The sequence below is a fragment of the Malania oleifera genome, chromosome 13 (assembly GCF_029873635.1).
Source record: "Malania oleifera isolate guangnan ecotype guangnan chromosome 13, ASM2987363v1, whole genome shotgun sequence".
NCBI lineage: Eukaryota > Viridiplantae > Streptophyta > Magnoliopsida > Santalales > Ximeniaceae > Malania > Malania oleifera.
In genome coordinates this window covers 20,867,880-20,939,968 of record NC_080429.1, presented here as the reverse complement: position 1 = coordinate 20,939,968, position 72,089 = coordinate 20,867,880, and the positions used below count along the sequence as shown (strand labels likewise).

The 72,089-nt window shown below is 37.2% G+C and overlaps 1 protein-coding gene across 9 annotated transcripts; it reads left to right on the top strand.

The window, feature by feature from the left end:
• The first annotated feature begins 15,195 nt into the window (after positions 1-15,195).
• On the top strand, positions 15,196-71,546 carry LOC131146338 (E3 ubiquitin protein ligase RIN2-like). Of its 9 annotated transcripts, XR_009134313.1 has the most exons (16): positions 15,289-15,463; positions 15,625-15,669; positions 16,508-16,570; positions 18,372-18,777; positions 36,920-36,997; positions 49,573-49,659; positions 49,750-49,871; positions 65,778-65,874; positions 66,011-66,116; positions 68,233-68,390; positions 68,507-68,644; positions 68,726-68,793; positions 68,870-69,094; positions 69,805-70,183; positions 70,948-71,089; positions 71,234-71,546. XR_009134313.1 is itself a non-coding variant. In XM_058095892.1 (15 exons), the coding sequence occupies exons 4-15, from the start codon at positions 18,562-18,564 to the stop codon at positions 71,002-71,004; spliced, it is 1,731 nt and encodes a 576-aa protein (XP_057951875.1). In that variant the 5' UTR covers positions 15,196-15,463; positions 15,625-15,669; positions 16,508-16,570; positions 18,372-18,561; the 3' UTR covers positions 71,005-71,546. The 9 variants fall into 9 exon arrangements, 5 of the variants coding, with proteins under 5 accessions (XP_057951875.1, XP_057951877.1, XP_057951876.1 ...); XM_058095892.1 differs by having other exon boundaries at positions 15,196-15,463; positions 70,948-71,546; XM_058095893.1 differs by having other exon boundaries at positions 15,212-15,463; positions 16,508-16,676; positions 70,948-71,546.
• Positions 71,547-72,089: the final 543 nt, after the last annotated feature.

Genomic DNA, 72,089 nt, shown 5'->3' with positions numbered 1-72,089 from the left:
GCAAAAAATGGGTATAGCCTTAGAAGGCTCCCCCTAACAATGTGCATAATGTGAAGTTCTAATCTAATAAGTTAAATTCAATCCACAATTCAATTTAATCTAATAAGATAACCCAATTTTTCGCCCCTACATCTCCCCGTTTTGGCAACAACAAAAAGGACCATAAGAATTGAGAACTCTAGGCAAAGGGTAAATACCATATTTATACATTACAAGTTTTGAAAAAGTTTTTGAAAAATTTTTGGCAGAGTGTCGTTTGAAAATAGGACTTTTCAAAACATATCATGTACAAATAATAACCTGTTTGAGTTTATAAATCCTAGTAGTTTATCCACAACTACTTAAACAGTTTCAATATGATCATACAATAAGACATAAAGTTCAATATCATCATGAAATGAATAAAAGAATTATGCACAACTATTCAAACAGTTCCAGTATGATCATACAATAAGACATAAAGTCCAATATCATCATGAAACGGATAAAAGAATTATCCATAACTACTCAAACAGTTCTAGTATGATCATACAATAAGACATAAAGTCCAATATCATCATGAAATGGATAAAAGAATTATGCATCACAAAAAATAGTCAATATTCATAAAGTCCAAGGTAATGAGACATATCAACAATAATATTAGTTGCTAAGACTTGTAAATATCACTTAAGAGCTCCCCCTAAATTTATGCAAACTATGAAACATCTAAGAAGCATCTCTACTGTGCATTAGACCTAAGTCACGTCTAATTTGTATGAACATTTCTTCGGGAAGTGGTTTAGTGAATATGTTCGCCCACTGTTCATTGGTGTATACAAACTCAAGTGCTACATCTCATTTCTGCATATGATCACGAAGAAAGTGATGTCTAATCTCAATGTGTTTAGTTTGTGAATGTGAGATAGGATTTTTAAAGATGTTGATTGTAATAACCCCAAAAAGGGTTATAGAAGATTAGTAGAGTGATTCCCAAAAAAAAAATTTAAAAAAATAAAATAAAAGAATAAAAAAAATTAATTAATTAATTAATTAATTAATCGAATTTATAAAAAAAGAAAAATAATAATAAATAAAATTTATTTTTATTTTTATTAATAAAATATATTATTATTAATATTAATTAAATATATTATTATTATTATTATTATTATTATTATTATTATTATTATTATTATTATTATTATTATTATTATTATTATTATTATTATTATCCTGAAGGTTCACGATCTTCTCTTCTTCTTCTTCTTCTTTTTCTTCTTCTTTTCTTTTCTTTTCTTTTCTGCAGCGCAACTTCTAAACTCTCTCTCTCTCTCCTCTCATTCTCTCTCCCTCTCTCCTCAATTTCGTGACGGATTTTCACCCGATCGAAAATCTGAAGATACTGCTGGACTCCATTCTCCGCTGCCGTCATTTCTACCGGAGTAGATCAGTGGTAGGAGCGGCGTAGGCGTATCCCCTAGAGTAAGCTAATTTCTCATTTTTCTTTAATGTCTTGCAAATTATAAGTCCAATTGATGAACGGACACCACTACGAGAAGTTAGGGATGATTCTCTACAAGTTTAGTCGAACGAAATTCTCGTGGGGGTGTCAGGCCAAAACCCTAAATTTGGGGTACAGGGGTTATTAAAGGGCTTATTCTTAATTAATTAGCATTAGTTTAGAAATACTAAAATATTGAGCATTTGGGGCTGAAGTAGGATTTCTGGAATTTAGGGCCCGGGTGAGCGCCACGGGTGTAATTTTAGGACCCGTAGGCAAAATTCAGAAAATTAAGTTGGGGTATTAAATAATAGTTTAAATATTAATTTGAGGTATATGGAGCCTAGGGAAGGCTAGATGAGTATTATTTTGGAGAAATAGATTAATTAATCTGGGAAAAATGCAAATTGCAAGAGTTGAATTTTGGGCACCAAAGGCGTAGGATTTGGGATTCTAGCGATACTCTCAGTAAACTAGGTAAGGGGAATAAATTATAACAGTCTTTTTATGAAAATTATGGGATGAGAAATATGTGAAAATGGCGTATGTTATTTTACCTGAAATTTATTATGATATAAATATCAGATGAAATTTGTGTGACATATGATTTATATTGAGAAATGTTTAAACTGAGTTAGATGATTTACCCTGTGAAGTATGTAATACTGAAATATGTTTTAATATGAGAATTGAAATGTGGGAAAATGATGAAAGTAAAATGTGCAATAAATGTATTCTCTGAGAAAATGAAGAAAGGTGAAATATGAAAATGTGTTTTGAGAAATATTGAGTAATTGTGAAATACGATATGTATAAGATAGTATGAGATGAGATGAATTATGAACTGAGAAAATATCATTTAAATGATGAAATGTGTTGAGAATACTGATATTGAAATGTGAATATGTGAAATGAAAATATTGCAATGTTAATTCTGCAATATGAAAATAAGAAATGTGGAAATACATGAAATATGAATGATAAAATGTCAATACCGCATAATGATTGCAGGTATGTGGTGGTAAACCCTATTGGATGGTTATGATATTGAGCACGGTACCGTTGTTAGTGGTGTTAGTGCTGTGACGCCCCGAAACCCGCCAAGTGGGGCCCGAGTGCCACGTGTTCCAATCACCTGCATCTGATACCATAATTATCATGCACGCAGCGGAACATAAATAAATAACCTCAAATAAATATTAGAGTTCTATATAACAACCCAAAAATGAATACTACAACATTCAAATATCTGTATCCACAACCAGCATTTAAAACGTAATTCCATACAAATATATCTATACATATATCAGTATCTCACAATATCCCAAAAAGAAACTACCACAAACAGTCCCAGCTTAGGACTTCAAACCCGGTCTCCAGAAGAACCTGAAAAATTGTTAATCCACTAAGGTGAGACACTTCTCAGTAAAGGTGGAATAAATTATAACAGTGTGTGACAAATGAGTTTTAATATTTATATCTCAAAATAAACTGCTTCTCATATAATATCAATAACAATTGAGAAAATATACCATTAATAACAACCCCAACATCTAATATCATACACACATCCAATATGCACAAGTACATAATTTTTATGCAGACGAAAGTCCCCAAGGATAGGAAAGATTACCCGCCCATACAAGTAGCTTCCCTCTGCTCTGGTACTAAAAACTACGTACCAGAGCACTCACCTTACTCAGTAAGCCCTCAAGTGAAGTATTACCTCGCCGCCAGTACACAAATCTTTATTATTTTAAAGGCGAAGGTTTCCGAGGATCGAGATGTCTACCCGCCCATACAAGTAGTATCCCTTTGCACTGATACCAAGAAACTACCTAACAGAGCACTCGCCTTTCTCAGCAAGCCCCCGGTGGTATGTTTACCTCGCCACATGCACACACATGCATTCACAATATGCTATACCATTATTTTTATGCTATAATTAAATTCACATGCACACAACACATCCACACAGGAATCATGCATCTCATACTTCATCTTCCAATGTCCTCAGTACGTGGCCCACACAGGCACCTACGTACTTCTTATCTACATGTGGCCCACACAGGCACCACTACCGACATAGGGTACATAACATGGCCCACGCAGGCGCCATTATCCACACAGGATATAACGTGGCCCACACAGGCACCACTACCCAAACAGGGTATATAACATGGCTCATATAGACGCCATTATCCACATAGGATATAACGTGACCCACACAGGTACCACTATCCACACAGGGTATAAAACATGGCCCACACAGGATATAACGTGGCCCACACAGACACTACTACCCACACAGGGTATATAACATGGCCCACACAGGTGCCATTATTCACCAGTATCCAATCCCCATGACTTACTCATCATAAATCAGTAGACAAGCTCCTCGACCTGCCAATGTACTACCCCATATAAATAACAATACGACGAGCTCTTCGACCTGCCAATGTCACATCATCATTTATATATAGGCAATATAACAACCTCCTCATGCCAACGTTATATTGAGATGCATACGAATAACCACACCAGTTAGTTCACACAGATGCATTAATGCATTTCCACATAGGAATTCAACATATCAATTTATTTCCCACATAGTAATCCAACAAATCAATACATTTCCACACAGTATCCCCACAGATCAATATGTTTCCACACAAGATTCAAACATAACAATACATTCCTCATGTCATCATCATTCCAAACAACCTCTCATGTAAGCCCAAATACCACAGAAATTCATAGTCAATTTATTAGAAAGTAATTGTTCTCATGCCACACGGTTTTAATATCATAAGCAATTATCCCCAAATATAACCTTAAACCAAAATCATCATTTTTCCAGTAATCAGACTATTCTAAAAATCATATATATAAATAATAAATTTCATACGCTCATAAATAACTGATTTACCTTAATAAAATACTGATATAATTTTATTTCCCCTTACCTGATTCCCTGATTCATGCCTGCAGGACTCTCAAAATTATACCCGCAGTGCTCACCCGAACCCTGATTGATCAAATCAACCCCAATAAAATATTATTTTAACATTTCATAATTTACAATAATTAAATAATAATTAATTTCTAAATAACCCATTTATCCTAATTTTGGAGCTATTCCCACAATAACCCCACGAGAAATTCGCTCCGTTAGACTTGTAAAGAATCATCTCTAGATTCTCGTGGTGGTATCTGATCGCCCATTTGGCTTAAAATTTAGGAAAAATTAAGATAAAAATGAGAATTTGGCTTACCCCAGGAGATATGCCCACGCTACTCCTACGACAAATCCGCTTCGGTAGATATGTCGGTGGCGAAGATTGAAGTTCGGTGGTATCTTCGGATTTCCAATTGGGCGAGAATCCACCACGAAATCGTAGAAAGAAAAGGAGTGGAGGGAGTGAGAAAATATATTTATTTTTTTTCTCTTTCTTTCTCTTTCCTTCCTGTTCTTATCTACGCGTGAATCTTCTTCATTCTTCTCCTCTTCTACTTCTCCAGAAAACTTAACCTTTAAGTTTTCTTTTTTTTTTTTTCTTTCCTTTATCCTTTAAACTTACTTTATTATATACTTATATATATATATATATATATGTATATACTTATATATACTTACTTATATACTTATATATATATATATCCAAAATCCTCAAATATCTTAATTTAATTAATTTTCTTAATAATAATTAATTAATTAATAATAAATTTTTTTAATTAATATATATATTTTTTGGGTCGTTACAAGTGCAACCACACGAACTCTTGGAGCATGTGGCGTGACAGTCAACTGTGCCATTGTGTAAGGGTGTTGGGCCCCCACGAGTCCGGATCAGGTTTATAGGCCGGCCAGTCGTACTACAAACACGATATGTGATATGATATTTGATCTAACCGAGTCGGCCAACCACGGTTAGATCCAGCCTTCGAGCCACACAACTTTGACCATGGGGGGAAGCATGACGTGGATAAAAAGATCCTCAGGGTGGCCTTGAGTTATAGACGCAATGTTAGTATTTGATAGCGAGGATACTCATGAGCCGGAAAGTAAAATGGAAACCAAAAGTAAAAGAATGATAACATTAGCTAAAATGAGAAATGAAAGAAAGAATGGAAATTGAGAAATAAAGAATGTTAAATATGAGAAATGAACTATGTGAGTTAATGACATATATAATTAAGGCGAAGTGAAACTCTCCGCCTGAGGGCTTACTAAGTAAGGTGAGTGCCCTAATAGGTATCAGATGTGGCCATACCCGGCTGCATAACGTGTTAGGGCAGAGGGAAGCTACCTATATGGGCGGGTAATCTTCCCTATTCTCAGGAACTTCGCAGGTAAAAATGTGTTGGAATGATTGATTTTTAGAAATGATTTTTAAAGCTTATAAAAGCTTGTGTTGTATATCTATATGAGTATGAGAATGTGTATATCAGTATATTTTCTCAGATTAAACGATGGTTTGAAAAGTAAAGCATGTTATAATTGAACTCATATGACCACACACTGTAAATAATTTATTCCTTCTTACTGAGATGTGTCTCACCCAATTTATCTAAATTTTTCTACGGAACAGAGACCGATCGGGTGATAGAGCTCCGTGATAGTAGGGAGCTGGAACCCTGATATACAGGGTGAGTTTGGATTAGGGTTGTATTGTTTTTGGGTATGAGATAGTATTGTGTATATGTGTATATTGATACTCTGGGTATTGTATTCTGATTGATATGTATATACTGTCTTCTCCTGTTAGGTTGTATAATAAAATAACTTTTTACCCGGTACCCAATGCGGGTTGGGTTACGAATGATAGTAAGATTGTTGACGTGACCGATTTGTAAATGTTATGGATGACGTGTGATTATTTATTTATTATCGAAAAAAAAATTATACGAAAATCGGGGCGTCACATTGATTGTACTAGCATTATCACATTTAATTGGTATTGTAAAGTAGTGCAATCCAAAATCCATAAGTTGTTGTTTCATATAAAGAGTTTGGGTACGACAACTTCCAGCCGCAATATATTTTGCTTCAGCTGTGGATAAGGCAATTGAGCTTTGTTTCTTGGAGAACCAAGAAACAAGAGACTATCCTAAATAGTGACAAGTGCCGCTGGTACTTTTTCTATCAACTTTACTACAAGCAAAGTTAGCATCAGTATAACTAACAATTTCAAAAGTAGTATGCTTAAGGTACCATAAGCCTAACTCTATAGTTCCAACTAGATACCTAAGGATTCGTTTAATAGCTTTTAAATAAGATTCCTTAGGAGCAGCCTGAAACTTAGCACACATACACACGCTAAACATAATGTTAGGCCTACTAGCGGTGAGATATAGGAGACTCCCAATCATGCCACGGTACAATTTTATGTCAATAGGGATCCCTTTCTCATCTTTATCAAGCTTAATGGAAGAGCTCATTGGTGTACCAAGAATTTTACAATCTTCCATATTAAATTTCTTTAACAAGTCTCTAATATATTTAAATTGACATATGAAAGTTCCATGTTTAGCTTGCTTAATTTGTAGCCCTAAGAAGAAACTAAGTTCATCCATCATGCTCATTTCAAACTCACTTTGCATGCACTTGGCAAACTCATTACACAACTCATCATTAGTTGCTCCAAAAATGATATCGTTCACATAAATTTGAACAAGGAGCATATCATCTTTTTTGGATTTGATGAAGAGTGTAGTGTCAATTTTGCCACGGGTAAACCCATTTTCTAGTAGAAAATCACTAAGCCTCTCATACCAAACTCTAGGAGCTTGTTTCAATCCATACAAGGCCTTAGACAACCGGTAAACATGATCTGGATATTATGATTCTCAAAATCGGGTGGTTGTTCTACGGATACTTCTTCATTGATATAGCCATTTAGAAAAGCGCTTTTAATGTCCATTTGAAACAATTTAAAATTTTTAAAAGCAGCATAAGCAAGTAGCATACGAATGACTTCTAACCTAGCAACAGGAGCATAAGTTTCACCAAAGTCAATTCCCTCCTCCTGATTATACCCTTGGGCAACTAGTCTAGTCTTATTCCTAGTTACTACCATATTTTCATCTTTCTTATTTTTATATACCCATTTAGTTCCAATAATTGTGTGATTGTTAGGCCTAAGAACTAGAGTCCACACTTTACTTCTTTCAAATTGATTAAGCTCTTCTTGTATGAACATCATCCAAGACTCATCCTCTATTGCTTCTTTAATATTTTTAGGTTCTTCTTGGGATAAGAAAGCATAATGATTCACTAGATTTCTCAAGGAGGATCTTGTGGCTACACCACGGGATGGTTCACTTATGATTTGATCTATATGATGACTTCTAATGTATTTCCAATCTGTAAGCAACTCCTAATTTTCATTATCTTCAGATGCCTTTTCTTTTACTTCAGGGTTTTCACTTGCATTGTTTTCAATAGACAGTTTATCCAAGCATTTTCTAATATCAATATCATTTTCATCATCTTTCTTAGAAAATGGATTATATTCATCAAACACAACATGAATAGATTCAATGACAGTCAATGTTTTTTTGTTGAAAACCCTATATGCTTTACTATTAAGTGCATAACCTAAGAAAATACCATCATCAGATTTAGAGTCAAATTTTATTAAGTGTTTATTATCCCTAAGCACAAAGCATTTACAACCAAACACATGAAAATAGGAAATATTAAGTTTATGGTTGTTCCACAATTCATAAAGGGTTTTATTTATTGACAGTCTAATCAACACCCTATTCATAACATAACATGCAGTATTTATGGCCTCAGCCCAAAAATATTTAGGTAAGTTATGTTCATTTAGTATAGTTATACCCATTTTTTGTAGTGACCTATTCTTTCTTTCTACCACACCGTTTTGTTGAGGTGTCCTAGGTGCAGAGAAGTTATGTGATATACCCTCTAAGTTATAATAATTTTCTATGACTTCATTTTTAAATTTCGCGCCTCTATCACTTCTTATATGAGTTATCTTATATCCCTTTTCATTCTGAATTCTCCTATAGAGTTTGGTAAACTGTTCACATGATTCATTTTTATGTGCAAGAAACAATACCCATGTGAACCTAGAAAAATCATCCACAATTACAAAAGCATATGATTTACCACCAAAACTTTGCACAGAATTAGGACCAAACAAATCTAAATGAAGCATCTCAAGTGGTCTAGTAGTAGATGTGAATTTCTTTTTCTTAAAACTAGATTTCGTTTGCTTACCCATTTGACATGCATCACAAATTTTATCTTTTACAAATGACATTTTAGGTAAGTCTTTTACTAATTCTTTTCTAACAAGTTTTGACAATAAATCCATGCTTGCGTGTCCTAAGAGCCTATGTCATAACCAACTAGCTTCATTTACAGCAGAAAAACAAGTGACTTGTTGTGAAGCTAAGTTATCAAGAGAAGTAGCATAAAAATTTTCATGGCGATCAACAGTAAAAAGCATTTTGTGATTTGATTTATTTTCTACTATGCATTTATCATTTTCAAAAGATACTTTATATCCTATGTCACACAATTGACTTATGCTTAGTAATTTATGCTTCAACCCATCAACCAATAAAACATTATCAATAGTAAAAGAGGAATCCTTACCAACCTTACCTACCCCGATGATGCGTCGTTTTGCATTATTGCCAAATGTCACATAGCCTCCATCCTTGGGAATGATTGAAGTGAATTTTTCCTTGTCGTTAGTCATGTGTCGTGAGTACCCACTATCCAAGTACCACCGGTCCTTGGAGGAGGACGATCTTAGGCATACTTGCAAAATAAACTGAGTAACTGATGCTGGTCCCCAAATTTTGTTGGGTCCGCGGGGGTTAGTGGTCGGATCTCCCTTAACTACCCATACTCTCCTAATTATAGCCCGCTTATTCCTAAGTGGACAATCAAATTGAATATGACCAATTTGTTTACATTTAAAATATTTTATTCTACACTTAGGATCTTCAGGAGGAATATGAGACTTTGACTCATGTATAAAATGTCCTAAGTAAAGATTAGGTCGTCTAACATTTTCAATACCATTAAAACCAAGACCTTCTTTACTTAAGGAGTTTCTTTGGGCATCAAGTAGTTTTTCAAAATTGCGTTTACTCTCGATGAATTTTCAAATAATTTTGAAACTATCCTCCAATTTCCTCTCAAGCTCAACAATAGTAACATCTTTTTATTGTAAAATGGAAGCATGAGAGGTTTTTGCAATATCAAACAATTTTGACCAATTTTCACATTTCTTTTTCAAATCATCATTTTCTTTGGTCATTTTACCTAACAATTTAGATACATGAATATATTCAAATTGTAACTCTCTAAATGTAGGTATACAATCAGAATCACAATCATCAAATAAATAATATGAAGATAATGAACTAGAAGATGATACCTCATCATCGTGTGCCATCAAGCATAGATTAGTGACCTCTGAGTCGTTGTGGTCTGATTCTGAGTCGATGCTACTAAGTTTATCCCATGATGTCCCAACCTTCATGGCTTTCTTTTTTTTCTTAGTCTCCTTTTTCAGCAGCGGGCAGTTTGGTTTGATGTGTCCAACCTTGTTGCAGTTATAACACGTGGGAGCATTTGATTTTTCTTTTCTTTTGCTAGACTCTTCCTTCTCAATAGTAGACTCCCTATATTTTTTATATGGCTTTCTGTTCTTCCTGAAGAATCTGCTAAATTTTCTGGTTAGCATGGCCACATCATCATCAGTGTCAGATTCACTGCATTCACTAGATGTGTTAGTGGAATTTTTTAATGCAGTTACTTTCTTAGCCCTATTATGTTCATTGAGCCTCTCATTTATGGTTAATTCAGAAGTGATAAGGGAACCTATCAATTGATCTAGAGTCATGGCCTTAAGGTCTCTACCCTCAGTAATGGCCGTAGCCTTGGCTTCCCAAACAGGATGTAAGCCTCTAAGGATCTTCCTAATCATCTCATATGTGAGATAGGTCTTTCCTAATGCATGCAGTGAGTTTATGATGTGTGTGAATCTAGTGTACATGCTCTCAATGTACTCACCTATATTCATCCTAAAGGCCTCATACTCGCTGGTTAACATATCTATCCTACTATCTTTCACATCTCTAGTATCCTCATATGTGATCTCTAACTTATCCCATATTTCTTTTGTAGTAGATCATGCCATAATTCTGTTAAATTCATTTACATCAAGACTATAGTACAAGATATTTATAGCAGTGACATTTAGACTAACAACTTTCGTATCATCATTATCATATTCATTCTCAGTCTTAGGAACTCTAGTTGCACCTTCAATTTTCATAGGGAGATAATTTCCCTTAGAGACAATCCTCCACACCTTCCAATCAGTATTCTGAAGATAGATGCGCATCCTCTGTTTCCAGAAGGTGTAATTAACACCACTGAAAACAAGAGGTCGTGTGGAAGATGGTCCCTCAAGGAAAGGGGTCACAAAGCTATGACCCATATGTGATCTTTTGCAAAATAACAGCTAGTTTATGCTACGTGACTCTGATACCAATTGTTAACTTTATCGTGATCCCAAGAGTGGGGGTGAATTGGTATTTTTAAAATTTAAGCCCTAGGTAAATCTCCTAACAACAATATATTCACAATCCTATGAACAATCTAGTGCAAGTAAAGTAAATCAGTTGTAATATGTACCAGTAATTAAATAAAGTAATCTAATTATCAATATAAGCACTAGAAAGTAGTAAGGTAAGAGTGACACGCAGAAATGTTATCGAGGTTTAGCCAGTTGCCTATGTTCCCTCCTTGGCTAACAAGAACAAGGAGTACCACTATAATTGCTCACTTAAATGAGTGGAACGACACCTAAATGAATCAGGTCAATTAGCACAAGGCTGACCTCAACCTTTACAATCAATCCTTATCGGGCTGGATTACCGCCCCTTCAGGCCACACCTGGAAATATAGTAGTATTCTCTTAAACAGATGGTACTGTGATTATGCTTTCACGTAATGCAGATATGTACCCAAATGCGCACATTCACGTACATGACAATGATATGGATATAGTGTAAGCTCAGTGATGCAAGTTTTTGTGCAATCAACACCCACTATAATATAATTAGTATGATGCTCAAGAGTGTTCAACACAAGTAATATATTGGAATCTAAACAAAGTACTTCAATAGCAAATCAATATTCCAAGGATACGAATCAGATAATCAAACTAGTTCAAAAGAGTTTTCTTCAATCTAATATGCACAATACTAGTTTGAAAATATTTGCTTGTTTGAAAAATCTTTACACAACAAAAACCAAGCTATTGGACACTTGCAACAAGATGCAAATATCCTAAGCTTCCTTGGTTTATCCCCACATAAGATTTATAATATAAAAATCCATGGGATAAACTTAAACTAAACTCCCTAAAAACAATATCTCAATCACACAAACAAGTGGGAGTGTTTAGAAAGATTTAGTAATCAAAATCACACAAAGAGAGCTCTCACAATCTTAGAATATATCAAAGGAATGGAAATTTGAAAGTATTTGGCCAAAAGGTGTATTTTCAAAAGAGAGGATATTTTGGCTAATTTATTTGCTAATTCTTGTCTAATCTTGCAAATGAACTCATATTTATAGCCACGGGTAAAATTATAACCAGTTGGGACATGTTGGGAATAATTAAAAAAAGTCCCAAATGGTTAAAATACAATCAGCCCAAATTAACCCTATTTTACTGCGATTAAATTAATTTTAATCGGTCGGGGTTCAGGTGACTGAACTGAGGTTCGGTCACCCGACAAGACTCAGTAATAAATTTTATTAAACTTAGTTCGGTCGCTTTGTTTCACGTTCGGAGACCCGAATCAAAGTCAGTAGCATTGCTTTGTGACTTTGGGTGCCCGATCCTATATTCGGTGGGCCGAATCCATGTGTTCGGTCGCCCGAGGTCCTTTTTGAACTAAAACAATTGGTCACTCGAGTTGGTAGACTGTTCCTTTTGAGGGGTTCGGGCGCCTGTGGAAGGTATGCATATTATTGATCGGTCGCCTGAGAGCCCTGGTCAACTGTTGACTTGTCAACAGTTCGGGCGCCCGAGGAGTTTTGAACTCTAGGGGTTCGGTTGCCCTACCTCTCTCAAAATCTTGATATTTGTTAAATTTTAAGGCACAAATTTATTACTCCTATATATTATATGATATGTGTGAGTGTTGGTACCTAGAGTCGTGCTATGGTTTTATTGAGTTTACCATATATCTTATATGCATGACGTGCAGGTAAGATAAATACAGACCACGCCCTAAGTTACTATAACATGCCTATATTACAAACATTGAATTTACAATTACAAATTAAAGGTCTTCAGGGTCTTATGGTTGCTTCAAGTGTCATTCCTTGAGATATTTATTTAAGCCTGCACAAATACTTGACAATTATCAAATATCAATATTTGTCATTATCAAAATCGGGTGCGACCTATAAGGTCAACACCATCATTATCAAATATTTTTCAAGTGCCATGAGGAGCATAACAGTAATCAAAGTAGCGCAGTGGAAGCATGAGTGGGATATAAGGTTTTATTTGGAATAGATATTTAATTAAATTATTTTTTTGATGTATTTAGATTATTATTTTAGGGATATGTAAATTGTGATGTTGGAAATGATATTGTTGTTGTATTGGGATAACTTAATACTCTGATAATTATTATGGAGGTCTTCCGCTGTATGAAATATTCAGGTCATTTCAGGTGGTATCAGATAAATTTTAAGTGAAAATTTTCGAGTCGTCACATTGTGAAAGTGCTAGGGCATTGATTTGAAAAAATAGCATTACAAAACCATTATATAACCCTTCCCCTATTATGGATGCAGTCTTTCGTCATTTCAATGAAAATAATACATGATTTAGCAACAACTAGAAACCATTGCAAAGTCTTGAATTTGGTTGTTTATACTGTGTCCGCAAGAGTCTCATTATAAAGTTTTAGGGACAAAATTGTTACTACGCTTTGAGAGAATCACCTCGTCATGAAATCTATGATGGAAGAACTAAATTTTCACTCTTCGAAAGCCTTTTTATATGTGGCGAGAATGTTATTGTTAGTTTTTTAGTGGGCCTTGCAGGGGAAAAGGCTTGAAGTATGATGACTTAAAATAGTAAGATTTTTTAATTAGTGATGACACAAAGCCATCCTTGATTCATTAAAGTTATCAATAAAAATATCATATTTTGCATGAAAATTTAAAATATCATTATTTATTAAAAGTTATCCATTTATAACACGTTGCTTAATTTGATGGGTACGATTATCTATTTTACTCATTAGTTTATAAATGTGTCAACCCAAACTGAGCTCTAACTTTTATATATCTTGGACGCATTAGTTTATTTTTTTTAAATTTCTTGAAAAACAAAAATGAAAAATGAAAAATATTTTCTAGAGACTTTTAAAATTTCCTAATAAGCTTGAATATGATGACTTCAAACTATAAGATTTTTTTTAATTAGTGACAACACAAAACTATCATTGATTCACTAAAATTAATAAAAAATTCACATTTTGCACTAAAGTAAATTAACTAGATATTATTATCTATTTCCATTTATAATGTGTTGATTAATTCAATGGGCATGGTTATTTGTTTTATTCATTTATTTATAAATGGGTCAATCCAAACTAAGTTCTAACCATTAAATATCCTAAACTTTATCCGTAAACCTACTGTGTCACATCTAATATTTTTATTTTGGTTGTTTGGAGATTCTGACTAGGCTTAATTTACATAACAAGAGATAATTTAGCTTGTGTCCTACTCCATGATTCTAAACTAAGATTTCACTTTTTAAAGAAAAGCCTAACTGGGCTTCGAAAGAACTCTTTAAAGAGGAAGGATGCAGCAAGCCCGAGGCTTCATTCGCATACACAAGCTTCGGAGCGGTAATGTTAGATGCAACAAAGAAAGTGCATGTATGGTTTCTTAGGAATACAATTTGAGTATAATCAATTAACTTTATCGAGAAATATTTCTAATAATTACAATGTTTGAGTTTACCACCCTTTATATAGATGGACTTTGTAACTTTGTGAATCAATTGAAAAGAGGAAAAAGAAATTGAAGTATTACGAAATTCAAAGATTCAAATGATTACACCATTAATAGAAAGGAAACTAGTTATTTTCAATAGTAACAAAATGGTAAAACGTAACCTAAAATAAATTAGAATGAGATATTGAGTAAGAATTTAATAATTTTTATATTATGGGAGAAAAGTAGCCAAGATAAAAAAAAAGGTTCATGACTCCACCTAATGAAATTTAAGATTTGGATCAATATTTTTGTTTTGTTTTTAATAGTTTATATGTATTTTTTAAAGTCTTCTTAAGCACACGTATTTACTTTGAAAAGTCACGTGCATCACACTATGACCTCATTGTCATATAAATTCAAATTATTAATAAAAATATAAAAATAATTTATAAAACATAAAATATTCTTAAAAGTTGAGTATAAAATTTGAACTTAAACTTTCTGGTTCATTTAAATTTTAATAAAGTAAAATACAAAATTATATTACACATTTTTAAATCAACTAAACTCAAATTTAAGCCTCCATATTAATGCTTTCAAGCATTATTTTAAGTGCAAATAAAAAATTTTGACTTAAAATTTTCGTAGACCCTTTAATTTCACAAAACTGGAAAAATGGTCCAAGCAAATGCTTGGGCGGCAGCTGTCTGAAATCAACAAAATTAGTGTAATTTTTGGTACACTCTAAATAGGATTGGACCCTCGAACGGCAACTGATTGGAATGGTCTGGTCTATGCGTGAATAAATCAAAACAAAAAACATTAATTCACATGTAGAATGCCAAAAATGAAAATCAAAAGTTCAAATTAAAATAAAAATAAAAATTGAGGACGAGTGGATTCCCATTTCCAACGAGTCCGCCAAGGAATGGACAAAAGTACGAACAATGGTATGACGCAAGATTTTCTCTTTTTTTCTTTTTCGCTTTTGTTTTTTTTTTTGGTTTGGGTTTACAGTTGTATTTTATTTTACGATTTTCTTTAATAAGGACAGCTCTCGTCTTTCTACAACATTCGCTCTAATATTTCTCTCTTGAAAAAATGAATTCAGGTGCAGTTATCAGAAACCCCTGCCGACGCAATTAGATCGAGTCAGGTTCGCAATCTAATTTTTTGTTCATATTTTTATCGTCTGAATTTCTGTGTGTTCGTCCGAATTGATGGATTTTTGCGTTGACGATCTCTCTATTTTGAATTTATTATGGTTCTGAGTGATTTTTTAGTCCTTGATCGGATGGATTTTGTGTGAAGTTTATGTAAAGTCGGTCGCTTGAGGAGTTTTGGTGATCAGGTTTCGTTGAATCTCTTGGGTTGAATTTGCTTTCAGTTCTTCGGGATTTTGTGATTTGTAATAGTGCTGTTGGTCGATTGGGGGATTTCTTAGCTTGTTATAGTTATCCTGGTTATATCTCACGTTGGGAATAAGGGCATCATGAAATTAACTGGGGAATCTGGTGAGTACTGGTTGGGCATTGTTTTTTTATGTATTTATGGATGTCAATCTGTTGTGGAGCCTGCTTAATCGCAATTCTGTCATTATGAACCAGCTGCAGAATCTATCTTAGCATTTCTTTTCTTTACTGATCAATCTTCCCTACCGTTTTGCTCCATTAATCTTGTGAGATTGGTTAGCACGAAGGGGAGGGTGTGGGTGATTTGGTCCAAAATTGTCACAGGAGAGGGCTATAAGTGAAAAGCTGAAAATGGGAATGCCAGTAGAGGTTGTAGCAAGAGAGGCCAGGCAGGTAGCTTGAGTCGTAAGTAGAACTTTACTGCCGAGTACATGTTTGTTCCCAGGAAGTTTACAGTAAAAAGAAACAGAAGACTGCTTCATTTCTATATTTGGAAGTGATATTTGGATGACATTGCTGATCTCAAAAACCTTACCTTTGTCTAGTCAATCTCAATGTGGTGCTTTCTTTTTGCTTTGACAGGGGAACGAGATACATTACCAGAAGTTCCATTGTCTGCACACCACCTTTTCAACTGCTGATTAGGTCAATTTCTCTTATCACTGCCACAAGTGGTTGTTTTAGTATTGTGGTTCATTCTTTCGTAGTGGCAAACTCAAGCAATATGCCAGGTTTGCCGCACACCAAATTGGTAAACATTTTGGACAGATCCTTGGCTTGTCTTGAGGGTTGTTATTTGTTTATTACCGTTTCTTGTTTCTATTTTAGTACCAGTTTTTCTATTTTTTTTCCCAATTTATTGTGTGTGCTTGAATTTTTTTTTCTTCCAGTTTCAAGTTGTAGTTCTTATTTTTTTGTGATGGATTTTACTTTAGCATCTGTATTGAAATTTTTTTTTCTTTTTTTAATGCTGTTTTTGCTTTACTGCTGACTTGAAATTGATGAAGCTCTCCTTTGGAGAACTTTTTCATCTTGCAATAAAGCTCATTCTTGAAGCCTTTGCAGTTCAGTTTTTGGGCTAATGCTGATTTGTTTTTTGGTGCATGCTTGAAAGGACCTGTTTACCTTAATTTTGAATCCAAGGTTGTCTCATATTTCACAAAAAATATTGTTTATTCCCTGCAAAGCTGTTTAAAACTACTCAGAGGATTTATAATGCTCATAGAGAACACAATGTGAGGTCATTTAATATTTTTGACATGAGGACTATCTTTCTTCCATTTTTGACAAATATAATGCTCATTCTTCATCTCTGTCATGAGGTCCTTGGTAATGCGAATATCAGCAGCTTTTACTGTGGTAAAATAGAACTACATTCTTCTACTTCTATCTTGAAGTTCATACTTAAGTGGATTGTTGTTGTCTGCTGTACTACTCATTGTGTTTAATGGGATGTTTGTTTCTGACAGGAAACAAAACTAGCATAGTCTACTTAAGGTGGGTAGTTTTTAAAAGATCTCACATTAGGCTCTTGGATGGGGTGTGGGTTTGGTCACACACTTTGAGATCTTCATGCCTCTATAGAAGAAATTCTGGTGTAGTTCCTTTTTACCTCTTAGAGAGCACTGCATGACTTCTGTGATACCTTAAAAGTAGTGAGGCCCAAAAAACTTGCAAAGAAATTCCATTCTAGGAGGAGGGTTCCCATGAGGAAATCTGGATAAACCATGTGGATTTCTACTTTAAAATAGACAGATGATGTAACTTATAAGAATCTCACAAATAATTGCCAAGTTGGGGACATTCTTATGCTGTGGAGAAGGGCCTATAATGGATTGAGGCAGTAAATGGTTGAAAGATGAAGTCAGCTACTGAGTTGAAGTATAAATAATGATCATGAATAAAATCCTTGGTGGATTCTAAAGTTTGGAAAATGGCAATATAAATTTACAGATGTAAAGCTCATACAGGTGTTAGAATTGTGTGTGCCCCCTCTGGCATTATGGTTGCAAGTGTTGCATCAGGTCAACTGGTTGCCGAATTTCTCGTCATATTCATCTTTGTATTTCCTTGAGATAGTGCATGTTTGTGACCTTCCCTTTTTCTTTGAACTTCAGAAGAGCATGGCCTGGTGAAAAAGGAGAAAAATACATCATATGACCATGGGAATATATCAATTATTTTATAAGAGCCTTTTTTCTAAGAAAAAAAATAGGACTAAAGTTATTCTTTCGTCAAGCACAAAAATTACAATTAGCTAGGGGACAAAATGAAAAAAAAGACAGAATGTGAAAAAACAGAAATTTTGTTTTTAAATTTGCTTTCTTGTTTCAAGAACACTTACATTTCATGAGTATTATTGGGCTATATCCTGGGCTATTTATAGTTGTCCAGGAGCAAGGTTATCATCTATATAATTTTGGCTGATATATGAATTCTTATGCAGGTTTCTTGATTTATTGTCGAACCACCATGGTAATTTAGCCTGTCATTTTGGAGGACGGATGTACAAGCTAGTTTATATCCTGCATTTCTCCAGCTTTCTCTAATGAGACACTGATTAGTTTTGTGGGTGAGGAGCCATGCCATGAAAATCTTGGAATCTGGTTGCGATAAAGAGGTTGTCTCTTCTACTGATGGGTGTGAATTGCTTACCCTTCTGGGCACTCTTTTTCTCAGTGGTGAGCTTTGTTGGTCTCCAATGCTTTACGGAGTTATCACTGGAAAAGTTAAAATCAGATGGCTTAAATGGTGATTATTCTATTCATTCGGGGAATGTGGCTTATGCCACAATTGCATGGCTGGGTAACTTTGTGGTTAGCGTATTTATTCTACTCATTTTATGTCTTAAGGTAAATTTACTCTCTTTCCTAAATACTAAGTGTTAAATTTTAAATCAAGGCTTTCTGTTTGTACATTAATCATATTTGAGTACATATCTCAATTTGTTTGAAGAATTTGGATTCAAAAATTTATTTTAATCTAATTTGTAAGTGTGATATAAGTCATTTTCAGAAATTATTTGAATTGCTCATCCTCTGAAGTTAGTAGTATCAGCTAGTTTCATTTTCTGGATTTTATTAGATGGATTGGTCTTTGTATGTGGGAGCGCAAATCTGTTGGATGTTCAGCCCTATAGCTTTACCCTTTGGTGAAGGGAACTTTGGAGTCCTCAGAGATTTATGATGTACTGACACAAGTTTTAGCCTACTTCAAAAAGGCTAAGAATAGTAGAATAATGTTGTATGAACTGTTAAGGTTTAAGTAGCAATAAAATTCTAATGATGTTATCTAGTTTCAATACTCGAGATGAATCTAAATCTTGAATCAGTGGCAATGTTTACCCTTTTTAGGAATCTTGAAGGAATTGTCTATGAAATTGAATGCTTCCAGTTTCTTGCAGCCTTTTGTTGTTCAGATTTTCTAGAATGGAAAGATTGTAGGCTCTACCTTTTGGCTTTTGGACCATTTTTATTTTATCTTTTGTTGATGCTCATGTTAGTCTTTTAGCATTATTGTTGTGTTAGTGTTATGTTATAAGTAAGAGTTAGTAAAGGTATTATGGTCATTGGATTGTACTTTAAGATATATTATAAACAGAGGGAGAGACCTTTCGTTGTGAACTTGTGATTTTATCTTCCATTTTACCCAGTTATTCAACATGGTATCAGAGTATTATTCTGAGACCTAAACTTTTATTGTCACATCCACCATCAAAACTGAATCCTTAAATCTGCTGCATGGCGTCATATAAAAGTATTTCCAGCACAATATAGCCCTAAAAAACAGCTGGCAGCTGTTGGAAGTCAGAGCAGTCACCAGAATTTTCCTGGGCGACACTGCCAGTTCAGGAACACAAAATCTACTATAGATTTTGCAAAAACAACACCAGAGCCACCCAAAGACACTGCTGATCTGTCCCTTATTGAAATCCATCTCTAGACAGTCCCTCCACATGCCCTCATGCACCGGTTGAAGGCTGCAGGGCCAGCCCACTCGCCAGCGCGTGAAGCCAATTCAGGTATATTTCTGGCTTGAAATCACCCAGCAGTGTTTGAATTCCTCTATAAACATATTAGTGAAGTTTTTCATGATGTTTTTTGGCCAAAGATCTCACCTTTTTTAGTTACTCATGTGCGGCACCCAAGGAATGGTTGTTTGATGCTTCCCAAAGTTGTTTGTCAATGATTATTGAGTTTATTGGGCCTGAAACAGTGGTGTTTTCTGTGTTTTTTGATTCTTATGTTGTGTGCTTGTGATTTGCATTGGTTTTTGAAGGTTGTGTGTGTTGGGAACTTGGGATGGAGTTTATGAAATCAAAAAACATGTTGTCCGCTGTGTATTTTTGATCTGCTGCTCTATCAAGATGGTTTGTGTGTTGGGATGGAGTTCCCAAAATAAGTGTGTCTTCTTCATTAGTTACTTGTTCGAGTGAACAACGAACTATAACTGTCTCAAAGCAGGAATATTCAAGGTTATTGCAGTATCAGGCATCCTGACAAGCATCTCATCTCATTGCATTTTTTCTTAGAAAAGTAATCATACCGTATTTATGTCATCCGGTATGTCTCCCACTAGTCCCTGGGTTATGTACTTTACTGCTGCTGACCGTATGGTTTTTTTTTTGCTCTCCAATATTCTAAAAATCTATCTCAAGTTACCTTTGCTGATGGGTCCACTGCTGCTGTTAAGGGAATAGAAACAGTAAATTTGCTCCCTCCATCTTTCTTTCATTTGTTTTATACATTCCTAAATCCCCCTTTAGTCTCTCTGTTAGTAGAATTATGAAGTCACTAAATTGCTTGGTAACCTTCTTTCTTGATTTTGTTCTTATTTTTAGTATATGAAGACAAGTAAGACAATTGGCGCAGGACGTGAGGTTGGTGGAATATTCGAGGAAGGAAGGAAGAACAAAGGAGCCTTAGGGAACATAATTGAATATGGGATTTTACCACCAAGGGCGGAAGATGGCATTTTATTGAGATAAGAGAACACGCGGGGAGCACAATATTGCTCCAAAATATTTTGGGGACATTCATTTGATACAATGGGGTTCAAGTGACTTCAAGAATATCTGTTTTTCCGCTCTGCAACTCCATTTTTTTTATGGAGTGTGGACCCAAGATGATTGATGGATCATGCCAGAGTTAGTCATATACATAGTGAAATGAGTACTGAAGTACTCCTTAGCATTATCACTACAAAGTATTCGGACTGACATATCAAATTGAGTCCTTATTTGAGAACAAAAGGCGCAAAAGATATTAAGCAACGCAGAACAGTCTCTCATTAAATACAACCAAGTCATTCTAGAGTAATCATCAACAAATTTAACAAAGTATGAAACCCCAACTTTGATGTGACACGACTAGGACCCCAAACATCAGAATGGACTAACATAAACGGGCTAATGACTCTTTTATTGACTCAGGAGGCAAAGGGAACACGATGATACTTTCCTAATTGATAAGACTCACAATCAAGGTTAGACACAGACCTCATAGTAGGAACTAGCTATTTTCAGTCATTCAATGATGAATGACCAAGGCAACAATGGATTTGATGTCATGTGGCAGCAGCACTACAAGCAATAGGAGAAGAGATGTCAGTCCGAATACTTTGTAGTGATAATGCTAAGGAGTACTTCAGTACTCATTTCACTATGTATATGACTAACTCTGGCATGATCCATCAATCATCTTGGGTCCACACTCCACAAAAAAAATGGAGTTGCAGAGCGGAAAAACAGATATTCTTGGAGTCACTTGAACCCCATTGTATCAAATGAATGTCCCCAAAATATTTTGGAGCAATATTGTGCTCCCCGCGTGTTCTCTTATCTCAATAAAATGCCATCTTCCGCCCTTGGTGGTAAAATCCCATATTCAATTATGTTCCCTAAGGCTCCTTTGTTCTTCCTTCCTTCCTCGTATATTCAGTTGTGTGTCCTTTGTTCACAAGCCAAATCTAGAAAGGAATTAGTTGGATCCTCGTGCTATTAAATGTATTTTTATGGGTTAATCTTATACTCAAAAAGGATTTTCATATTATACCTACAATTTACATTGATTCTTTGTCTCTGTTGATGTCACCTTTTTGAGTCTACACCATGCTATTCTAATTCCTTGAGTTCTATTGACATTGACTAGTCCCTTCCTTTGCCTGGCCTTCTTGATCCTAACCTATTTTCTTCGTTCAATCATCTTATATCTTCATCTAGTTTGAGTCCTTCTTACCGCTTGGATTGTCGCAATTTGCAAGTGTACACACAACGACTCAGAAAAGGAGAGCCTCCTCTAGATTCCATTTCTACTACTCCATTTCCCTCATCAGATGATCCTCTTCCCCAAGTGGTTGATCCTCCTGTTGCTGTTCGAAAAGGTAAACACACTTGTACCCCACATTTGATCTCTAATTTTGTTTATTATGATTTCTTTTCACCCTTATACTATTGTTTTGTTAGTACTTTGTTTTCTGTTGTTCTTCCAAAATTTATTCTTGAAGCCTTGTCCCATTGTGGGTAGAGGAATGCAATGATAGAGGAAATGCATGTGCTATAGGATAATGATACTTAGGAATTGGTATCTCTTCCTCTTGATAAGTCTATGGTTGGTTGTTGTTGGGTATACGTTGTGAAGGTCATTCCAGACGGCTCCATGGCTTGATTGAAGGCCCACCTTGTTCGTAAGGGATATACTTAGGTCTTTGGCTTGGACTATCAGACACATTCATCCTTGTCGCCTTACTTGCTTTAGTACATTTGTTCATCTCCTTAGCCACCAACTATCATTGGCCTCTCCACTAGTTAGACTTGAAGACTGTTTTCCTACATGGTTAGGAGGAGGCTTATATAGAGCAGCCACCTGGATTTGTTGCTCAGGGGGAAGTCAGGCTTAGTGTGTCAGCTCAAGAAGTCACATTATATGGTTTAAAAAATTTTTCCTAGGGCATGGTTGGTTGATTCAGTGCTATTGCTGTAGTACTTAAGTTTGCCCTTTGACGGTGTGCAATAGATCATTTTGTATTTTATTGTTATAATCCATTTTGGAAGGATTCTGCTTATTGTGTATGTGGATAATTTTGCCATTTTGTGATTATTAATGATGATGATCAAGGTATCTAGAGCTTAAATAATTTCTTGGAGACTAAGTTTTAGACAAAGGATTTGTGACCATTGAAGTACTTTTTGGGTATAGAAGTATCGAGATCTCATACAAGGGATGTCTTGTCACAAAATAAGCATGTTCTTGATCTTTTAGATGAGATTGGACTGTTGGGATTCAAATTTGTTGATACACCTATTGATCCTAACAATAAGGTAGTGCTAGATATGGGTGATTTGTTGTCCAACCAAGGATGGTATAAGAAACTTGTTGGAGAGCTAAATTATCTCACAGTCACTCAGTCGGATATGTATTTTGCAACAGTGTGGTGCGTCAATTTCTTGATTCTCTGAAAATAAGTCATTGGGATGCAGTAATTCGCTTCTTGGGAATTAAGATATCTCAAAAGTGCAATTGGGAGAGGTCTTTTATATTAGGATCGAGGGCATGCTCATATTAAGGGATATAGTGATGCAGATGGGGTTGGTCACCTTCCAACAGAAGACACAATTGGCTACTGTATCTTTGTTGGTGGAAATTTGATTTCTTGGAGGAGTAGGAAACAAACTGTGGCGGCTAGGTCAAGTGCTAAGTTAGAGTATAGGGCCATGACTCACGCTACATGTGAACTTGTTTGGTTGAAGAACATATTGGAAGAATTGGTTTTCCACGTTCTCAATCTATGGCGTTGATATGTGATAATCAAGCTGCCATTCATATTGCCTCCAACCCAATCTTCCATCAGTAGACAAAAGACATTGAAGTTGATTGCACTTTGTTTAGGAGAAACTTTTGTGGAAGCTCATTACCACCACTCATGTGAAGTTTGATTTGGAGCTTGCTGATTTATTTACTAAAGCCTTGGTGGGGTGCTTGTGTTAAATTCATTTGTGACAAGCTAGGAGCATATGGTTTATATGCTATAGCTTGAGGGGGGAGTGGTGATGGTTATCTTAGTCATTTAACATTACTAGTGTGTTTGTGTTATGTTAATAAGTGGGAGTTATCATTGGCATTTACTTTGACATATATTATAAATAAAGGGAGAGACCCATCATTGTGATCGGGTCTTCCATTTTACCCAATTATTCAACAGTATTAATGTATTTTAGCTTCAAGACGTCCCTTGATAGATTTTTATTGTAGCAAAAGAGTATAATCATAATGTGTCAAAGTGGGACCTGCATGGGCCTCGAAGGATTCTGTTAATTATAATTTTTATAAGGTTTACAATTTTTGGTTTACATACATATGTAGTACTGTAGGTGTAGAAGACAAGATAAGGGGCAGGGCAGTTAATTTGGTTTGGACACTTGCAATGTTGGCCGAATAACGCACCCTTGAGGAAACTTGAGTTTCTGTTGTTGTTAATGGTAGTAAGAGGGGAAGGGGTAGACCAACACTCTATCTTTGCAAGATAGTGCCCTAAATTGTAAGAATGAATGGGAGAAGTGGATTCATATAACCGACACCACCTAGTGGAACTTGTTGAAGCTTGGTATACATTGTTGGCCCACAACCTAATAGCTTAAGCTTTTAGGTGAAGTGGTATTCTAACACGGTATTAGAGTGTAGACACCCCATTTTATCTGGGGTTTATATGGCACAAAATTGGGCAAAATTTATTAATGCATTAAAATGGAAAAAATACAAGAACAAAAGAAAAAAAAAAGCTGAATACATGGAAAAAAATGAAAAAAATTGAATACATTAAAAAATAAAAATGGTGGGCTAACATTTTCAGCTTCACAAAAGGAAATCCAGCAATTAGACAAGTGGGATTTGTGAACTAAAACATGTGAGTCAATTTGAAATAAATTTGATTGATCAAATTAGGTGCTGATTGATCTAATCAGTGTTAAATTGAGTAATCCCCTATAGCTATAAATAGTGGGCTTCTGAGGGAAGAATGACATAGACAGACACAAAGGCTGATAGATACAAACAAACATAAAAGGAAGAAAGGAATTGCTTCATTGAAAAAATGGGAAAGGGTTGTGAGAAGAAAAGCTGAGAGTTTGAATTATTGAGATCGAGAAGTGAAGAGAAGCAGAAGAAAAAAGGTATTGGATTGCAGAAGTTTTGCAGAAAAGGATTCTGGAGGCTAAGGCAAAAGGAGGAGAAGATTGCAAAGTGAAGAATTCAGGGACATAGGTAGTTACTTGTTAATTTTGTGCTTAATTTTTAATTCAATTTCAGGCAATGCTGAATTTTTATTCTATAATTAGAGTTTAAATTCAAACAGAACAGGAATCAATAATTTTTCCAGAATATAAAAAACATAATTCAAGTATTTGACCCCAGTTCAGAACATCCAGACTCGGTTGTTGACCCAGATCCGACTCGTAAACTCGAGTCAACTTGACCTGGGTTCAAGTCAACCGAACCAAATGTTGACTTAGATTTGATTACCCTAGATCGTAATACCCATATTTGATTACCTTAGTTCCAATACCCATACCCAAATACTCCTAGATCCAACCCAAAAGACTTGGGTCAACTTGACCCGAGCCCAGGTTCAATAACCCAGGTCCGACCCAATCCACTCAAGCCCAATCCCTAAAAGGCCATCTAAAATCAAATCCAATTCCCCAAATTGAGCTCAGCCCAGCCCAATTAACACAACCTAATTGTCTTCAGCCTTCGGCCCAAAACTAGCTTAGGCCCAAAAAAAAACCAAAGCCTAACTTGCCTATCGGATCCTAAACCTACCCATGCTCCTAGCCCAATTCAACCATTGCCAGAGCCCAAGTCCCATGACCTATTAACCAAGACGAGCACAAACCTAGTCCCAATTACCCTAGGTCCAACTCATCCGAGCCCAACTAACCTAACCTAGTTGACCCAACCTAACTCTAACCTTCACTAAACCCTAACCCTAACCTTCACTAAACCCTAATCTTAACCCGAACCTGAGCCAGAACCTAACCGAGGTCAATCAACCGTCAATCCCTTGTTTGGATCGCAAGAAAATGTGAGAAAACTTCAAAAAATTTCATGCAATATAAAAAAAAAATCAAAATGAAAAGAGATTGATTTCTCACCTTTGGTAAAATCTAAGCCTTGATTTGGAGAGCGAGGCAAGGAGCTTGAAGCTCTTTGCTCTCGTGATTCTTGTTCCATCTGCAAGAAAAACAAAGAAAATGGGAGTAAGAACAAGAAAGAAATCAAAATTGAAAGACAGAGACTGAAAAGGAAAGAGATAGAAGACGGAGAGAGGGTGAGAGAGAGAAATTTGAGTAAAAGAACAAGACAAAGAGAGAGCGAGAAGTAGAGGGAGAGTTGCGAGATTTGAGAGTAAAAGAACGAGACAAAGAGAACGAGAAGTAGAGGGAGAGTTGTGAGATCTGAGAAAAAGTGGAGGATCGAAGACAAAGAAAGGGTGAGAAAGAGAGATCTGAGAGAGAGAGAGAGAGAGTTGCGAGAGCTCAAAGTGTGAGAGATAGAAAACAGAGAGAGATTTGGGGAAAAATGGAGAGAAGGGGAAGAGAGAGAAAGCAAAGAAAGAAAAGCAAAGAGAGGGAAAAAAAGGGTTTTTATATAAATGCAAGTGGGACATGTGTCACTGTACGGATGGTGACACATGACACAATTAGGGCCGCGTATCCGGAAAGCAACATGGCGCAATCTTGGCTGTCCAATGTGTGTTTTTTTCGAACGGCCAGATCGCTGCCACATTAGTGATCTCAGTCAAATTCTTAGAACCAATCATGTTATGTTATGTGGTGGGTGATGTCATGCTAACATCACTCTATTGCAAAAAATTCAAAAAAAAAAAAAAAGTAGTGCCACATGTCACCATTATAGGTTGACACGTGACTGGCCACCTTGACCTAGCCGGGTCCAAACGGTGTGACCTAGGTTAACTCACGTTGACCCATTGACCCTGTTCAGACCGGTTGAACCGGTCTGACCTGTTCGAATCGCCTTCCCATTTTATTTAATTTAAAAATTTTTTTTTAATTGATTTTTTATTTTTAAAAATTAGGAAAAATAGTAAAAAAATCAGAAACAATATGAAAAAAAGCAGAAAGAGTAAATAAAAGTTATTTGAGTTATTTTGATTCGGATAACAAAAAATGGGAAAATAAACATATAAAAAATTAAGGAAAAAGTCTTTAAAAATTCCAGGAAATTGCAGAAAAATGTTGGAAAATTTTCATAAAATTATAAAAAATTTATAAAAATCTAGGAATGTTTTAAAGATTCTTTTTGATCAAATTTGATGAATTTTCTTGATTATTATCTATATATATATATTCTATTTTTTTGTGTGTGCATCCCAATGATTAAACAAAAGGTAAAGAGATATTTTAGACCTCACTTATATTAGTTTTGAGGAAATTTATCTAATAAGATCCCCTCATTTAGAGGTTTTATTAGACATTCCTAAATCACACCTTATTTTACATTTTTTTTAAAAATTTAATATTTTTTTAAGGAGTTAATTAAAGTCCATTAGATTCAGTTCAAGGATAATTCATGTTTAGTTAGGTACCGTTCGTAGGATGGGCGTGTAGGGGGTGCTAGTACTTTCCTATCGCATAACTGAACTCTGGATCCCAACTTTGGTAAATGTAGACCGAGTCTACTGGTTCCTTGGCCTTAGGATTAGTCTAGAAATGAATCAGCGAGTAGTAATTAGGTCAACTTACCGTACCTAAGTAAATAACAGGTTAGTGGCTACTCCATCGAACTCTTAATATTGTTATTCCTCGCCATTCTGGACCCTTCTCCGGGATGCTGCGACATAGAGCAAGGTTATGAGGAGGTTCTAGGTTCTAGTCTTGTTGCTTGTGTTTTGTATAGTGTTTAAAAATTATTGTATTCCTTGTAATTGGTGTTATTTTCACTTGTTAATCTCGTCATGTGCTGTCGGGCTGCAGGCAATATTAAAACTTGATATTCATTTTTGGCCCACAACCTAATAACTCAAGCTTTTAGGTGAAGTGGTATACTAATAGAAGTTATGGTGGGGGTTGTTGTTTAGGAGAGGAGGATATTTATATTTATACTATTAGTAAGAGTATTTCCCTTTTAATGTTTTCTTTTTCCTTTCAAACGAATATCCCTATGGAAAATTAAATACTATAGAATACCTATACCATGGAAAGAGGCTTCCTCTTTTTCCTTTTAAAAAATTATCCCTACGAAAAATTAAATATTATAGAATGCTAATTAAGTAAAAATATTAAAGGGTAACTTCTTGTAACCACTTCTTAAAACTAATGTTCCCCCATGCGCTTATTTATTTTTATTTTTTGCCATATAATGTGATCTATAATGATAAACACATGTTCTAAGAAGAGACAAATGAACTTGGTAACCAAACAAATCAAATAGAAGTGGTAGATTTTTCTCCAGTAAGAGAGTTGATCGACTATCATGCAAGGGTCGTAAAGTTATCCTAAGAGCAAGTTTAATCACACAACATAGGTTGCTAGTGTTAGGTACATGCATATAAAGTGCAAGAGAAATACTAAAATATATTTGTGCGAGGGAATTGGGTGGTGGGACTTTATAGGAGAGAATTTTATAAAATTTAAAGATAAAATTATAGAAGAAGGTGACTGGGCAACAAGAGATAACATATACATAGACTTCCTTTGGAATAGTAGAAAAAAGTTTTAAGTTGATTAATTGATTTGATTTGAAGGAACACGCATAAGAGGTAAAGATTGTTGGTGGTTGCATGAGGACGTCCAAAAATGTAGTTAAAATTAAACAAATTTGGTTTAAGACATGAGTCACACGACATTAATTTAGAAAATTGAAAAAGGTTGAAAAGTAAATGGTATAAGTAAGCAAGAAAAGATGCAAAAAGTGCTCTTAGTGAAGCTATGCTTTAAGTCTTGTACTATGCTAGGTACAAAATATAAGAGAGGCATATACAAAATTGCTAAGGCTGAAGAAAAAAGAAGAAGAAGAGATTAGAGCATTTACAAACATGTAAAAATGTGGGGAAAACAATGCATTACTTAAAAAAATAAGATATAAGAGAAAAATAGCAAACTTATTTTAGTAACAAATTAAACGAAAACCAAGTAGAAAGCCTCGAATTAGCCCTCTCTTATCTTGGACTCCATCTTGGAGGCAATCCGAACTCTGTGATCTTCTAGGATCCTATGCTTGAGAGGGTGTGTAGGGGGCTGGAGGCGTGGAAGAGGTTGTACTTATCTGTTGGAGGTCGTATTACTCTTATTAGTGCTTTCTTGCACAACTTGCCTATTTATTTCTTGTATCTTTTTAGAGTTCCTATGAGTGTTTCCAAGGCTTTTGAGGTTGGTGCATGGCTTCCTTTGGTTTGGGTAGGGGGAGAATAAGAGAGATCACCTTGTTCTCTTGGAGTTAGTTAGGAGACCCAAATTGAGAAGGTGCTTTTGCCTTGAAAATATTGTTTTTGAAAACATTTTTGTAATTGGAAAATGGTTGTGGAGGTTCCTATTAGAGGTTAATTCCCTATAGCAGAAGGAGAACAAAAGTAAGTATGGGGTAAATCGATATGGTTGGACTTTAGAGGAAGAGGCTTAACTTCTCATGCAAGCCCTTGGAAGTTTATTTCCCATGTTGCTAGCTTTTTCTTTCCTCTTACCTGGTTTAATGTGGGCAATGGTAATTGGGCTCAGTTTTGGGAAGACACATGAGCAGCTGGGCTGGTGAGAGATTGTTGGAGATGATGTTGCCTCGTTTTTAAAGATTTCCACCCTTCGTAATGCACCTATCAACTCTTTTTTTCTTTGGAGGGGGGCTCTTTTTCTTGGAATTTTCATTTTCTTTGGAATCTTAATGAAAGAGAGGTTGATGAGCTCACTCCATGAACATTGAGTTAGGAATGTACCTATCGAAGGATCAATCACCTTAATCTGTGTGCTGGATTCCTTTGTACAGAAAAATAGGGATGATGAGGGAGTTTGGGAGGGAGATTCTTCATACCTCTTTATTTCTAAATCCTTTTTATTCATCTCTTAAACACTCCCTCCTCCAACCATTTTTTCCAATTGTTTCCTTTGGAGCCACATCATTTGGAAGGCTAACGTACTTTTCAAGATTTGGACATTTATTTGGACCATGTTCCAAAATATGTTTTGTACGCATGGCTTGCTAAAGTGGAGAAGACCTTGCAAGTCCCTTAGACTTGATATGTGCTCCATGTGAAGTGAATCCAATGAAACAATTGCAACCTCTTCCTTCATTGTTGGGTGGTAAACTTTCTATGGGGTTCTCTTTTGGTGAAGATTGGTTGGTTCCTTGTGTTGTGTGGGATTTCTCGCAAGTGAGGTGTTAGGGTTTCAGCAAAGCTAGAAAAGGAAAAGCCTTGTGAAAATGCATGGTTTTTGATGCCTTATGGACCATTTGTACTGAGTGGAACTCAAGAATTTTTTAAGGATCACTCGTCTTCCCCTTCATTGTTGTAGGACAAAATTGTGTTTCTCACTTCTTTTTGAGCTCATTTGTTTGAGTTTTTTTGGGGCTGCTGCTTGACCTTTTGATAGATTAGAAGACATCTCTTTTTGTAATTGTTTTAGCTTTCATTTTGCTGTTTTTCTGGGAACATCTTGTTCTCTTTGTAGGCATGTATTGTACATCATTTTTATGTTAGAACATGATAAAACATGGAATGGTCCATTGCACACTGTTGAAGACCGAACTCAAGTACTACATTGAAACAACCAAATTGTGCTCTCAGAGACTATTTTATTCTTGAGCCTACACACTAAGCCCGACTACCCCTGAGCAACAAACTCAGGTGGTTGCTCCATATAAACCTCCTCCTCAAGGTCACGATGCAAGAAGACATTTTTCACATCTAATTGATGCAGAGGCCAGTGATGATTAGTAGTCAAGGAGATGAACAGACGTACTGATGTAAGTTTGGCAACCGAAAAAAAATTATTAGAATAATTCAGACCAACTGAGTATATCCCTTAGCAACAAAACGGGCCTTTAGACGAGTAATAGAACCATTAGGGTTTATTTCACAGTGTAAACCCAGTGACAACCAACCACAGACTTGTCAGGACTCAGGAGGAAGAGGTACCAAGTCCCAAGTGACATGGTCATGTAAAAATTTCATTTGTTCAACCATAGCAATCCTCCACCTGGAGTGGGCTAGGGTTTTCGATATAGATTTAGGAAGGGTAGTAGATGATAGAGTAGTAACAAAACTATAATAGGAGGGTGATAAAAAGTCATAACAAATATAGTTGGAAATGGGATGTTGAGTACATGTGCGTTTACCTTTCTGAACAACAATGGGAGGATCAACATCATGGGGAATATGTTTATCAGATAGGAAACCAAAGGTGTGGTAGTAGAAGTTAGAGGGGATTCTCTTCCGTGGATCCGCCGTTGTGAATAAACTTGCAAGTTAGGATGATCAAGTCGATGAGGAGGACTCAAACTACATGGAGACTCGGATGGTTGGTTGGGCAAGGACAACAAAGTAGAATCTAGAAGATTAGGCAAAGGAAGAGACTCATTGAACTCAGAAGCACTCAGGGACTGAGTGTAGTAAGGTGTAGTCTCAAAGGAGGAAACATCAGCAGAAACAAAGAAGCGACACAACATAGGCCTACAACAAGGATATCCCTTTTGAGTATATTATTAGTGTAGGAAGACACATTTTATAGCACCAGGATCCAACTTATCCACCACAGGAGTTAGTTGATGAACACAGGACACACCCCCAAATATACAAGGAGGGAGAGAGAATAAAGGTGATTAAGGAAGAGAATGAAGTAGGGAATTTTATCACTAAGAACAGAGGATGGCATCCTGTTGATCAGATAGTAAGCAGTAAGTACAACATCACTCCAAAACACTTTAGGTACATGCACTTGACAAAGTAAGGTGCGAGTGATTTCAAGCATATGTCTATTTTTTCTCTTTGCAACCCCATTTTGTTGAGGAGTGTGGGTACAAGATGATTTATGGACATACCAAACTTTGTCATATAAGTAGTGAATTGTGCATTGAAATACTCTTTAGCATTATCAATTTAAAGTATTTATTTCAGGACAAAAGGCACAAAATACATGAAATAACTCGAAACGATCTTTTATTAAATATAACCAAGTTATTCTTGAATATCATGCACAAAGGTTACAAAGTACCGGCAACCCTACTTGGACACAACTCTACTAGGGCCCTAACATCAGAATGAACTAACATAAAAGGGCTTGCATCCTGCTTATTGACTCGGGAAGTGAAAGGGACACAATGATGCTTTCCCAACTGACAAAACTCACATTCAAGACTAGACATAGAACTCAAAATAGGAAAAATACATTTTAACTTATCCAGTGAAGGATGGCCAAGACGACAATGAATTTGGAAAGATGTGGCAGCAGCAATGTAGGCGATAGAAGGAGATAGCGACTCAAAGTGATAGAGTCCACCTTCTTCACGCCTTTCGCCAATCGTCTTCCTCGTCTTCAAATATTGAACAACCACAGAATCAGGGAAGAATGCCACTAAACAATTCATGGATTTAGTAATCTTGCTAACAGACATGACATAAGCTTGAAAGGAAATTTGAGAATATACAAAACCGAAGGAAGAGAAATAGAAGAAGTGGGATTTAGAATCCCAATTCCCTTAGACTATAGTGGTGGATCCATCAGCAAGAGTAACACAAGGTAAATTTGCAAGATACTTGTGATGTGATCAGTGGCAACGGAGTCTATGGCTCTATGACCCAAGGACTAGGATGAGAAATACTGGATGACAGACATATTTTGGGATTAACTGTTTGGGCAAGAGATGCAATGGGAAGAGAAGCTTGTTGTGATGCTTGATATTGCTAGGAGTTGGAATACTCTTCCGCTGACATGGATACAATACGTTGCCCCCCACTTGGCCCCAAAGGTGAGGAGTCAGTGGTGGCTGCATTGGCTGCCCCCAAAGGTGTGAAGTCGGTGATGGCTGCATTGGAAACACTTGAAGGTTTGTCGTGAAGATCCTAACATTGCTCAATAGTGTGATTACTCCGTCCACAGTGAGTGCACTTGCGAGGAGTACCTATACCTCGTCCGTCTTTACCACCACGACCATTTGAACCACCTTGATAACTTTTGCTGTTGTTTGATAGAAAAATAGAATCATCTTGTGTAGCAAAGGCTGTCCTCTCAGTGCCAGATGCAAGAGTAGGAGAATGCGTGCTAAAGGAAACACGGAGGACATGAGAATAAACATCGGAAAATAATGGTATCTTGGCACTACTAAGTATTTGGGATCAGACTGCTCAAACTTGGGTCTCAAGCTCGCTAGAACCCAAAGTATTGTCATATGCTCCCTCTGCTTCTTCATCTTATGAACGTCAATAGTTATGGGCTGCACGACGTTAAGCTCCTCATGAATACAGTTCATCTTTCCAAAATAATTTGCAATATTCTTATCTCCTTGTTGTAACTGAAAGTACTCTTAGGATAAATCATACATACGTGTAATGTTACTAGAGTATAGAAGCTTGGCATAATCCCAAATCTCCTCCCACGTATCTAGATGCATACACATCCATGCAATTTGTGGCTCCATCGAATTCCACAAAAGGGAAACAATCAAGGCATCTTCTTGAACCCACACTTATTTTCTCTTCTCATTAGAAGGATCTGATTGGAGCAAGTGGTTAGATTTTCCTAGTTTGCTAAATAAACCCGAATAGCTTTAGTCTGTTGAACATAGTTCTCTCAATCCAACTTTTGAGTTGTTATTTGTGGCAACAATGTAGGAAACAAATTTGACTTGTTGGAAAGTTGAATTATCTCATAGTCACCGGCATGATATATCTTTTGCAACAAGTGTTATGAGTCAATTTCTAGATTCTCTGAGGAAAATTCATTGGGATGTAGTAATTCGCATCTGGAGATATCTCAAAGGTGCATTGTGGAGAGGTCTTTTATATTGTGATCAGGGTCACACTTATATTCATGGATATACATATGCATATTGGGCTGGGTCACCTTCCAACTGGAGATCCGCAACCGGGTATTCTATCTTGGTTGGTGGTAATTTGGTTTCTTGGAAGAGTGAGAAACAAATTGTGGTGGCCAGGTCAAGTGTTGAATCAAAATATAGAGCTATGGCTCACACTACTTGTGAACTTGTCTGGTTGAAGAGCATGTTGGATGAATTGGGGTTTTCACATTCTCAGCATATGAAGTTGATGTGTGACAATCAAGTTTCTCTTCATATTGCCTCCAACCTGGTCTTTCATGAGTGGGCAAAGCACATTGAAATTGATTACCACTTTGTTTGCTAGAAAATTGTGCAGAAGCTTATAACTACCACTTATGCAAAGTCTGATATGCGGCTTGCTGATTTGTTTATCAAAGCATCGTAGGGTACTCGTGTTAAATTTATTTGTAACAAGCTAGGAGCATATGACATTTATGCTTCAGCTTGAGGGGGAGTGTTAGAGATTATTTATGTCTTTTAGTATTATTATTATTAAGTGTGTTACTATGTTAATTAGTAACGTTAGTAAGGGTATTATTGTCATTAGAATGCATTTAATTTGTATTATGAGGGAGAGACCTGTCTTCAAGTTAGGTCATTCATTTTAATCAAAATCGCAGCAAATATATTTTTTCCTTTTGCAAAAAAAGTATGTGGAGTTAAGTATGCGTTAAAAAAAAGGAAAAATAAAAGAGTTATAGGACTAGATGTGGTTGGCCACTATCCTTGTTGAAGTTTGGACATGCTTAGGAGATAATGGGTTGATGTGGTTCGCCAGTATATTTAGCAAAATTATAAGGATCAATGAAATACAAGATGAATGGAGGGAAAATACTTTGTTTGCCACATATAAAATAGAGGAGAATTCAAATTTATGAGTTACACAATGAAACTGTGGAAAGGTTATTGAACAAAACTAAGGTTTGAAACAAGGATTTTAGAAAATTAGTTTTATTTTATGCTTGGGAGATCAACAATGGGGTTTATATATTTATGAGGAGGATAGTGGAAAAGTTGAAGGAAAAGAGAGGGATTTGCACGAGGTTCTTATTTACCTAGAGAAAGAATGTGATATGGTACATAAAGAAGTTCCATGGTGGGTTCTAAAAAAAAGAAGGGATTAAGTAGTAGTTATGTAGATGCAGTAAGGATAAATACAATAGTACAATGGTGTGATGACTCGTGTTAGGATCATTGGAGTAGAATTTAGGGATAATACTTTTTTGGATCTTCTTGTTTCTCAGTTGCCCAACATTCTGCACCTATGACATAGATGGTCTTATAGTCATCCAAAAAAAAAATTTCTTTAAGTATTAGTGGTATTATTTTATGATTGCGCAAACACCAAATGTTCTTCTCTGCTTTACCCAATTTGCTTTAATTTTATGTATCAAGTTGTTGGGCGACGAAGAAACATAATATCCAAAAAGTAAAAGTTGCCGAGATGAGAATGCTTAGATGGATGAGTGGTATAACATTGAAAGATAAATTAAGGAATGAATATATTCGTGGTAAGTTAAGTGTAGCTCTAATAGAAGATAAGATAAGGGAGGGACGACTTAGAAGGTATGGACACTCACAACGTAGGTCACGTAGTGCACCTGTGAGGAAGAGTGACTTAGTTACTGTGGGGGGCAGTAGAAGGGATAGGGGTAGACCTAAAATAAATTGGGAGGAGATAGTGAGTAAGGATTTAATATCCTTGAATCTATCAAAAGAAATGGTCCATGATCGCATAAATTGGCGGAAAAAGATTCATATAGCTGACCCCACCTAGTGGGACTAAAGCTTGGTTTTGTTGTTGTTGTATTTTTTGACAAGAATTACAAAAATTACATTTCAAATATTTTTTCTTCAATTTATCTTGAAACCCTTAGCTAGAGCGTTTGTCAATACTTTCTAGTTATGATTCTATTCCATTAGCATTTTCATCTATCTAGGCAATGCCATCCAAAATAATATACAAGAAGGAACCTTAGTTGGATATGTCTAATAACTTCATCCACAACTGGCAAAAAGGTAAGGGCTCAAAAGGTACCCTTGAAATACACCTATTGTATTGGGAATTCCATAGTTTCTCCCCTTACAACCGTGACACTAGTCATTAGCCCATCATACATATTCTTCAAAACTTATGTATATATACTACCTACTCCCTTATTTTCTAGAACCCATCATTCGACTTCCCTCAGTGCCCTGTGACATGCTTTCTCTGTGAATAAAACCATGTCTGAAACCTCATCTTTTCCCTAAGCTTTTCCATTAATCTCCTTAACATATGGCTTTTATTGTTATTAGTAAACTGCTAATAACTGCTGAAGTTGTTTTATGCAATTAAGAAAATTTAATTTTAGAAAAAAAAAATTTAATGTCCGAGAACTGAAAGGAGTGTGTTTTCTGGTCTTCTTCTACATTATGCTCCTGTCAATTTTTAAATGACTGCTGTGGATGTTTTGTTAAATAAAAGCTATGATGTTTTTATTTTATATTTATTTTTTTTTAAAATTTTATAATGGGTAAAGGATTTGAAATTGCACACTTAGTTGGGCTTATTATACCTAAATCTGTAGTTCTAAATTAATCTGTAGTTCTGTATGGTTAAACAATAATAGTTTTGCAGAAACTTTTTGAAGGATCAAAAAATTTTGAAATGCAAATGATTTTTTATCGTACCATATTTTAGACAAAGGTTTCATGCATATAATTGAAAATATTTTGAATCAGAAATTCTGTGATCTAGGACCTGAGCCAACCAACAAGGGAGACTGTAAATATTAATTTTTAAGTGAATTTTGCTTTTATGCCCCACCATTTTCACATATGAAACATGGACTGTCATTTTTTTGGACTTCTAGATTTATTTTAGTGAACCTAAAATTATATTGCTGAATATATTTATTTATTTTTTGCTGAATGTTTTATGTTGTGCATGCAGACCATGTTCTTTGGAGAGTTGTATGCTTCTGAAACTCGAAAAGCAGTGGAACTTCTTCTCAATTATGTTATTTCCAAGGTAATTATTTTCAGTAAATGATGGAGAACTGTAGTGAATGGCATTATGTGAGTGGTGTATCCTTCAACTCTATTGCAAATGACGTGTAATTTTTAATCTGCTCTTTATGTTTGCTTTTGTTTTAAAAATTCAATATATTAAGTTTCCACAATGGCACAACCTATGAAAGTTTGCTGTGGATGCCTTTATCAGATGAGTTCATATAGGAGAATGTTGGAAGTAAAAGATGGTTAGGGGTAACTGAAGAGATTAATATTTGCTTATATCAGTTATGGCCTTTTTTTGTTCAAAGATATGGTGCTTTCTTTTTTTCTTTTTGTATTGGGCAATTATGCTAGACTGTTGGTGAATATTTTTATTGACCAAATTAGTGCTGGTGTCTATGCACAATACTACATGGCTTTTAATTTCGTCGCCCATTTCTACCCTGTTGAGGGTTTCATTTGATGTTATCTCATGGGTTCACTGGGGAGACTAGAATTTCTATTAATAATAAATTTTTTCTGTTTTAAAATTTGCGAACATGGGTAGGGATTTCAACATCCCAGAGATAAACAACCAGAGTCTTTTTCTTGTTACTTTATTGAGAAGCAAGAAGATGGGAAGTGATGGAATTGAGTTTATTTCTAGTTATAAAATTGACAAATCCTTGAGTGAAAATGTTCAATGGACCCAACCATATAGTTATGTTTTGCCTGAGGGACGAGGGTAAATGGCTATGGTCATTTCCTCTCTTTGGAAAAGTTTCGACACTTGGGAGCAATTCGAATGATATGGATCCCAGATGGCAAGGAAGCAAAGGGTTTGGAAGAAATTTCTTGGAATGATGAAGGATAGTGTTGTCATAGGTTAGCTGTTCTGTGGCAGTCTAGACCAAGGACTCTAAGAGCACAAATGAAGTGATGCCATGATGCCTAGATTGTTGTTCAATGAATGTGTTCCAAGGGTTAAAGTCCCCCTACCAAGTACAGGCCTCCGGCAGTCAGTATTCTTGAGATTACTGGCCCCATTTCGATGGCTGTGGTAGAATTCCTGAGACAAGGAAGGAAATGGTTCTTGTACAGTAACTTTGATCTAGGCAATAAATTAGGAAAATGACAGTGTGGGACCCATATGTTCAAAGGTATTTAATTTAAATTTCATGTCCAATTTAAGAAGCATGCTGCAATGAATGACGGCCAAAGCAATAATCATTTTCCTTTTCTTTGGAAAAACACTATTTCTAAGAGTCTTAAGCCTAGTAAGGGCAAATGTGCTGAGGCTCATAATTTTCCTTTGGAGGTCCTTTCATCTTAATCTGATGAATGGGCTTGAGGATTTCTCCACCAAAACACTAGTGAAAGACCTGACATCTTCACAGGGTTGATTTACTTGGGGTTACTAGAGCAGGGGAGCTCTTAGCATGCAAATGGCAGCTCTCAACTGCACGGAATCTGCTGTGTTTCCAGTGAATTGTCAGTTGAGTGGTATTTGAAGGATCTGAAGGAGCTAAGAGAGCTTCCAGTGGCAAGACGCTAAAACTTCAGTGTGTTACTGCATCAACAAGGTGGGAGAACAGAGAAGATGGACCCGCAGCAGTCCAGCAGGCTCTGCAATGGTTATCAGAGGTACGGGACAAGGTGGAATTGAAGATGGCTGCTGCCCTCCTTTGGGGGGGGGGGGGGTGGTGACTCAGAAAGAGAATAGATGATTGTTAAATATGTATGAGGATATATCTACCAGCTATGACTTAGGAAGGCGAGGATGAATCTCTATCCTCTAATGACTTTTGAGGAAGATACTTGTTGCTTGAGCAGCTTCAGTAGAGAGAAGAAATAGAATGTAACCGAGATGGGATAGAGTTGGATAATGGAAGTATTGACAATTGGAAGGCAACGATGGGGACTGGCAAGAATGAAGGAGGACTGAACTTAGAGGCTCCGTTATTTGACGGGTGTTTCTGCAGAAAGCAATAAGGGTACAAATGAGGCTCCAATTTTGGAAGGGTTTGGCCAGAATCTGTTGTCTATTTGCATTGCTTTGAATCCTTTGGATAATTCTACCATACCTAAAATCACCTCCAATTTCTTTGGCATAACCTTAGAACTGAACAAGTAGGGACTCAACAGAAAAGCATTGCAACTTATTTCAGGTCTTTCACAATAAACTCTCTTTCCTTCTCTCGTGAGGCCTACACTTATTTTACATTTCCTATCGCTATTCATTATGTTTGTGTTAGATCATGATTTCAGGGGTTCATTTAATCCAGATTGAAGGGAAAACCATTGACTTGAGATTGGATGAGGTTGGGGAGGTTCTCACTTTGCTAGTTCTTCAGGTGCACAATAGGTGGGTGAGGCTATCATCAGTTGTGGAAACTGGTTATTTAATGGTTTCTTGTTGCTTCTTGGTAGTTTCCATAGGGGTTTTGTAGTTCTTGGCATTGCAGTCAAAGGTGCAAGGCGCACCGAGGTGCAGAGGGTACTTGGAGCCAAGGTGCGAGGCGAAGGCGTGCGCCTCACGAGGGTGAGGTGCACAATTACTAAAATTGTGTACAATGCCTATTTGGTGGGTAATTGATATAAAAACATATCAATAGTTATATTAGAATTTAAAATGCCAAAATATTTAATAGTAATTATGACAACCAAGTACCAAGTTCCAAGTGAAACAAACATAGTTCAACATAAGTAATTATGCATGCAAGATTTCAAGCTTCAAATTAGAAATGAAACAAAATTGCCAGGCTCAAGGCCCAAAAGCATCTTCAATATATATATAAAAAAGAGTACAATAAAACAGCAGCTAAATTCAGTAAAAAATGTTATATATTAATATATTTCAGAAAAAAATGTATAGTTTGTAGACTGCATTTCCAAACAAATTACAAAAAAGAAGCAAAATTCAGTAAAAAAATGTTATATATTAATAACAAAGTATAAACTTGCATTAAACTATATAATTAATTACACATTATATAATATTAACTTAGAGGCTTAATGCAAGTTAATGTTATAAGAAACAGCCGGCAGGAGGCAGCAGAATTGAAGAAAAACTGAAAAAGAAGAAGAAGCAGAAGAAGAGCTGAAAAAGAAAAAGAACTGAAGAAGAGGAAGAACTGAAAAAGAAGCAGAAGCAGAACAAGAACTGAGGAAGAAGAAGAAGCAGAAGAACTGAAGAAGAAGAAGAAGAAGATGACGGCAGTGACTTACTATTTTGAAATCGAAGCAGCCTGATAACTCAAAGGCTCAAACCTTGATGAAGAAGGGCTCCTGCTGGTTTGAAAGCTCGAAGACGAAGAGCTCCTGCTGGTTCGAAGGGTTGAAGACGAAAGCCTCGTGCTGGTTCAAACTTTGAAGGGTCGAAGATGAAGAGCTCCTGCTGGTTTCGTACTGCTTAGAAGGATCGATTGGTCGAAGATAAACTTCTCTTGCTGGTTTTGTGCTGCTTTGAAGGGTCAAAGACAAAGGGCTAGGACTGGTGCAAGTCGAACTGTCGATGGCTGGATTTCTGGAAGTGGGCTGGGGCTTGTTCTGGCTACATTTTATTTCTTAACAGCTTCAAAAATTTCAAGGCGCGACTCACTGCGCCTGGAGAATCAGTTTGCTTCAGTGTGCCTACCTGAGCATCTTGAAGGTCGCCTCGCCTGAAGAAGGATGAGGCGCTAGCTTAATCGCCTCACTGTGCCTAGGGTGTACTTTTAACTACTATAGTTCTTGGGCAGGTAGTGTGACTTATTGGATGGCGATTCGTGCGACTAGGGTAGGGAAGTTTTTGGAGTTTTAGGGCATGGTTGGAGAGGAAATAGGTTTTCTGTCTTTGTTCCTGGAGGTTCTAAAGGTTCTGATTTGCTTTGATTTGGGGAAGAATTCACCACAATGGTGGGATGTTTTCTTCCTGGCGCTAATGGTAAAGGTAGCGACTGACATTGGTTATGATCATTCTTGGACTCAAGTGGTATCAGGGAGAAATGAAGTTGCAGGAGAAGGAAATCTCTATCTAAACAGTGTTGGAGGATGGCGTGACAGCGGATTTTAAGCAGGTTTTGTGGGGGAAGATGCAGGGGAAGTCCTTGGTCTTTCATCATAGGCAGTGTGGAAGTCGAAGATGGTTTGGGTTTTGGATGGAGAGTCAAAGGTTTTAGAGGCGGCTAGGGTTTCTTTTTGTGGAAGATGGGGTGTTGAAGGCTGGGTTGTGTGGGTTTGGGTCTCTGATGATTATTTTGGACCTCGGCTGAATTTTTAGATAGGAATGAGGGCTTCTTTAAATCACTGTTGGACCAGTCTGTTGAGCAGGGCCACGATCATATTGGAGATACCAATTTGGCTTGTTTAATGATAAGGAGAAAGATATGGTTACTTCTCAGCTGGGGTACCTTAATGGGCAAGCCCAAAATCCTAATCTTAAAGCCTAAGAGCATTTTATGTTAAAGGAGGGCCATCACTCCCAGTTTTCCCTTTCAAACAAAACTCAAATTCATTCTCTAGAAGTCCAAGAGGTGCCTGGAAATGATCAACCTCTGGATTAAAATCTTGAAGCTAATCCTATGGTGCATTGCTTGTCTTTGATGCAGATTCTTGGTGGTCAAGAGGATAGAAGCAGTAGCTTTGGAAATGCTAGAGGGAAAGAAGCGGTTATAGAAAGGTTAGCTTCAAAAAATCTTCAAGTGTGGCTGATGATTTTTTTCCTTAGAGAGAGGGTTTTCTTCTGTAGAGGAGAGGATATTCAGTGGGCTAACTGCTTGGGATGAAGGGAAGGTTCCTCTAAAAATCAAAGCCCTGTGAGGATGAAATTCAGGATAATAGTTGGTTTGGGGGGAAACACTACTGGTAAGGAAGCAAAATCTATTAATTTTACATATCTAAAGGTTTATGCTCACAGAAAGGAAGCGCAGATGGGCTTTGATATCAGGAAAAAAATTGAAGAAAATGGAGATTCTTCTTGTGAGAAAGCAAAGAAAGTTCTTAAAAGAGATTCAGGAGGAAGTTTGATATGGTGGAAGAGTTTATTGTTCATAAGGGTGTTAGCATCTGCTAGGAAAAAAAGAAGTGGGGGGGGGGGGGTGTGGGAATGTTTTGGACTGATACTTAGGGCATTATTGTTTGTGAATGTGATGGGACTAAGATTTGGGATAAGCATAGGCATATTTCTGACTTTTCTTCCGATTGTCTTGGGGATTTATCGTATGCATCGCCACCTCCAGTGGAAGGATAGGAGGGGATTAGTATTTTTGAAAATGATGGTACGGTTAAAATGCAAATGGGTAATGATTGAATTTTGCCCACTCTAGTTGAAGATACTTCTAGGAAGGATCTTCAAGCTCATATTTTGATCGATAAACTGGGTTTACGACTGTCTGATTGTGGAGGAAACAAAGTTTGGCTTGATAGCGGTAAATTGATGGTGAATGAGGGTTAGAAATAATTTGCAAATTTGAAGTGTTAGGCGAATTATGATGGGAAGGGCTTAAAGAAGGGTTTTCTTGGTTAATTTTAGTCTTTTATTTTCAATCTTAATTTTTATTTTTATTTTATTTTATTTTTTTTGTTTTAGGATTTTATGTCTTTGCATTGACTGTATTGAAATTGACATAAATGTTACATGTAGAAATTGTGTATCAATTCCATTCATGGGTTTCTTGTGCCACCTTAATTTTCAAATTAAATATTTATTTTATATTTTGTAACTTAAAAGTGTGACATAGAAACATAACATTCTTTTTAAATAAGTACTTACGCTAATTTTTTTTTTTTTTTGATAAGTAATAAGTTTATTGATAACAAAAATGAACACCAATTGCACAAGGAGTGTACATGGGGTAAACAAATCAAAAACAGAAATTACAAGAAGCTAGTAAATCAAAAACAGAAGCAAATGATTGGTTTCACAAAGCAACCAACCAATTCAAAGTTGTAAAGAAAAATAGCTTCAGGTCCGAAATGGATCTTTCCTTATCTTCAAAACACCTACTATTTCTCTCCCTCCAAAGACACCACAATAAACAATGAGGAACCATCAACCAAATAAACTCATTTTGATAACGACCAAAGCTGCCTTGCCAACATGCTAGAAGTCCCACTACAGATTGTGGCATAACCCAGCTCACTCCAAACAAACCAAATACCATAACCCACAAGTCCATTGCTACCAGACAATGAATAAAAAGATGATCAACTGTCCCATTATTACACTTGCACATGTAGCACCAATCCAATATCCAAACCTTTCTGTTTTGTAAATTGTCAATCGTTAAGCATTTCCTTAAAGCAGCAGTCAAAACGAAAAAAGCTACTCTAGATGGAATTTTCTGCTTCCAAATACTTTTCCAAGGAAAGGGCCTCTAATTCCTGAAGATGCATACCCCTAAAGAAACTTACATCCCAAAACAAGACTCCATTATCAAACTTCATAAGCTCAGCCACGCTAGCTTCTTTATCTCGGCAAAATCTATACAAATCAGGATAGCTGACTGCAAGAGACGTCTCACCACACCAATGGTCTTGCCAAAATTTCACCTTAGACCCATTTCCAATATCATATAGAACGTGGCAAGAAAAAGAAGACCATCCCCGACTAATATTTTTCCACAAGCCAACACCACGTGGACCATTAAAAGGCCTAGTACACCAACCACCCCATTCACAGCCGTATTTCACCTATATCACTTGCCTCAAAAGAGCAGCCTTCTCCATCCCAAATCTCCATAACCACTTCCCAAGCAAAGCTTCATTAAACTGTCTTACCTTCCTTATCCCCAAACCACCTGAAGAAATGGGATAGCAAACAGTATCCCATTTAACCAAATGGAATTTTGGTTCATCACCAATGCCAGCCCATAAAAAATTCCTTTAAAGTTTCTCTTTCTAAATTAGATAGAGTGCTTTTAATTAATGTGACTCTACTTCCCTTAGATAAGTACAAACGTTTCCACCCTACTAACCTTCGTTCTGTCTTCTCCAAAATTGGGTTCCATATTGTCTTATCCTTGAATTTGGCTCCCAAAGGAAGACCCAAATATTTCGTAGGAAGATTACCTTGTTTACAGCCAAGGACGTGCAAGAATAAGTCAAAATTAAACACCGTACCAATAGGAAACAACTCTGACTTACCCAAATTTGTCTTTAAACCAGAGACCGCCTCAAACCACATAAGCATCACATGGAGAAACAAAATCTGATCCAGATCAGCATCACATAAAATTAGAGTGTCATCCGCAAAGAGAAGATGAGACACCACCAAAGCTCTTCCCTGTATATGTCCCACACCAAAAGCTTGACATGTGACCATCATGGACAGCTTTATCCAACATTCTCCCCAGGGCTTCCATAAACAAGACAAATAACAAAGGAGATAATGGGTCACCTTGTCTCAACCCCCCAGAGCTCTCAAAAAATCCACAAGAAGTGCCATTTATCAGAATGGAGAAATGAACTGTAGATATACAAAAGGAAATCCACTGCCTCCATTTTGCAGAGAACCCACCCCGTTCCAGTAACTGCATAAGAAAACCCCAATTTACATGATCAAAAGCCTTCTCAACATCTAATTTGCAAAGAAGCCCTGACATCCCATTTTTCAATCTACTATCAAGGCATTCATTAGCAATAAGTACATGGTTAAGAATCTGCCCGTTCCTCACAAAAGCATTATGGGAAGTTGAAATTATATCTTCCATAACCGTGTGAAGTCTGGTGGCTAAGACCTTAGCAATGATCTTATAAACCCCCCCAACAAGACTAATAGGGTGAAAATCCTTTACTTCAATTGCTTCATTTTTTTTAGGGATGAGAGTGATGAAAGTAGCATTTAGGCTTTTCTCAAATTGACCTTTATAAAAAAAATGATGGAACACAGCCATAAGATCAGGTTTGAGAATCCCCCAACAAGCTTGGAAGAAAGCCATTGTAAATCCATCTGGTCCAGGCGATTTATCACCATTAAAATTTTTTATGACATCAAAAGTTTCCGCCTCCTCAAATGGTCTATCTAGCCAATATGCATTTTCACTAGATATTCTTTGAAATACTAAGACTTCTGGGAATGATCGACTAACTTGTTGCTCAGAGTATAAATTCATGAAAAATTAAGTGATGTAATCAGCAATCATACCTTGATCGGAAGACAAGGCACCATCAACCACAAGGCTCTCAATACCATTATTTCTTCTATTAGAATTAGCCATTCTATGGAAAAAATTTGGTATTTGCATCTCCCTCCTTCAAATGTAGCACCCTAGACTTTTGCCTCCAACTAATCTCTTCTAAAAGAGTGAGCTTTTAACTTTTCTAACTTTTCCTCAGTTGTTAAAAGATGAGTTTCCTCTCTAACATCCAAGTCATTCAATTTGTTCCAAAGTTGCTGTATCTTAACAATGACATTCCCAAATTCCGCCTCGTTCCACCTTTTTAAATCCAACTTCAAAGCTGCCAATTTCTTAGCTAGTACGAAACTAGGATTTCCTTGGAAAGAATAGGATGTCCACCACTCCTTCACTTTATCAGCAAAGTTCTCCACCCTCAACCACATATTTTCACAGCGAAAAGGAGTTCTACCTCTCCGCTGACTCCCCCACTCCAACAGAATTGGGTAGTGATAAGAAAGTATTTTGAATAGTCTTCTCTGTGAAAATTGAGTGAAGTGATCCGCCAAGAACGGAGAGAAAAGAAACCGATCTATTCTAGAAGCGGAGGAAGAATTGGACCAAGTGTAAAGGCCTCCTTCCATAGATATATCCATCAGTCCATGAAAAGAGATAAACTCCGAAAATTCATGCATAGCCCGAGTATGACTTACAGCCCCTAGTCTTTCTGATGGGAAGTGGATTATATTAAAATCACCTCCTAGGCACCAAGTCGAATCCCACCAACTAATCAGCCCTGTCAGCTCCTCCCACATTTTCCTATGCCTCTTGTTCAAATTTGGCCCATAAACACCTGTGAAAGCCCACTCAAATTGATCACCGACATTTTTAAATTTGCATGAAACAAAAAAATACCCCACTACTTCCTCCACCTTTTCCACCACCCTTCAATCCCATATCAGGACAATACCTCCAGAAGCACCTTCTGAACCCAAGTATAACTAGTCTAATATGGACAACTCCATATACTTCGGACAATTCTTCTAGTAATCCATTCAAGTTTAGTCTCTTGCAAACATACAATATCAGGTTTCTATGTACGCAACAAATTACGAATCTGAAGCCTCTTCTCAACCTCATTCAATCCTCTGACATTCCATGAAAGTATCTTCAGATTCATTTAGAAACAGAGAGCCCGCTCCCTATTAAAACCACAACGTCTAGATGAAGTAGAACCATAATTAACTGAACTGAATAAACCTTTCAGTTCTCTTAAACCTTTTGCACTAGTTCTCTTCAAGTCACGTGCATTTTTTTCCAAAGTAGCCCTACGGTGTAATTTAGCCTCAACAGCCAGCAAAAAAGTGGTTACTTGACTTTCCAAACCTTGTAAGGACGTGCCCAGAAATTTTTCAAACCTTTTAAATCTTCTTTGGAACCACTCAGAATAAGGTACTTCCTTATTGGGCTCTCCACCTAGACAACTACCTGTCCTTCCATAGTCAAGGGTAAAGAATAAGCTAGTGGTTCCACTACTAAAGGTGACAAATCCCTTTCGTTAGGTAGCTCAGCAACCTCTTTATTGTTGTTCGAGGCCCAATCCTCCACAAGTACATCATTCCCATCAAATTGAGCTACTAACACCTCCAAAGTATTTGCAGGCTTCAACGGAACTAAGGACAATTGGTTTTGCCCTTCTAAACCCTCTGTGACTTCACTAGGTGGCAAAGAAATCTGAATTGGGACCGCAACTCTTCTTCCGTCTCGCAGCTCAAGCACCCACTGCTCAGAATTTCCCTACTTCTTGAAAATATTGTCGGAATGTTCTCGAAGAATCAATTGGATGTCTCGTTGCAAGTTTTTCTCACCATCGGATGTGTTTGCTGACTCACCGGTGTTGAGGCACTCTTTATTGGCCGCATCATAACCTAAATGCTCCATATCAGTCTTGTCGGAGCCTAAGAGGTTAGTATCGGTCTTATTGGTGTCGATATTGTCAGTCCCGGTGTTATCGAAAGATTTCATCAACTGGGCTAGCATCGACGCGCTTTGGTGATCAACTTCAGATTGCCTCGAATCAAGAACCACAACATCACCCCTTTTCACTAAACTCCCCAAGGTTGAAGATGATGATTCTGGATTTTGGGTCTTATTGTTTTGAAAGGCTTGTGTTGGTTTTGGCTGCTAGATTGAGATGGGCTTGGGATTAGGTATGGGCTTTGTCTTGAAGGGAGCTTTGGGCTTAAAACTTTTATTGTTTTCCTTGATATTCTCTGTACTTACCCACTTCTTGGAGCTTGAGTAACTTTGGACCATATTACCTCCCATTCTCCATTCGGCCTACTATGCAATCTGAGGCTTATATTCAGAGATACATAAGAGTTTGTGTTACCACTAACGTTTTCAGTAATTTCCACTGAAACATTAGCCTTTGATTTTGCTTGTTCCTTCCCAGTACACAAATCATGACTATCGCGGCTATGATTTCTCAATTTTGAATTTTGAGAATATGACATTAATTGCTTTCCATTCTTGCTACCACCATCATCTCTCCAACCCCCCTCCACCACTGCCAACAGAAAGGTTTTGGAATTCTCCCCTATGAGTTTAAGTGCTGATTGGGATGTCTATTTGCTGGCTAATGTTTGTTTTCTGGCTAACGTCCCAGGAGCAATGGCTTTCCGTAGATGAAATTCAAACCCTCTCCAACCACTACCTAGTTTTCCTTCTGGAACCACCTAAAATCTTTTTCGACGACCATGTATAAGTTCCGAGATCATTAAAAAACAACCATGTGCATTGGATCCCAACTGCAAAATAAATACTTTCTCACCATCTCTGAATGTTAGTGCAAAATTACCAGGAATTACATTGGACATTAGCTCCTCCACAATAGCTAGCAAACGTTTTGCACTCTCTTTGCCCATGCAAATAGATTGGAGAGAGTATCGATTCCGCTAAAAAATGCGTAACATGAAATAAGAACCACCCTCCTCAACTGAGAATTCAAAAGTCTTGGATTCTACGAAAAAGAAAATAGAACCCCCCATTCTTGAGCATATATCAACACTCAAGTTAGTCTTCAAACTTTCTAAAAAACTGCAGGAACCTTCGGGATTATCGTCCTCCGTGAACATGGCGTTGCAGCGATACCACCTCGACTTTTAGAAACATTGGCAGAAACCTCGAAGCTCAGACTGAGAAGAGACCTCAAAGTAGAGAGGTTGTAGGGTGTCGCGAAGAGGGACGAGAGGTTGTTTGGGGTTGCTGGAGAGAGACGAGTGGTCAGAAGGAGTCGTCAGAGAGAGACAAGTGGTCAGAAGGGGTTGTTGGAGAGTGATGATAGGTCAGAAGGAGTCGTCGGAGAGAGACAAGGGGTCGATGGAGAGAGACGAGTGATCATATTCTACAGAATATGACTAATTTATACAATATATCCCCTTGAGTATGACTACTTTAGACGATAAAAGTATCTTATATATGCCAATCACATAAATACCTATTCTACACATTTATTTTAGAACATTGTATCTAAGTAGATATTTTAATAGCATGCTACATGCATATGTATTCTTAGATAATAGCTCAATATTGACTTTATTTGAATTTTTTCATGTTGATAAGGGCTATTTCATAAGATATCTTCTGTATTTTTTGACTTTTTCTTTTTAAAATGTTAATTGTATTAGTGATTACTGATGCGATTTATCAGCGTATATGATTTAAATAGTATAATTAGTAATTATGTTGAGGTATTATCAGTCAATTTTAAACCATATAAATACTAATTGTAGATAACTGATATTACAATTACATCAAATGAGAATTAAATTTATTTTTGTGCAGAACATTTTTAATATTCTTTGACATTTTTATTTCAGAATTAGTTTTAGTATTATATGTTATAAGTATCGCACTTCAGTTATTACAAAACTATGCACTCATATGTTTTTAAGAATTTTATGTCCATGCAAATCTGTAATGCCAATGTTATTTGTTTACTTCATTGACATACGTACTTCATATATGTGCTGTAATCTTAATTTATTTTTAATAAATGATATTTATCCAGCAATTCTCGAGCATTTTTTGACATTCATTCAATAATTTTTAAAACATATTTTAGACAAATAATGATGCATTGTAATATGAATTAATTTTATTTCACTCATTAAAGATTGTAATTGCGGAAAAAACACTATGACTTAGTTTTTAAAGGCAACTGTAATAAATTTATTGAAATTTCAAATGGAAGAAGTAATATCTGGGAAGTTTTTGCATGACAAGAAATGAAGATGCATGTGTGCTAATTAGACATTTGACATTTGTACAACTATTCCAGGCACTCCTTAGACATTCATCCAATACTCTTAGGAGACATGTTTTAAATAGATAATGATGCTTTATAGCATGACTTCTATTTTGCTTATAACATAGTGTGCTGTTGTCATGATGCCTTGATTCTTAATGCAAATTAAATATTTTTGGATTTACATTGAATTTGGATCTTGAACAGGGGGCATTCCTTCCCCTGGTTGTCCCGCCAACGAAATTTCAAGCAGGCCTGTGGTTAACTTGGTTGACTGTCATGTGCTCCTTAAAGGTATCAGAATTGCTGTATCTATAATTAATCTTGATTCTTGAAGGAATTGAATAGTTTATTTCCTGCACTTGTATTTTGCATATTTTGCAGATGTTTCAATCTTTGGCAAAAGATCGTCTTGAACGGCTGAATGCATCTCCTTCTGCAACACCATGGACATATTTTCGTGTATTTTCAGTGTTACTGTTGGTCCTTTTTGTTGATCTACTTTGGTATTGCTTATGTTCTAGCCTTTCAACTCTTTAAACTTCCTTAGCTTTGTAGATATTGTTGTTTCGAGTTTGCTGATAAATAAAAAAGTAGATATTGTTGTTTCAAATTTTTTATTTGAAAATTTTTATTTTATTCATTTCAATGTATTGTTTTACTGATGAACCATCTGTACTTGTTTACACAATATCTCATTTTGAGCTTCATAAACCTTTATTCATTACTTTTTCTGAGAAAAATCTAGCAGATATGATCAAATTTTCAAATAACAGAGTGCTGAAGTCAAGTGAATTTGTCTACGAAAAAAAAAAAAAAACTGAAATAAATAACTAATCAGTAAAGGGAGCAAAGACAGTTCAAGAGCAGAGTGCTCTTATAATTTTATGGAATAGAGCATGACATGGTAGAATCTTGGCTCATAAGTTGACCGATCTCAGAAATAACAACCTGCCCTCTATGGCTTTAGTCTCAGCTTTTTAGAAGGCAAACAAGTTAGAGGATACCTTCACACCTTATTTAATCTGCCACAAAAAACTTTCAGTGTCTTTCCAGGGGAAAAAAAAAATCATTTTCTTGACCAAAAACTTCTACTGAATTGAATGAAAGTGTTGATACATTTGAATAGCTTTAATATGACCAGAAGGTTTCAAATTAGTCAATGCTTCAGTTCAAATTTTGCTCATTTTCTGGATAAAAAGAATTATAAAGTTTGCAATCTCATGAGAATGTCTCCCCGTGTACTTAAGTGTACAACACAGTAGGAAGTAACAGGAAATAACTGTCTTTCAACTTCTGAATATGAAGTCCCTTGAGGTTTCAGGGCACGGAGGGCCATAAGGGAGCATGGATATGATATGAGCTTTCCTCTTGCTGGAGTCCATTGAAGTCACCATCTCAACATTTTTGATAGATTTGATTAATCCTCAGAGGAGTATATTTAAAGATCATCATCCGATCATCTCTTATCCAAAATAGTTATATCCACTTCTTTCTGCACTGAGTTGAATCTCAGAGAGAACCCAATAAAGTGAATCATCCATGATTTGAAAACCTGACTGGTTCAGCAGGTCTACAACCTATTTGGACCAGAACTGGTCAAGTTAATATCTAGAAATTGGACATTCTTTGAACCAGGCTCAACCTGGCCAGAACTGGGAAACTAGGCTTGACTCAGTAGTCTTGGTGGACTTGCTGGATTGACTCGGCCTCTTTTCGAAAAAGTTTTAAATTGTGAGGTTACTGGATTTAAACCTGGGGCTCACACAAAGAATCACAAAGGAATTACTAGGACACCAGCACTTTATTTGTGATGTATTATGGAAAGATAAACTCTATATACACTAGACTTACTTCTATAGATTTGTATAAACTCCTTGTAAGTAATCAAATGCTCAACTCTTTTACTCATAAATTAATTCTTCAACTTAATCAAACCTCTCCACCACTATATATTAATTTTTTTGACTAAAAATAGCTATAATATTTAAGAACATTTGGGAAATAATAGGAAAAGAGGCAGGATAATGGTTCCCATTTGTTTCTATTAATTGGTTTTGGTTATGGTTAGATAATAGGTGATTATAATCAGTTTTTGCAATATATGTATGTATGCGTATAGGTGATATGACCTAATCACTGGTCTGACCCACTGGTTCAATTGATCCAACTGAATCAGTGATTTTCCTGAGTTGGTCAGTGGTCCAGGTTTTAAAAGCATGGTATCATCCTTTTGAGGACTCAACTAGTGCCCAGTGGTGAAGCAGGGACCAGCTGCTTACTCACTGCACAATACCATTTGATTTGTAGAGTGTGCTTCTTGCTCTTTTTTAGGTGCTACAAGCAATGCCATAGTTGATCAGGTAGCTGTTGTGTAGCTGGGCTGGATTTTTGATGAAGAAATCTTGGAAAGCTTTGCAGAGGTAGGTGCTGCTGTATTTAATTTGGGAGTGTGGAAGAACAAGGACATTAGGATTCTTGAGGATTTTGAGAACTCTAACTACAACCTCAAGTTTTTGTTGTTGACAGCCTTGTATTCTTGGAGTTTGGATCTATTTTGCTTACATGTTAAACCTTTTTTGGTTTTCTGATACTATGCAGATTGATGTCATCGATACTTCCTCATCTTCTGTTGTTTTGTTGTATGTCTCATGCTTGGATGGGTAATAGATTGCTAGCATTGAGCTTTCTTCTTTTAGAGTTAGGGATTTCAGAGTCTTAGACCCATTAGTCTCAATTCTAGTTTGTACAATGTTCTCTCGAAGGTTTTAGTGAAGAGACTTCAGGAGGTTTTGGGGGTTGCAGTTACCATGGCTTAGTGTGCATTTATTCATGACAGACAATATTATAGACACTCTACTTGTGGCTAGTGAGGTCGTTGAGGATGTTAAGAGGGGCTAGAGGGGTTTTTTATTTAAACTAGATTCCTGAGAAGCCTATGATAGTGTAAACTGGGGTTTATTGGATAAGGTGATGTATGGGAAAATCTTTGGGGTGGTGTGGAGGAAATGGATTGAAGGTTGCTTGAGCTTGAACAACTTGTGAGCCATTGTTAATGGCCAGCCTAGATGGGTGGTTTAGAGTGACTCGGGGGCTTAGGCAAGGGGGACCATTGTTTCCTTTTTTGTTCTCCGTGGTGGTAGACAGATTGAGTAGTGTAGAAATCCGGAGTATCTTGGAGTGATTTAGGGAATATTTATGTAGAGGATTGTATATTATAGAGAGAGATTATTTTAGGAGATTGTTTCCATATTTAGAATACCCAGTTGTATTATAAGTATTGTGTATTGGCTTGTACAAAATTGAATTCAAGAAATACAGAAATGATTCATTCTGATTTCATGGTATTAGAGCTAGGAAATTAAACCTAGTCATCAATGGCAGAAACTGCCTTCCAAAGTAGAGGTTCGATGACCTCTGAATCTCACGAGGTCCTCCAACAGAGTTTCATGAGGTTCGAGAACTCCTCAGTCTGCGATTCGCCCCGTCTTTGCATCAGAGGGAAGAACTCTCAAGTTAGGGTTTCCTTTCTAGTTTCACAGGCGGAATCGACTATGTCCACGCTGAGGAGCTCTAACGGTGAGACCTTTGAGGTCGACGAGATCGTGGTTCTCGAGTCTTAGATGATCAAGCACATGATCAAGAACTCCTCCAACACTCTACATAGCATTTTGCATAGGCAGTTGCTTAGACCAACCGCACTCGTCCCCAGGGATTCCTTTTCTTCACCGGTGTTGTTGCTACATTTGGCCATGGTAGCCTTGATCGGTGCCTCCGTCATGGCCATGTCTGCATTCTATATTCACAAGCGCAGTGTCAACTAGGTCCTCCGCCACCTCATTGACATCTGACGCAAGCCTCCTCCTGATAACGCTGACTGTTGTTCTGCGTTGCGTGACCGAGACGGGGAAGAAGAAGAAGAAGACGAAGAAGAAAAAGAAGAGGAAAGAATGGAGTGAGACGTAGACATTTTTGGTTCCAATAGAGAGATTGGGATTGATGAGAAAATGTTGAGGCAGGGTCTCTCTACGTTGGCGGACCAGACCTCGTTTAATTATTACAGAGGTTCATCTTCCACAAATATTTCTTCGGGTTCTTTAGCCCAAAGAGGTAATTTTTTGCAAGCCTTGAGTATAACCTCTAGATCCAAAACTCCTTGGATTATTTATTCTGGTGCTTTTGGCCACATGATTGATGCCTATAATCTTTTCTCATCATATTCACCCTGTGCTGAAAATTTGAAAGTTGAAATTGCAGATGGATCACTCTCGTCTGTCATAGGCAAAGGGAATATCCGACTCTCTGACTCCATCACACTAGAGTCTGTTCTTCATTTTCCTAATTTATCCTGCAACTTACTATCCATTAGCCAGTTAGCTAAGAATTCCAATTGTTCTGCTAAATTTCTTTCCTCTCATTGTGTTTTTTAGGACCTATCATTAGGGAAGACGATTGACAGTGTTAAGGAGTGAAGGACTCTACTACTTTGAGGAGGCTAATGTGAGTGAACAATGTCAAACTGCTATTTGTGATTCTGCTTCTGTTTCTAGAAATAGTGAGATTTTGTTATGGCATTCTAGGATGGGTCATCCAAATTTTCAATACTTAAGATGTCTATTTCCTTCCATTTGTTCAAATAAGACGCCTTTTGAGTTTCAGTGTGAGATTTGTGAACTTGCAAAACACCATTGTAATTCCTTTCCAAAATCCAAATACAAATCATGCAGACCTTTTACTATGATTCACAGTGATTTGTGGAGCCCGTCACGCTCTCTTAATCGCACTCACACGAAATGGTTTGTTATTTTTATTGATGATCACACTCGTATTTGTTGGATTTAACTGTTGAAAGATAAAATTGATGTCCTTTCTACATTTTTCAATTTCCACTCCATGATTCAATTACAATTCCAAACTCACATTCAAATCTTGCGTACTGATAATGGTACATAATATTTCAATACTATCTTGGGAAATTATCTTCAAGAAAATGGAATTATCCATCAAAGTTCCTATGTGGATACCCCTCAACAAAATGGGGTTGCCGAATGCAAAAATAGGCATATTCTTGAAATAGCTCGGGCATTGATGTTCACTACAAATATGAAAAAGTATTTTTTGGGGTGATGCCATTTTAACAGCTACATATCTCATTAATAGAGTGCCTAGTCGGGTTCTTTCTTTTGCCACTCTCCAAAAATTCCAAGAGTGTTTTCCCAACTTTTGGCTCAACTCCAATCTCTTCCTAAAAATTTTTGGGTGTTCTGCATTTGTACATGTTCATGCTCACAATAGGGATAAATTGGAACCTCGTGCCATTAAGTGCGTTTTTATTGGTCACTCTCCTACTTAGAAAGGCTACAAATGTTATGATCCTGTCACAAAAAAATTGTTTATTAGCGTTGATATCACGCTCTTTGAAACCACTCCTTACTTCCAAAAGCCCTCTCTTCAGGGGGAGAATTGGAGTGAAGATCGGTTCTTTGATTTCTCTGTTGTTGAATCTGTGCCATATATCGTTGTTGATGAATCTTTGCCATATACTGAGCCTGCCATTACATCATTCCCTGACCTGTCATGTACAAAAGATCACTTAAACTCAAGGGGTGATGCAGAAAAACAAAATAACAAGGAAATACTTGTTTACTCAAGGAAGCAAAAAACAAAGAATAGGGAGAATCTCATACCTAAGGCACCAAGAGAGTTGGAACCAGTGATAGCTCCGAGCAACCATCAGTCCACGCCCAATCTTGATCTGGTAGTAAATGGCCATGAGATTCCTTCTGATAAGTCTGCACTTGATGACATCAATTTATCCATTGCAATCAGAAAACAAACTAGGTCATGTACTCTATATCTCTAGTCAAAATACATGTCTTATAAAACTCTGTCTACAGGGTGTCGTGCTTTCACTTCTAACCCTGACAGGGTAAAAATTCCAAAGAATATATAGGATGCCTTAGTTCTTGAATGGAGGGAAGCTGTCATGGAGGAAATGTGGGCCCTGGAAAATAATAGAACTTGGAACGTTATGAATTTGCCGAGAGGGAAGAAGCCAGTAGGCTGCAAATGGGTCTTCATAGTGAAATATAGAGTTGATGGGACAGTTGAACGGTATAAAGCCCGACTTATTACAAAAGGGTTTACACAAACCTATGGCATTGACTACATGGAGACGTTTGCACCAGTGGCAAAATTGAATACAATTTGGGTCCTCCTGTCCTTGGTAGCCAACTTGGATTGGCCACTACAACAACTTGACTTTAAGAATGCAATTCTAAATGGCGAGTTAGAAGAAGAAGTCTACATGACGATACCGCTAGGTTTCAGTAAGAAAGGTGAAGGAAATAGAGTGTAAACTCAATAAGTCCCTATATGGACTCAAGCAATCTCCTAGAGCATGGTTCGACAGATTTGCAAAGGTGATAAAGAACCAAGGATATTGACAAGGGCAATCAGATCACACTATGTTTTTCCAACATTCCGAAAGTGGTAAGAAAACAATTATGATTGTGTATGTTGATGATATAATCCTAATTGGAGATGATACAGTGGAGATGGAAAGATTGAAGAAAGTCCTAACTGCTGAGTTTGAAATTAAAGACCTGGGACGAATGCGGTACTTCTTGGGAATGGAAGTTACTAGATCAAAAAAGGGTATTCGTGTCTCTCAGCGAAAGTATATCCTCGGTCTCCTAACCGAAACTGGCATGCTTGGATGCAAACCTAGTGAAACCCCCATTGAAGCAGTAAAGAGAGTTGAATACTACGGAATATCAGTTTAAAAGGAGAGGTATCAGAGATTGGTTAGTAAACTAATCTATCTATCACATACCAGACCCGACATTGCATTTGTAGTAAGTGTCGTAAGCCAACACATGCATTCACCAAAAAAGACTCACCTAGATGTTGTGTACAAGATCCTTAGGTATCTCAAGGGCTCTCTGGGCAAAGTTTTCTGCAAGAAGTGTGAAAGCAAGGAAGTAGAAGTTTTCACAGATGCGGATTGGGTAGGATCAGTGGAAGATAGAAGGTCTACCACCATATATTGCACCTTTGTATGGGGAAATTTGGTGACTTGGAGGAGTAAAAAATAGAATGTAGTGGCTCGAAGTAGTGTTGAAGCTGGATTCAGGGCAGTTGCACTAGGGATATGTGAAGGACTGTGGTTATGGAAACTCTTTAAAGAATTATAGATCCTGGTGAAATTCCCTATCAAACTCTACTGTGATAACAAAACAGCTATCATTATCTATCTCAATCCAGTTCAACATGACTGGACTAAGCATGTAGAAGTGGACCGACACCTTATCAAAGAGAAGATTGAAAAATGAATCATTTGTATGACTTATGTACCTACCAAGGAACAAACATCAGACATCTTTACCAAAGGGTTAGCCCGACAGAGTTTTGATGATTTCATCTGCAAGTTGGATATGATCAATATCTATGATCCAACTTGAGGGGGAGTGTAGAATTCCCAAGTATCTTGGAGTGATTTAGGGAATATTTATGTAGAGGATTGTATATTATTGAGAGATTATTTTAGGAGATTGTTTCCATATTTAGAATACCCGGTTGTATTATAAGTATTTTGTATTGGCTTGTACAAAATTGAATTCAAGAAATACAGAAATTATTCATTTTGATTTCAAGTAGGTTGTTCTTTCATGGCTAGGTGTCACGAGCTAAGCTTGTTTAAGGCATTAGGCTTGCCTGTGACCGCTTATCTCGTGTGCTTGGAATGGGTTTCCATCATGTAAATACTAGTGTAGGGTTATTTTCTGCTAGTAGTGTCTTTGTATGCCAAATAAGACAGTATGACTCCTCGGTCACTTTGATGTTTCCTAGTGCCAGGATGATAATTACATAAAAACCTCTTTAGGGGAGGGTGATTGTTCATCAGTCATTGTAAAACTCACTAGCTATTGTTAACATGTTTAGCCTACTTGCCTCCTTCGCTAAACATTCGATGTCAACGGAGGTGTTGTTAATGAATTCTGTTTGCTTCAATGTTTATTGCTTGTTTGCCACAGCTTTCGTGAATTGACTACTATTTCCGCTGCTATTTGAATGAATGCTAATGAAAGTGTTTCGTGGATGAATGTTGGTAAACGATAGGCTGGCTAGTTAAACAATAGTGCTTTAGCTAGTGCCGCACGACCCTTCACAAGAGTGTGAAAATAGTCGGATCGTGACACTTGGTATCAGAGCCCAAGGTTGAGTTGTTACGTGAATTCGATTGCCTTCGTTGTTGGATTTGGAAAGCTTTGGTAAGTGACCATGGCATCAAACAATGCTGAGAGGATCAGCGTGCTGGAAGCACAGGTTGAGACAACAACCAACACATGGTCGCGGAGGTGGCCCAGATGAGAGAACTTGTTGATGAAGTGATGAGATCATAAAAACATCAAGCAGGTTTGAAAGGCGACATGTCAGAGGACTTTCGCCATACAGTTGAAACTTTGCAATCGCGGATGGTTGATCTAGATGCAAAGGTGAATCTGATGGTTCTTACTATGGGGAACTCCAACACTCCGGGAGTTAGCAAGACCAAGGTACCAGAACCTAGGACGTATGGGGGTGCCCGAGATGCCAAGGAGTTAGAGAACTTCTTGTTTGATGTGGAACAGTACTTTCGCGCTGTGAGGATGGTCTCGGAACAGGCAAAGGTGGATACTGCGATCATGTACTTGGTTGGTGATGCCAAACTATGGTGGCGTACCTAGTACTAAGAGATTGAAACTGGATGCTGTGTAATCGATAATTGGGCAAACTTGAAGAGAGAGCTCAAGGCCCAATTCTTTCCTGAGAATGTTGAGTATAATGCAAGGAGAAAACTAAGAGATCTCAAGCATACGGGGTCGATTAGGAAATATGTGAAACAATTTTTTTGCTTTAATGTTGGATATTCGGGATATGTCGGAGAAGGACAAGTTGTTCTATTTTCTAGAGGGGATGAAACCATGGGCAAGAACTGAACTTCATAGGCAAAGGGTTCAAGACTTGTCAACTGCACAAGCTGCTGCAGAACGCTTGACTAACTACGCTGATGATGATACCACTTCGTCCAAACGGTTTGGTGGAGAGGGAAACAGTGAAAAGTCTTTCAAGAAAGGCAAACCCAAGAGAGGGGAAGCCAACGCTAAATCATCAACCTCAAAGGAAACTTCGTCGTCTCAAGGGTTCAACACACCCAATGGAAAGGGAAAGAGTTAAATTTCGTGTTACTTGTGTGGTGGATCTCATAGAGTGAGTGAATGTCAACACAAGGGATTACTCAATGCCTTACAGGCTTCTACTTCGGGAAAAGGGGTGGAAAGCGAGGAGGAAGAGGATCATGCCTCGAGGGTGGGTTCAGTGCGGCTGGTGAGCGCATTGGAAAAGCAGGCAAAACAACACAAGTTACACGAGCAAAAGGGTTAATGTTTGTGGACTTGAGGATCAATGGGAAGAGTACTTGCGCTATGGTGGATACGTGGGCTAATAATTTTGCTTAGCAATTGGAAGCATGGAGACTCAACTTATCCTTAAAGAAGGATACAGGACGCATGAAAGCAGTTAACTCTGTAGCCCAGCCTACTCTGGGAGTAGCCAAGCAAGTGACTGTGAAGCTTGGATAGTGGGAGGGTCATGCAAATTTCACAGCGGTGTCATTGGATGACTTTCCAGTCATTCTAGGAATGGAGTTCCTAAGGGGGACGAGGGCAGTGCTGATGCCTTCGGCTAGTTCCCTGTGTCTGATGGGAGATCACTCGTGCATGGTGCAAGTCATTGCAACGAAAGGAGACGACGAGAAGTCCCTTTCAGCCATACAACTCAATGAGGGATTGGGTCAGGGTGAGCAAACTTGTCTAGCCACGGTGGTGGTAGACAAAGAAGTAGCCCAAGAGCTGGAGCCTACAACCATCCAAGCGGTGTTGGATGAGGATAAGGAGGTGTTGTCGGATAGGCTACCTCACAATTTGCCTTCACGACGGACTGTGGAGCATGAGATCGAGTTGTTATCATGAGTGAAACCACTTGCTAAAGGGCCATGTCGGATTGCGCCTGGAGAGATAGTAAAGTTGGGGAAACAACTTGATGACTTGGAAGGGGGATGTGTTCACTCTTCCAAAGCACCGCTAGGAGCATTGGTGTTGTTTCAGAGGAAACATAAAGAGCATTTACGGAAGGTGTTCGACAGATTGAGGGGAAGCAGTCTGGATGTGAAGAAAGAGAAGTGCTCTTTCGCTCAGTGGAGCAACAAATTCCTTGGTCATGTGGCTGAACAAGGTTGTATCCGGAGGGGTATGGAGAAGGTAAGGATGATTCAAAAACGGAAGATCCCCACGACAGTGAAGGAGTTGCGTTCCTTTCTTGGCCGTACTAGATACTGCATGAAGTTCGTTGAGGGGTATTTGTGGAGAATGACTCCAATGACAGGACTACTGGGGAGGTATTATTGGCCGCACACGCGGGATGATGTGGTTGATTATACCAAAACTTGTCTCACTTGCCAACAAGACAAGGGGGAGTGGAAGAAGTATGATATTTTCAAGGCCGCACCAAAGTACTATTTGGTAGAGGAGACAACACAATTGTTCCTTGTGACTGATGTGAAACATTGGAGTGTTCCCCAAGTTATTATTTGTGACCGAGACTTAATGTTCATTGACAACTTCTTGACAGAATTTTTCAGGATATTCAGGTCACATCTTGACATCTCTTTGAGTTATCACCGACATACAGAAGGACAGATGAAGAGATTCAGAGGGCTACTGAAAGAGTACATGTGCCGTTTTGTCAACGACAACCAAAAGAATGGCGTGCAACTACTTGATGTGACTCCGTTTTGTGGCAATGCCCAAAGGAGCTCAACAACCAACAAGAGCACTTTTGAGCTTGTTACAGGCCAGCTGCTGCTGTTACCTCACACAGTGGGTGAGCCGTACAGACGAAAGAGTCCCAGGGCGTACATCTTCACCAGAGAATAGAGACAGAATGCAGAGTTTGCCCGAGCCTATCTAGAGAAAGCTTCTAAGCAGATGAAGAAGTGGGCAGATCAAGGGAGAAGACCGCAGTTTCATGTCAGCTGCCTCAAGCCGTTCAACGCCAACACCAATGACTTGAGTAGAAGTCAGTCCAACAGAGCAGAGTTGAAGACAGTGCAACCTAATAGACGTGAAGTTGAAGAGATCCTTGCAGACAGAAAGTTCATATCCTAAAGGAAGAAGTGGCAGAAGTTCCTAGTGAAGTGGAAATGCCTTGATGACAAAGAAATTAGCTGAATTTCTGCAGAAGATATTCAACCATTCGTGGACAAACTTGAAGTGTACCTACTGCTAAAGTCTACGAGGATGTTGACCGCATAAGTGGGGGTGAATGTCACGAGCTAAACTTGTTAAGGGCATTATGTTTGGCTGTGACCGCTTATCTCGTGTGCTTGAGATGGGTTTCCATCATGTAAATACTAGTGTAGGGTTATTTTCTGCTAGTAGTGTCTTTGTATGCCAAATAAGGCAGTATGACTCCTCGGTCACTTTGATGTTTCCTAGTGCCAAGATGATAATTACATAAAAACCTCTTTAGGGGAGGGTGAGTGTTCATCAGTCATTGTGAAACTCACTAGCTATTATCAACGTGTTTAGCCTACTTGCCTCCCTCGCTAAACATTCGATGTCAACGGAGGTGTTGTTAATGAATTACGTTTGCTTCAATGTTTACTGCTTGTTTGCCACGACTTTCATGAATTGACTACTGTTTCTGCTGCTATTTGAATGAATGCTAATGAAAGTGTTTCGTGGATGAATGTTGGTAAACGTTAGGTTGGCTAGTTAAACAAGAGTGCTTTAGTTAGCGCCGCACGGCCCTTCACAAGGGTGTGAAAATAGTCAGACCGTGACACTAGGGCTTGGGAGTCGTCTAAGGCCTTCAAATAGGGAGGAAGTGGAGGTTTGTCTTCTTCAGTTTGCAATGATACCATGTTGTTTCTCAAGGACAATGTTGCAGAATTCTGTAAAGTCATTATCTTGCTTAAAATCGTCAAGAATATTTCAAGTTAAATATCAACTTGTCCAAGAGTGGGTGGTTGGTATCAATGTGGGCATTAGGGATCTTCGGAATTTTAAATCCTTGGCAAAGTGTTTTCTCTTGAGTGTTTGCTTACTTGCGTTGATCTCCTGTGTGGAGGTGACGCAAACTCCGTGGCCTTTTGGCATCCTGTGATTGAGAAGGTGGGTAGGAGATTGGAGGGTTGGAAGAGGGCTTACTTGTCATGAAGGGAATAAGGTGTCATGTTATACTCATTAGCACCTCCTCCCTATCCAACATTCCTATTTACTTCCTTTCCCTTTTTAGAGTGCTTGTAAAAATTGCCAAGACTTTAGAGAGGTTGATGCAAGACTTTCTTTGGGCTGGTCATGGGGAAGGGCAAGAGAGCGTATTTAGTTAGCTAGGAAGTGGTCAGTAAACCTAAATCTGGAGGGGTGATGGGGCTTGGCAATGTGGTACCCAATAACATCTTCCTATGTAAACAGTTGTGGAGGTTTCCACTAGAAGCAAACTTCCTATGGCACAAGGTACTATGGTCTCCATCGAAATGGGTGGAAGACGTGGAAGAGGCATTATTTCTTATGCTTGCCTGAGGAAGTATGTGTCTTGTGTGGCAAGTCAATTCATCCCTTTCACTCGCTTCAAAGTTGGTAATAGTAATAGTGTGCATTTCTAGAAGGATGTGTGGGTGGGCAAGGTTACTTTGTAACTGAAAGTGCCTCATTTATTTAAGATTTCTTCTCTTCATAATGCACCTATCAGCTCTTTTGTCTCTTTTAAGGGGTTTCTTCTATTTTCAGATTTCCATTTTTCAGGAATCTCAACGAAAATGAGGTCAATGCTTGCTTTCCGTATTGGGCCATTTGGTTCCTACGGTAGGATGAGAGAGTGTGGGAGGGTTGTTTTTCAAGGCAATTCTTTTCTATATCTTTCTTCTCATACCTTTTGAAAACACCTTCTTCCATTGTTTTTTCCATGAACCACATCATTTAGAAGGCTACGTTTTCTTGGAACATTGAGACCTTCATCTAGACTATGTTTAATATGTATGATATGCTTCAGATTAGATGGCCACATATGTGTCTCAGTCCTGACAACTGCTTAATATGCCGTGAGTCCAGTGAAAGGAAGTGCACCTCTTTCTACACTAAGGTGGCATTAAACCTTACAATGCTGCTCTTCTCTTATACAGGTTAAGCTTCAGTGGCACCTCGGAGTGTGGGAGCTTGCTCGTGAAGCATAGGGGCTTTGGCTCTAGTAGAAACTAGAAAGGGCATTGTTTTGTGGAGCAGAGAAATCTTTGCTATCGTATGGACCTTTTGGAACACATGAATTTTTTAGGGTTGATAGGATAGTGTTTCGTTATAAGCTCACTCTTTTGGGGTTTATCACTGTCTGATCTTCAAAGGGATTGGATGGCAGCTCTAGAGTAATGTTTTCTGGTTGTAGTTTTCACCTTAATAACATGTAGAAGAGTCTCATTCTAACTTTGGTGCCAAGACTTGTTCCATTTTTTCAAGCATGCCTTCAGTCCTTTCAGCTTAGAAGTTACAACATAATTAGTGTAGCCATGAATATCCCCTTTCTTTCCTCATCTTGCCTCTGGGCGGACTTCTACTTCCTTTATGGAGACATTATTGCATTAGTTTCACACTTCATTTCCTTCCTATTTGTGAGGTTCTTATAAAGACATGAGTCAACCCAGATCGGAATATCTATTGACCACGACCCTACGTCAATCTAGGTGGTAAAAGTCTTGACATCTTCACCAAGGTTTTGGCCCATTTTAATTTGGTTTTTTGCTTTGTGGTTTCATACCCTCTCAATATGCCACTTCATCAATTGCCCATTTTAAATGGGTTTTCTACTTTGTTTTCATCTACAATCAACAAGTCACCACATTGATCTCCTATCTCTTTGAAAGTCTCCTCATCCCATGGATCCACAGGCAGCACAAAAGCCATGATACATCACTTTGTGTTCATCACCCGCATTGGCACAACGCGCCATTGTGTGTCACTAATCAAGGAGCACCTTTACCCTATTGTTGGTTTTGAGCCCCGCCTTACCTCCTAAAGTAATTGGAACATAATTTGAGGGCTATTAAATTCTTACTATCTCATTCCAAGTTATTTTAGGTCTACCCTTGAATACCTCACACCTTGTGGAGGACTGTGTGGCACTAACTATCACACTTTCTCTTAACTAGTAATATTGCGTTTTACCATAAGAAGACATTCACAACGATTGAATACAAAGTTAAATGGAAGTGATAAACAAGTATGCAAGTCGACAAGAGTCATGTGGTAAACAGTAAATCCACACAATTCATTCTTAACACTTCCATAGGCAACTTATGCTCAACAAGAGGGCAAGTAGGCTAAACATGTTTACAAATGCTAGTGAGTTTTACAATGATTGATGAACATTCACCCTCCCTAAGAGCTTTCTATGCTATCTAGCTATGCCACTAGGAAACATAAAATTGACTAAGGAGTCATACTCCCATTTTACTCTTTTAGGCATTGACACACTCAATGAACAAAACCTATGCTACTATTTTCATGATGATTACCTATCCCATGCACATAAGACAAGTGGTCACAGGCAATCATAATGCCTTGAACATTCTTGGCTAGTTACTTGGGATTCCTAATTATTCCATTCTTGACGTTATCAATGTTCAATGGTCAAATAGGATCATACAGGAACTAGTTTTCACTCCTCATTGATGACCTTCGTTGTAGACGCCAAAATTGGAGCCACTCTTCTTATTTAATGTCTACAGGTGAATGCCTAATTTATTGAGAATATTTCATTTCTTATTCTATCTTTTCATGTTTTACTACTCATCCACCTTAGCATTTTCAGTCAGCAACTTTTACTTTTGGGGTATGTTCATTTCTTAGTTGTCCAACGTTTTGATTCAAATAGCATAGTTGGTCTTATAGCCATTCTATAAAACTTTCCTTTTAATTTAAAGGGTATTTTACAATCACACAAAATGCCCATAACACTTCTCCATTTTACCCAATCTACATTCACTCTATGTATTACATTTTCTTCTATTTCTCCTTCAAGTTGCATAATAGATCTTAAGTATCGAAATCCACTAGTGCTATTAATTTCTTGACCATCAAGTTAATCTTTCCTCCAATATTCCTCCTACCAGGACTAAAATTACATTTAATATATTTTGTCTTTTTTCTACTTAAAGCCAAATAAGCTTGTTGGTGAGGGCACTGTTTTCCTGCTCATCCCATTACTCATAGAAATCTCCCTTCACTAGCACTGCTGGCGAATGCCTTGAAAAATTTCTTTCTTATGTGTTGCACTTGCCTGAAGTCTTTGATTCTTGGAACCTAGCAGGGTTCTCCAAACACTGGAAAACTCCCTCTGCATCACATATATTCTTCTTGAATATGCATCCCTCTTTTGACCAAGTTGATATTCTTCTGAAGCCACCCTTATCTTCTAATTCAATCATTCTTCCTGAAGATAGCACCACTATTCTCCTGCAAACAGCAGGTTCCTTTGCAATCACAGGCTTCATTATGCTTCAGTTTGCATGGCTAAAAATTTGATAAAAAATTTCTATCATAGGATAGGGGGAAATTACCTGTTTTTTCAATATTATTTATCATTGAATAAATGCAAATTGATTGGAAGCTGGTTAACACATTTAAATAGTTAGTTAACTGCCTCAACTCTAAGAGACTTTGGATACACAAGTTACATGATTTTTTTCCAGTCATTTTCTTAGTTGCATATCATAAGAGGGGATACAAATGACCCTAGCAAATATTCTAGGTGGATTTCAATGCATTATGAAGTTCAGTTACAACCCATAGTTCATGGGAACTTCAATACATTTTAAATTTTGTGAGATATTAATAAATTAAAGCCATAGTTGAGGATGGAACCATATGCATTTTAAAGTTTATGGGGCTGATAATGAAATTGGATCTATAATTTGGGGCTGAGAATACAGCTTATCCTTTTTAATCAGCTAATCTCCTAACAAGTGCACAGATTTTGCATTAGCAGTTGTGGCACATGTCATGTGTGTAACACCTTACAATTTTCTCATTAAAATTTTTTTTATAAAGGCCAGAGAAAATTTAATTCAGAGGAGCTAAAATGAAACTCATCTTTTCCAGCTTGCTATCAGATGAAAAAAAAAAAAAAAATTCTATTGTAGAATGAAGGAGAAAAAAAGAGTTACTTAAAGGCTTGCTTTTTAATATTTGAATATCCAATATTTGCAAGAATAATGTTGAATTAAAATTATATGTTTTAACGTTTCGACTCATAACTAATGGTATGGATCATTAATCTAATTCTGATATATCAGTAATGTGTTTTCTGGCTGCTTACAGGATAAGGCTTTGCTGCGTGATGTACAGAACTTTAGGCTCATCTATGTTTCTGTTGCTATTTTTTGAGCCTTTCTGTATACTTTTTGAGACACTGCAGGTAACTATTGAAAAACACTGAAATTTTGTGCAACTTTCATGATCGATTAATGCATATATAAATCTTATATTATTTTTTTACATTTTCAAGCATTTAGGTTGGCAACATTATTTGGTGTGCAAAATATTCTTTGTAGGCCATTGTGGTTCATGGATTTCAGTTACTTGATGTATGGCTCCATCATTCAGCAGGAAACAGCGCAAATTGCCAAAGATCAAATTTTTTTGATTTATCAGCTGCAGGTGATTGTCAAATTCACCTTCATGTTTGTGATTGGGTCCTCAGGATTCCCATTTTAATAGTTTTTCGTTAAAAATAAAATCTACTTTTAATTTGGAAACAATATATTGCAAATTTGCAAAGGGGTTGTGTTGCAAACTTAAAAAATTCATCTGCTGGATCAAATGAAGTTTCTCTCTTCTTGAAAGTTGAAGTATTAAAGGAATATGTGATGGGGGACCATTAGCAACTGAACTCGTTGTTGTGTGAGGCCCAAACCAGGAAGAACCATGTGTGCATGTTGTGAAATTGAAGTAGGTCAGCTATGTCCCCATATTTATGTCTACTTTGTCCCTACTTTTAATTAAAGTGAAGACACTTTACTAGATTTGTATTTTTAAATGTCGTGTGAGATAAAATAATAGCTCTGCCTTCCTTTGCATGTTGCACTCCCCATCCCCCCAAAAAAAACTCTTGAGATGGAGATTTGTCAGAACATGCATGCGCATACAGGCATGCATAATTTAATGGGTGCATTTTTCAGCATTTTCTTGCACTTGTTTATTTTCCAGCATTTGCATGTACTTGCTGGTAAACAATGTTTACAAGTTCAATCTTTGGATTCAATTTAATAGTCTAATCTGTAGTAAATCAAGAAGGGAAGATTTCTATTAATGAGAAACAAATGTTAAGGTGCTGAGCACCCTGTTTACCGCAAGAAGGCTAGTTCTCCAGTCTCTGAATTACACACATACATATGTGCATGCAGACAGAAGGGCTGACAATGAGGACAGTGGTGGGAGGATGGTTTATCTTGGCTGGCAATGGCGATGGCCTTGGTGATTTTTGATGGTGAAGGTAAATTTGATCCTATGAAGAACGGACATGGACGCAGGGCACTAAGCTGTAGGACATGCACGACATGGGAATGGTGACATCAAAATCCAAAGAAGACATTACATGGCTTGAAACACATTAAAAAATATATATAAATATATGAATATAGAGATAAATAAATGTATCATATCAACCAAGAGTAGAAACAAGTCGGTTACATAACAACAATTGAATGAACCATCAGCTTAAAATTACATTCATATAACTGGGAATTGATAAATGCTGGTCAAGTTTAGTCACATTTGAGTCCCAAGATTTGCTTTATGGACAAGCTGTCTTTGTATATAAGTTTCATTAAAAGGCTTTTGAAGAAATTTTCTTCTCTTCATTTGAGTCTTTATTTTTTTAGTTTATTTTTTTTTTTTATAGTTAAAGTTGCATTTTTTGTTTTTCACAAAGATGCCCTTGGTATTAAAATATATATATATATTTATTTATTTATTTCTATATATATTCCAGCCATGTTTGAGATGCGTCCATCTTGTGTCTTCAAAATTTATGTTTTTTATTGGCGAGTATGAAATTGGAAGTTACGTTTTTCCTCCAACATGTGTTGATAACATCAACATTTCATGTAAGTAGTGTGTCAGTGCATCTTTATATCTGTATGATCTTTTCTCTCTTCCATATATATAGCACCATTATTTTTTTAATAAGGGTAATTTTGGTCTAACGAGTGTGGAGAATGGGGATCTTGGAAACCTACTTTGATGGTCAACTAGATGAGTGTGATGCTATAAATACACGCACATGCAACAATGGGGGGTTAAGTGTCATTAGGTGCGATTGGCTCTTAATCTCTTTCTACCATTCTATACAATCTATGGCTGTATTATCTGATAGTTGGATTGTCATTTACTCATGTCCTTTTTAGTCAAGTTATTCTAGGTCTTTCCTTACCCCTCCAATTCTAATATTCGAAAATGCTCTTTCTAACTGGAGCCTTATATTGTCTTACTGCAATTGCCCCAAACTATCTTAGTTGCCCTTCTCTCATCTTCAATGCTACTCTTTGCTGCTGATGCAGTCATCACTTCATTCATTGTGTATTTATATATATATAACATGCACACACATTCTATGTTTTGTGGGTCAGCTTGATAGATTTAGGTGTTCTGTGATCTTTGTAATTTGACATGCTCTTGCCTAGGTAGTTGCACTTTGTTGTCATCGATAATTAATTTATCTTCCTATTTCATATTGATTTCATAAGTATTCCATCTAATAAGAGTGTTGATGCAGGTTCACTGTGGGAATGGAAAAGCATTCTTATCCGAAATTTGGGCTTTTGTCTAGACGTAGCAACTTTGTTAATGGCGCTTGGTCATTATATTCATATTTGGTGGCTTCTTGGCATGGCATTCCATCTTGTGGATGTAGTCCTTTTCCTAAATATACGTGTAATGTTTTTTTCCACATTTTTTTTAGCAGTGCTGGAAAAACCATTCAATTTAGTCACTTCAGCATTTAAATGCTCATATTTCTTAAACTCACTGACTGTTAATATTATGAGCAGACATTGCTGAGTGCAATTGTGAAGCGTGTCAGGGGTTTCATTCGATTGAGGATGGCTTTAGGTACCCTTCATGGGGCACTTCCTGATGCAACATCTGAAGAGCTACAAGCATATGACGATGAATGTGCTATCTGTAGGGTATGTTTAGCTCTTCCTCAATCTTCTTTTCTTTTTTTCACATGATTTAACAGTGTGCAATGAAACCCGGCCAAATGACAGGAACCAATGGCCAAGGCTAAAAGGCTATCATGCAATCACCTTTTCCACCTTGCATGTTTGAGATCTTGGTATGGTCAAAATTGATTATTGAATATCTTTGCATGTGCAAGTGCATGAAGTTCACTGAAAATCACTTGACACCAGGTTGGATCAAGGCTTAAGCGAGATGTATTCATGCCCCACCTGTCGAAAGCCACTTTTTGTGGGAAGACCTGAAGCAGCAAATCCGCGTGCAGAAGTTTCAAGTGATGAGCAGCTTGCACGTCAAATAAGTTCAGGGCTTGATCAGCCAAATGCTTCGGGAAACACCCTGCCTACAGGAGTGTTTCCTGATCCATCTCAGAACCCTCTAGAAAGTGGTGGCTGGAGGTTGAGTATTCATATTTGTTTTGTTTCTTTTGTAGCATTTGACATTTTTTCTTTGCTGCTTGGGGCTGACATGAAGAGCATCTTTGACAAAACAATGTGGGAATCCATTATTGCTTTAGGATCATCTGCTGGATTTTGTAATTCTTTTAAAGTTTAAACCGAAACCTGTTTATGGCTGCTGAGGAAAAATTGAATTTCAGTTTGCACATAATTTTTTCACAATTAAACACTAATGCCTGAAATACTGTTTTAATTTTTAGTTTAAAATTTTAACAATTTCTACTTTCTCTGGGGGGAAGACTTAAAAACACACGCACACACATTGCTCCATCAGAAGACCCATTGGGCCTGAATTACACAAAGGGGGTAGCCCATCCCAAATCCCTTCCCAGGGTTGGATGGAAGTCCTGTGCTCTAATCATTGGGATGTACCCTGGGGAACTTTAAAAGTTTTATATTGGACAAACTATTTTTCTGATTTTTTTTGAAGTCATTTGCTGGAAGTAAATAGCAAACATTGTGAAGCACCTGTATTGAATGAAGAAAGAAATTATATCAACTGCCAAGAATTTTTATGCGATATTCTGTTAAGTAAAGCCAAATTTAACGTTGTCCTTTCCCCATGTGTTCCCCCAGATCTGTTGTAGAAATTTGTCGATAGGGCTGCATGTGTAATTTTTTTTCCCTAATTTCCTCCTTTTGCACTATAGGGGCACAGGACTGGATGCAAGTTGGTTGCATGCTTGGCCAAGCCAGGGTGTTGATGGAGCTGGCCCGTCTACTGCTGTCAGGTCAGTTGGATTGGGAAGAGTGCAGATGATGATGAGGCACCTTGCTTCTGTAGGAGAAACTTATGCCCAAACTGCTCTTGAAGATGCTGCTTGGAACCTTTGGCCTATGAATCCCTCTCAGGCTGCCACATCTGGTTCGTCCATTTCTACTTCTGCTGTAAGATACCCTGGAGGTGGTACTGGTTTACATATGAGAACCACATCCCACTCTGCAAATGACGACATCATTAACATACTTGCCATGGCTGAGACAGTACGCGAGGTGCTGCCTCACATCCCTGATGAATTAATTTTCCAGGTACAGTTTGGATTCAACTCATTAAGAACTTGTAAGAGGTTCTCAAGTCATTTTTATTTTTTCCAGTGTTTAAGCCTAATCAACACTTGCTTTTGTTGGCATTGCCTACTCTAGTTATATTGAGGCATGTAGAGTTTTTCTCTTACTTGGTCTTCTAGTTAGAGACCCAACCATTTTTTCTTTGGGCAAAATTTTGGGGGCCTGGAAGTCCTCTGAAATGACCAGACCATTATTATGTCAATCCATTTCTCAATTTTTTTTCTCTGTGAGTTGTAATGGTCAAAATATAGTGTTCTGTTATTTGTCACAAAAAATTAGAAATTTTTGAACTGCTGCGCATACAGATTGGAAAATGTTGCAAATTTATCAGATGGCTATGCATCAACAGATTGGGTTGATCTTCTGTCTATATCTTCAAATAAATGGGCGTTTGATGTGATTCTGGGTCAGAATGCTGTTGATATGACTTCATTTTACCAGAAAAAAAGGGGGGGGGGGGGGGGTAGGTGTGTGTTGGGTGGTTGAGGGAGAGGTAGTGATCGGTGCAACTTGGAGTGGGGCCCAATGTTTGACACTGAGAATTGGACCATTTCCACATAAAGTTAAATAGTTATGTTAGTGAATATATTAAGCATTGAATCACTTTTAAATCAAATCAAATCTTTAGATCTGTTTTGATGAATTCCTCATTGAAGTCTTGTGTTTATATTATTAGAATTGACCTAATCCGCTTATTTGGATGTCAATGCATCAAAATCTTGCAGGACCTGCAGCGAACAAATTCGGTCACCGTGACTGTAAATAATCTTCTCCAGATGTGAAAACGAATTGTGTTTTCTCTAGTTACCAAACTCCTCACTCCAAGCACAGACGTAGATTGGTGGCTAAATATCCAAAATATTCAAGGTATGGGAGGCACGCGTCACTGCATATTGTTGAATTGGCGCACATACCATTTTTTTTTTGTTTTTGTTTTTTAGTTTTACCTTCATTTTGCTTTCATATTCCAGTTTTTCTTATATCCATAAGCTTCAATTTCTGTATATAAAGGCTGCTCACTAAACCAGTTGCTGCTCATGAAAAATGGGAGAAACAGAGATGCAAATATAACAACACCCCCCCCCCCCCCCCCTCTTCTTTTGGGGGGAGAATAAGTTTTCTAAATATGCACACAAAGATGGACAGGTTTCTCTTATGTGATTTTGATCCTGCAATTTGTTGCCTTTTGCCTCTGTATCATTATTGTAATTTTACTTTGGAACACATTTGGCAATCATTATCCAAATTATTATTTTACTATTGATTAATATTTGATATATCTGAACTTAGATTCCTCAACCGTCTTGGTGATTGGAAAAACAAACTGGTTCTCTTGGAATCTTATTGAGCTTATATATTATACTATAAACATTTGAGGAAAATGGTTTGGTATTGTGCTCTCTCTCAATTGTTTTGCCTGATGAGTTTGGTGTTGAATTTCTTAGTTGATGAAGTGATGGGTCTAATTGAAATTTTGCAAAACATTAGTTTGTTTAGTAGGGTTTGTATGGTGTTGGAAGTTGAATGGTGCTGAGTTTGGTGTTGAATTTTTGCTGATGACGAGTGCGATGATGGGTCTGATTTGTTTAGTAGGGCTTAAATAGTGATGTAAGTTGGATGGTTGAAACAATCAATCCTCTTTGATGCGATGGCACACGTTTGTGTATTATATCTGTAGAGAGAGACCTAACTAGGTAAATTATGCGCCTACAAAAGTAGAAAGCTGAAGTGTGCTTTTGTTTCACACTCTTGCACTAGGCCTTGGCTGCATGATGACAGGCTCTATGTATGTTCGATTTGTTCAAGAGTTCAATTAAACTAATCCTAATTCACGCGAGGTGTGTTTTCTATGTATAATTATATTAGA

Excerpts from the sequence above, each read along its gene's own strand:
- LOC131146338 (XM_058095894.1), top strand. The coding sequence starts at position 18,562 with ATGGGTGTGAATTGCTTACCCTTCTGGGCACTCTTTTTCTCAGTGGTG. Across the intron at positions 49,872-65,777 it reads CTTTTTGTTGATCTACTTTG|GATAAGGCTTTGCTGCGTGA; the intron begins GTATTGCTTATG and ends GGCTGCTTACAG. Across the intron at positions 68,794-68,869 it reads CTTGCATGTTTGAGATCTTG|GTTGGATCAAGGCTTAAGCG; the intron begins GTATGGTCAAAA and ends ACTTGACACCAG.